At 44.6% G+C, this 70,847-nt stretch overlaps 2 protein-coding genes and 2 long non-coding RNA genes across 4 annotated transcripts; 2 read left to right on the top strand and 2 right to left on the bottom strand.

Moving 5' to 3' along the window:
* Positions 1–3,707: 3,707 nt before the first annotated feature.
* Positions 3,708–21,519, bottom strand: SLC16A4 (solute carrier family 16 member 4). Its single transcript, XM_035017813.1, has 6 exons — positions 21,432–21,519; positions 21,100–21,261; positions 19,254–19,739; positions 17,056–17,267; positions 15,983–16,076; positions 3,708–4,163 (listed from the first exon to the last, which is right to left on the bottom strand). Exons 1-6 carry the CDS (start codon positions 21,445–21,447, stop codon positions 3,913–3,915), a joined length of 1,221 nt encoding a protein of 406 aa, XP_034873704.1. The 5' UTR covers positions 21,448–21,519; the 3' UTR covers positions 3,708–3,912.
* On the top strand, positions 9,398–10,569 carry LOC118019018. Its single transcript, XR_004681536.1, has 2 exons — positions 9,398–9,488; positions 10,015–10,569. It is a non-coding gene; the product is annotated as an uncharacterized LOC118019018 (long non-coding RNA).
* Positions 21,520–39,593: 18,074 nt separating the features above from the next.
* Positions 39,594–44,717, bottom strand: LAMTOR5 (late endosomal/lysosomal adaptor, MAPK and MTOR activator 5). The gene is made up of 4 exons (XM_035017811.1): positions 44,491–44,717; positions 43,325–43,386; positions 40,595–40,712; positions 39,594–39,925 (listed from the first exon to the last, which is right to left on the bottom strand). The coding sequence occupies exons 1-4, from the start codon at positions 44,523–44,525 to the stop codon at positions 39,865–39,867; spliced, it is 276 nt and encodes a 91-aa protein (XP_034873702.1). The 5' UTR covers positions 44,526–44,717; the 3' UTR covers positions 39,594–39,864.
* A 69-nt stretch (positions 44,718–44,786) lies between these two features.
* Positions 44,787–59,259, top strand: LOC118019016. The gene is made up of 3 exons (XR_004681535.1): positions 44,787–44,872; positions 47,166–47,236; positions 58,886–59,259. It is a non-coding gene; the product is annotated as an uncharacterized LOC118019016 (long non-coding RNA).
* Positions 59,260–70,847: the final 11,588 nt, after the last annotated feature.

Genomic DNA, 70,847 nt, shown 5'->3' with positions numbered 1-70,847 from the left:
TGTGGTACTGCCAAGAAGTCAGAGTGATCTAGAGAGGACAGTGTAGGGTTTCCTGTCAGTCTGTATGAATTGTGACTTCACTATTTATTGGATGTTTAATTTCTTTGACTTTAAGCTTATTCATTGTAAGATGGCATCATAGTATCTGTTTCTAAGGGTTGTGAAGATTAAATAAGATAATATATAAAATGTGCCTCCCTCAGTGACGGGTATATATTGGATGTTGAAATAAAATTGTTCACTACCCTACCACTCCAGACACACATGGTTGTGTATCCTAAATTTAATATTTGTTCTCCTCTTTGTCCCTAGGAATCTCTTGAGGGGGAAGGGGAAAGAAAGTCAATGAACTGTTTTGATTTTCTTGAAACTGAGTATATATCTGAGATAGTATTTCTAGATTATGGATTCCTAAAAATGTGTTGACATCTTACAATATTGTCCAAGAAAAGTAATAGATGAATAGGAACATCATAAGTTAGTTGTTATTACAAGGAATACATTAGTTGTAGCTGTCTTTTAAGTTCTTGCAGCCTAGGGAATCAGACTTTCTTAATCCACACCACCCAGGTTCAGAGGGCTATTGCCATTGAGCAGATGAAGAGTTGCTCTGTTGTGTAAGATTCATAAAGCCTGTCCAAATCAGAATTTAACTTGGAGTTCTTTAGTTGGTCCTACTTAAAATGTACAGTCTGCTTTCTTAGGAGGAAAGAATCTCATTGTTCTAGGTAAAGTCTCTTTTGAGAAGAGTATTGCTCACAAGAGAAGGGGGATAGATGAGAGTGGTTTCTAGTAAATCGCTGATTTTTTGTCTTCTGTTTTGACATGGAAGGGATGTAGAAAGCAGAAGAAGGGAAATTAGCAGCTGCTGTGTCTGAGGGTTATTTTGCTTAGTACAGGAGTATTTTCACTTAGGCCTCACAGTGTATCCGTGAGGTAGGCTGGTACAGTTATCCTCAGGTACAGAGGAGAAAACTGGGGCTCAGATTGAATGACTTTGATGAGATCAAAGGGTAACAAGTGGCAGAATGGAATTTATTATCAACTGTTTTTGCTGTCTGTATGTGTAAGAGGAGTGGTGTTTGCTTTTTTTTTTATATTGTCTTACATCTAAAATACAAAAAGAATGTTAGACATTTATATCTAAATGAAAAATCTATGTTTAAAATAGGACCAACTACTGTTTTTAAGATCACTGAGATTTGAATCCAGATTAATTTGGTTCCACAGTTTATGCTGGGGAATAAAAAGATGAGTAGAACACCATCCAACTTGCTGATCTTGCAGACTAATGGGAAAGTGACAATATGAGCTCATGTAGTACTCTTTTAAAAGGTAGATGGGATTCCGAACAGAGAGTGACTTCCTGCTGGGGGAGGTCTCCAGAAGAGGTAGCGTTTGAGTGAGTCAGCTTGTGAAGGGTGAGACTGTGCCCAAGGGAGAAAGGCAAGCTTTGTAAGTGGTGGCAAACCTTGCACAGAGACATACACAGGGAGTGAGCGGGTATGGTATTTTGGAGCTAAAGCCAGGCTTTCAGTTTAGTCTTATCCTCTGTAGTGAATCAGTAGATATTTTAAAGCAGAGAGGAATGGAAGGATAGAATAATGATAATAAATTTTTATTTTTTAATTAGTTTAATTTTAAATGATTTATTTTAATTATTTAATTTTAGTAACAGTAGTTTGAAAGAGTCTTCTGAAAGAGATTGTCAGGGAGCTTGGTGTTACAGAGAACTCTAGGTATTTTCTTTCCTCTTAAAATAACCCAAGTAATGAAATGAAGGGCTCTCTATTCACATGTAATTGCTTAGCCTGAGTGACATTATTAACTAGTTAACATAATTATTCTATATTTAAAAAACATAGTTTAGGGCGCCTGGGTGGCTCAGTTGGTTAAGCGACTGCCTTCGGCTCAGGTCATGATCCTGGAGTCCCTGGATCGAGTCCCGCATCGGGCTCCCTGCTCGGCAGGGAGTCTGCTTCTCCCTCTGACCCTCTCCCCTCTCATGTGCTTGCTCTCTCTCATTCTCTCTCTCTCAAATAAATAAATAAAATCTTAAAAAAAATAAAAAAATTAAAAAAAAATAGAAAACATAGTTTAGGGCTGCCTTGGTGGCTCATTTGGTTGAGCGGCTGCCTTTGGCTCTGGTCATGATCGTGGGGTCCTGGGATCGGGCCCCGTGTTGGGCTCCTGCTCAGCGGGGAGCCTGCTTCTCTCTCTCCCTCTGCCTGCCTTCCCCTGCATGTGCTCTCTCTGTCAAATAAATAAAATCTTTAAGAAAAACCAAAACATAGTTTAAGTGTATCTTCCATTAAAAGCTACTTATTCAACCTTCATATAAAACTTGTAGTTCCTTTTTTTTTTTTTTTTAAGATTTATTATCCATTTGAGAGAGAGAGAGCATGAGTGTGTAGGTGAGGGGCAGCGGGAGAGGAAGAGAACCCCAAGCAGATTCCTTGCCAAGCATGGACCCCAACATGGGGCTCGATGCCACAACCCCAAGATCATGATCTGAGCCGAAACCAAGAGTCAGACGCCCAACCAACTGAGCCACCCAGGCACCCCTAAAACTTGTAGTTCTAAAGACACATCTAGATCATTTAGCTTGAATATTTCATATATTCTCTCTCTCTCTCTCTCTCTCTCTTTTTTTAGATTTTATTTATTTATTTGACAGAACAAGGAGGGAGAGCGGCAGGCAGAGGAAGAGGGAGAAACAGGCTCCCCGCTGAGCAGAGAGCCTGATGCGGGGCTTGATCCCAGGACCCTGAGATCACGACCCGAGCTGAAGGCAGATGCTTAACCGACTGAGCCACCCAGGCGCCCCTAGCTTGACTATTTTAGATAATTAGATGTAGTGAAAAGTAATATAGGGGCACCTGGGTGTCTCAGTCGTTAAGCGTCTGCCTTCGGCTCAGGTCGTGATCCCAGGGTCCTGGGATCAAGCCCCGCATCGGGCTCCCTGCTCGGCGGGAAGCCTGCTTCTCCCTCTCCCACTGCCCCGCTTGTGTTCCTGCTCTTGCTAACTCTCTCTCTCTGTCAAATAAATAAATAAAATCTTTAAAAAAAAAAAAATTGTTTGGATGGGCAGGAATACTATTCAAATGAACTTGAAATAAAGGTGTGTTTTTTTAGCAATTTTTTTTTTTTTAAGATCTTATTTATTTGTCAGAGACAACCGACTGAGCCACCCAGATGTCCCTTTTTAAATTTTTTTAAAAAGATTTATTTATTTATTTTAGAGCACACACACAAGCGGGAGTGGGAGAGGGACAGAGAAATTCAAGCAGACTCTGCACTGAGCATGGACCCCTACACAGGGCTCAGTCTCACGACTCTGAGCTCATGACCTGAGCTGAAACCAAGGGTCGGGCACTTAACCAACTGCATCACCCAGGTGCCCCCCCACCCTTTTGGGCAATTCTTATTTTTTATTACATAGCAATACACATTTATCATAGAAAATTTAGGAAACAAAATAATGAAAACAGAGATTACTTCTAATTACTTCTAATAAGGAAAGATAACTTTCTGGAGGATGTATACCATTCTAATCACTCAACAAGGCTTTAATACTCATTCAGATTTCAGAGTCCTACTCAGCCAGTGGCTACATTTAATACTTCTTTAAGCTAATGAGAATGGTTTTCCATCTCCACATATTTTAGTGGCTGAATTACCAAGGCACAGTTGAGAGTTTGGTCAATTTATTATTAAGTAATAATTTATTATTCGGATTTTTACTTAATACCTAAGGTAGTTGTTTTGACTGATGAAGATTTTAGCCTGATTAAATACTAACAAACGGCTTAGTTTAAGTTGCTATTACTCTTCTCTCACTATTAATTAGACATTCCTCAGAATGCAAAAGCAAAAAGGAACCTTAAAAATTATCTGGTTTGCCTTCTCATTTTACAAATGAGGAAACGGGTTTCTTCCAAGCTTTTGTTTCCAGTGACTTCTTAGTTTAGATTGTGTTTTGTTAAGCTCTTTTGATTGCAGTCCTTTTCCTTTCTGGTCAGGCTCTGTTTTTCCATCTCTCAGCCAGCGGTACAAAGAACAGGGAAACTGAAGAGAGGAGAAAGCATATGCCAGAGAAGTAGAAGGAGCCAGTGTATGTCCGGGTGTGATCATATAACCAGCCTGGAAAGAAGGAGTGGTCTCTGTTAGTGAAGCAGACCTTTCAGGTAGTAATTCTCAGCCATCGACTGCATCGAGGGGAGGAGCCTCCTGTACTTACTAGTATGTATTGTGACCCATTAGGAAGTTAGTCTAGCTGCTTGCCTTATTTTCTATTGATGAAGTTAAATCTGTTCCACCTGAGTTAAGGACTTGACCCTCTGGGGGAAAAAGTCGTCATGGACTCAGAACTCATCTGCAGTCTTACTGTGGAAATTGGGGAAAATTAGGGACGTATACAATCTGATTTTACGATTTTTTTTTTTTTTAAGATTTTGTTTATTTGAGAGAGGGAGCACAGTGGGAGAGGGAGAAGCAGAGACTCCCTGCTGAGCAGAGAATCCGATGTGGACTCGATCCCAGGACCCTGGGATCATGACCTGAGCCGAAAGCAGAAGCTTACCCGACTGAGCCACCCAGGTGCCCCTGCTTTTATGATGAGTCTTATTAGAAAGCCACTGTTCTTACGAAGAAAATAATTGTGAATTACTACTATTTTCCAAAGAAAAAAGTGAGAGTATTGATTATCTTTTTTCCCCTCACTGAACAAACATTTCAGTACTTACTATGCTCCCAACAGTGCGCTAGTCTGTGCAGGGCCCTCACAGACTATACAGTTTCATGGGGAGTTGGGTATTAACTACATGATTTACATATGTCATAAGGGCTATGAAGGGAAGGTTCAGGAGGCTGTGAGAGCATGTGAAAAGGAAGTGACTACTTGGGATGCCTGGGTGGCTCAGTCGGTTAAGTGTCTGCCTTCGGCTCAGGTCATGATCCCAGGGTCCTGGGATCAAGTCCCACATGGGGCTCCTTGTTCAGCAGGGAGCCTGCTTCTCCCTCTGCCTGCCACTCTCCCTGCTTATGTTCTCTTCCTCTCCCTCTTTCTCTGACAAATGAATATATGAAATCTTAAAAAAAAAAAAAAAAAAAAAAAAAAGGAAGTGATTACTTAGGTGGGTTAAATGATGACTGTAAGTCCCCCTGAAATCAAGATGTTCTTTTAAAGCAAGAATAAGTGGGTCCACAAAATCATTTGGCTAATGGCACATACCAGAACTTTTTAAATGAAACACTTTTCTTAAAAACCTGTGAGTGTATGGTGGCAAAGAATATTTGTGCAAGGATTGGCTTAAACATTGTTGTACAAGCCAGCCCTGTGAAATGGCAGATAACGTCCTAGTATTATTATTGTGATAGTTTTAACCTCCGAGGCTTCGTAAAAAGGTCTTAGGACTTCCAGGTATCCACTGACCACACTCTTAAGAACCTCTTTTCTAAAGTAGTATATGCATATTATGTTTGTAGATGCAAATTGGTTTTTAATCCTAAAATACCTTAAAAAGTTAAAGCTGTTCTTCTGATCATTTATTCAAAGAAGTTTTGGTGCTATGTGCCAACACAGTTCTAGGTACTGGGGGTGTATCTGTGAATGAAACAGATGGAAATATCTGCCCTCATGGAGCTTATGTTGTATCCTTTCGTTTATATTTTGGAACATGATTTCTCACTGAATGGGTAGTGTATACCCTCTTCTCTTTTTGGTCTGATTGTGTATGTCTTTATCTCCTGTCCTTTGTTTTTTTAATTTGGTTCTGATATAGACATTCAATTTTTTTGTTTGCTTCATTAGCTTTATGTTTCCTGTTCTTGATGTAATGAATGAATGGAATGTTTTATAGCCTCTTACATTCAGCTGACTTTAACTTGCTTTTTACTATGTGGAAAATTTATAAATGCATGGTGAAAACCAAAAAGGATGACACAGCAGTGTTGAGGATTTCATGCTGACATGCATTAGACACCTGTCATAACGGAAAATAAAAAAATTACATGACATTTCCCTGGGTTATTGTTGGATCAATGACCTCAAATGTTTCTTGGAGTTAGGCATAAAAGTGGAGAGAAACTGATCAGGACAAGTCTTTGTATTATGTTGATTGTGATTGCCCTTTAGATATCAAAGAGATAGGTAGGTGACAGTCTCAAATTTCTAGAAAGGAGGAAGTATAGAAAGCACCAGCACCCTTTCCTATCCCTTGTCATTCTTGCTTTAGTCCCACCAGTACAGGAGATGTATGGAATTGTAAGATAGGGATATTAGAAGTAATGCTCTGGAAAAGACTAGTAATTCTTAGATAAGGACGTAGATTGTGCTGTTAAAAGGTCAGGAGGGTGTAGGTAAAAATAGTGGAAATGGGTGGTGGTGGTGGTGGTGATCTTTATAAATCCTAGAAAACTGGTAATAAGCCTTTGATTTCACATACACATTTTAATTTTTTTATTGTTATGTTAATCCCCATACATTGCATCATTAGTTTTAGATGTAGTGTTCCATGATTCATTGTTTGTGCATAACACCCAGTGCTCCATGCAGAACGTGCCCTCTTTAATACCCATCACCAGGCTAACCCATCCTCCCACCCCCCTCGCCTCTACATTTTATTTTTTTTTAAAGATTTTATTTATTTATTTGACAGAGCGAGAGAGCACAACAGGGGGAACAGTAGAGAGAGAGGGAGAAGCAGGCTCTCTGCCAAGCAGGGAGCCCGATGTGGGGCTCAGTCCCAGGACCCTGAGATCATGACCTGAGCCAAAGGCAGACATTTAACCATCTGAGCCACCCAGGAGCCCCATCACATACACATTTTAAAGTCAAAATGTTGTTTCTGAAAGATTAAAATATATTTAATATATTTTCTTGCCAGGGCAGGGAATTATCTGGCATATTTTAGAACTCTCCATGTATTTCCATACAACATTTAATGAAATAATTAGTTTTAAATCTGTTTCTCTTGGGGCACGTAGGTGGCTCAGTCGCTTGGGCATCTGCCTTCGGCTCAGGTCATGATCTCTAGGTCCTGGAATCAAGCCCTGCATCGGGCTCCCTGCTCATGCTTCTCTCTCAAGTAAATAAAAATTTAAAAAAAAATTTTTAAATAAAAAATAAAAAATTTGTTCCTCTTATTCATACTTGATAACTGAGATATTAGTAAATTTTAAAAATTCTATTTCTAAGATCAAGTTGTGATTCAGTAGGTTAATCGTGTAGTTGAGTATTTAGTTTTTTATTTATAAAATTCGCAAATACGAGTGAAATGTAGGATGTAGGGCTATTTCATATTGACTGTTTTGTGGAAGTATTAGCTGTCATAAGCTTAAATTTACATGGTTACTAAGTAAGTTAAATTCAGAGTTTCATTAGTATTGAAACATCTACTATATTTGGTTAGAATAATCAGCCTTTTCCCACCACCGTAAAAGAAGACTGTATATTTGGTCTGATTTTATTAGATCTCTGTGCTTTTTTGGTAACAGTATGGAAAATCTGTTTACAAATGCACTTTCAACCCTAAACAGTTTAAGGCTCCTGCGTGTATATTTTTAAAAGAAATGATGGTTGGTAGTTGAGAACCTATCATATTCTAACAACTTTAAATGTAAACAGCTAAGTTGACATTCAAAAGACAGGGTTCCTTTGTGGTCATAGCAAAAGCATTGTGAATGACAGAGAAAGACAATATACCAGCCATAATCTAGAAGCATGTGCATCCATCTAAGTGTCCACTCCATGCTGAGTGTTACTGTATGTAGCCAACAGTCTGAGGAGTAGTACACTGGCAGCTGGTACAGACTGGCTAAGCTCAAGTGCCCTGTAAGCGTTTCCTCAGTGTTTACAGACTACCTACCCCAGATTCATCTGAGATGCATGTTCATCGTGCAGATTCATTGGCTTCCCTTAAGCATAATTCATCATGGCGTGACCCAGTCAAGTCTTACAATAAAATTGTAGTCCAAATTATTTTCCTGTGTCTATGGCTGTAACCATTACTTTAAGCAGGAATGTCTAATAATATTTCCTTTGATAATTTAAAAAAACTAAGGTAGGGCTCAGCTTCCATAAACAGTTTTGCAAGAGTTTTTTTTTTTTTTTTTTTTAAAGATTTTTATTTGAGACAGAGAGAATGAGAGAGAGAGAGAGCACATGAGAGGGGGGAGGGTCAGAGGGAGAAGCAGACTCCCTGCCGAGCAGGGAGCCCGATGCGGGACTCAATCCCGGGACTCCAGGATCATGACCTGAGCCGAAGGCAGTCGCTTAACCAACTGAGCCACCCAGGCACCTGCAAATGAGTTTTTTTATAGTCTATCAAACTCGATATTTAATATAGGGTTCTAAATTTTTTTAGATGTCAACACTTCTAAACTCTTCTGCATCATTTTTTGGGCAAAGCCATATATATTTAAAAATGAGTGTAACATCTAAAAAGTACCTCTGGGGCACCTGGGTGGCTCAGTTGGTTAAGCATCTGCCATCAGCTCAGGTCATGATCCCAGGGTCCTGATATCGACCCCCACATCGGGCTCCCTGCTCAGCGGGGAGCCTGCTTCTCCCTCTCCATCTACCTGCTGCTCCCCCTGCTTGTGTTTGCTCTCTCTCTCTGTGTCAAGTAAATAAATAAAAATCCTTAATAAATAAATAGTACCCCTGATATCTCAGAACTAGATTGTTGAGCTGAGTTATGAATCCTTTTTCTTTTTTAATTAATTTATTTATTTTAAGAGAGAGGGCACTTGAGCAGGGGGAGGGCCAGAGGGAGAGAAACTCAAGCGGACTCCATGCTGAGTATGAAGACTGATGCAGGGTTTGATCCCGTGACACCAAGATAATCACCTGAGCCGAAATCAAGAGTCGGATGCTTAACTGACTGAGCCACCCAGGTGTCCCATGAATCCTTTTTATTAGGATTACTACTGTAAGTATATTATTGGTCATCCTGTTAAAACTTGAAATATACCCATAAGGCCATTAATTCCCAAGTTCCTTGATGCTAGTTCAAATTAGTGGTTGAAAATTCTGTACGTGACTAGCGGGTGTTGAACCAGAACTTCCAGCTGTTGGGCAGACTTCCAAGGTGTACAGAGACAATGATCTTTGGTCATCCCTGGAGTCACTGGAGCCACCGGCTGGCTATTAGCAGCCTTTTCATCTTACTTCTGGCGTGCTATATAAACATTTTTTATATGTGCTATAGTGGGAAAAATCTTGGGAAACATGGTTTAGGAAATTTAAACTTCACTGCCTTTTTTTTTTTTTTTTAGGTTTTTAAAAAAATTTATTAGAGAGCAGGGGGAGGAGCAGGGAGAAGGACAAGCAGATTCTGAGCGCAGAACCCCATGCGGGGCTTGATCCCACCACCCCGAGACCACTACCCAAGCCAAAACCAGGAGTCAGCTGCTCAACTGACTGAGCCACCCAGGCGCCCCAAGCCTCACTGCCTTTTAAGACAGGTGCTCTCTAAAGTCGCTATGTAAGTAAGATTTACCACGAGTGCTTTAAGTATTTGCTTTATGCTATGAGTTTCATTAAAAGGATTGTGCTCTGGGGGCGCCTGGGTGACTCAGTCATTAAGCGTTTGCCTTTGGCTCAGGTCATCCCAGGGTCCTGGGATCAAGCCCCGCATTGGGCTCCCTGCTCCGCGGGAAGCCTGCTTCTCCCTCTCCCACTCCCCCTGCTGTGTTCCCTCTCTCACTGTCTCTCTCTCTCTGTCAAAAAATAAATAAAATCTTTAAAAAAAAAAAAAAAAAGGATTGTGCTCTGTGTTAGGATTTTGAAGCTTGATTTTTTTTGGCTTTGTGAAGAAAAGACTATTCCACCCCTACCCTCTTTTTAACCACAGTTGAGAGCTATTTCGATTTTATTTTTGATGTTTTTATAGGGATTCATCAATCTTAGGAATACTGAATAAAATTATAATTCTTTGGGGCTTTATTGTTTATGGGGAAAATAATCACAGAGTAATTAATGATCTGCATTATTTTCTTTTGATTCTTTAGGGTATAATATATTCCTCAGGATTTAGAGGACAGAGAACTCTGCTCTGCCTTCTTACTTCTCTCCACCTACCCCAGCCTACAAAGTGGATTTATAGCAAATCAAAAGGTTGAGTTGTTTTATTTGTTTTCCAAATAAAATTTCAGGTCATAGAGAAGTTTTCAACTGATTGGCCAAGATGATAAAATTGTAGAGGGCATGGTTGATAAAAGATGGAGTGAGGAGCAGGTGGGGTATTTGTTTCATGTTGTATCTGAAATGAGGATAGAATAGAGAGAGGGAGTGACCATTTCATGAGGAGATGACCTTATCTGGATTAATGGGACAGAGACAAGCTTAGATGGATGAATTTCCACTTTAGCCATTGTCTGCTCTTATAAAACACAGGTGAAGAGTTAGTGTAAAATTACCAGTTTCCCTCCATGGTATTTCTGATGAGGTGTGAAGCTGACAAATAATAGCAAGAGAGAGATGTACTTCTCCTTTAGGAACTATTTAACTTACTCTGGAGTAGAACTAGCTTATGATTGTTCAGTGTTAGAAATGGCTTTCCTTGAGTTTGTCGAAAAAAATCACTTTTGTGAAATAACCTACTTGATTGAGTGAAGCTTCAGTTTTTTTTTAAGGTCATTTTTACTATACCACAGCTCAGGATGTCTTCATTTAAAGGTAAAGCAGAATATGTGTGTGTGTGTGTGTGTATAATGGAATATTACTTAGCCATCAAAAAAATGAAATCTTACCATTTGTGACAACGTAGATGGAACTAGAGGGTATTATGTTTAGCGAAATTAGTCAATCAGAGAAAGACAATTATATGATTTCACTCATATGTGGGATTTAAATAAAACAGAGGAGCATAGGGGAAGGGGGGGAAAATAAAATAAGATGAAATCAGAGAAGGAGACAAACCATAAGAGACTCTTAACCATAGGGAGCAAACTGAGGGTTGCTGGAGGGGGAAGGGTATTGGGGGGTGGGGTAAAGGGGTGGTGGGCATTAAGGAGGGCATGTGATGTAATGAGCATTGGGTGTTATATACAACTGATGAATCACTGAACTCTACCTCTGAAACTAATAATACACTATATGTTAATTGAATTTGAATTAAATTTAAAAAAATAAAGGTGAAACAGAGTTAACCAGTTTTCACAATAGCCAAGTTATAGTGACTTAACCAAATTTTCAATTAATGAAGTAGAGAAAGAATGTACATTCTAATCTAAATTTAGAGGTTCTAGACTATTGTCCTTGGTATTAATTTCTGGCAGTGCATGATAGTGCTGTGCCATGACCCAAGGTGCTATGGAAGAACTGTAAGAGAATATAAGAGAATAACTTTTGTCTTTTCTGTGTTCCCCGTAACAGCTAGGAGAGTGCTATGCTAATAAGTTGCTTGATAATTATTGAATGAATTCCGAGTTATGATCAAATAATTATTGATGGTGGTTTAACGGAGTTTTCAGATATTTGTGATTGGTTTAAATATGTATAAAATATATATATTCGCATAATATAGGCATTCATCAGTTGGCAGTGGGTAGGGTATGTGGAAGAGAGGGGAACTGCATATTCAGTTTTATTTTATAGGCAGCTGATAAAACCTTGGTGGTTTTATTTTTAAGTGAAACTGAGCCTTTAGCATTTTTGGGCTCACATATCAAATGCCTTGGATACAAGATTAGAAATTTCACATTCCTACTTATATGTTGGTGAGTATGATTATATGCTTTGTTTGCTTAAGGCATGAATTTTGTATTTATATTGCTTTTTGCAGGTTCATTTTTGTTAACAGAGATTAAATAGAAATATAATAAGGTTTTAAAATATCAGTACTTTTTCTTTTTTAAGATTTTATTTATTTATTTGACAGAGAGAGACACAGCGAGAGAGGGAGCACAAACAGGGGGAGTGGGAGAGGGAGAAGCAGGCTTCCGCCGAGCAGGGAGCCCGATGCGGGGCTCGATCCCAGGACCCTGGGATCATGATCTGAGCTGAAGGCAGACGCCTCACGACTGAGCCACCCAGGCGCCCCCGTACTTTTTATTTTTCTACAACCTTCCAAGGCTTCCATCTGGGCCAATTTGTAGCTCTGGATGCCATCCACCAGCAAAAAACAGCACTTGGGTTTAGATGAGCAGTGACATTTGGCCTACACTTAGGTCTGTTGACCACCCTAGGTCAGGAAACCTAGAACAATCCTAAAAAACTGTCCTAATCTAAAGCAGATCCTATTATTAACTAACACTGAATTTGTCATGAAGTGTTAGAAAGGAATAGCAGGGGCTGTGGGGTGGAAGAAGCTCTGTGTGTATGGGGAGTAATTTTTCACTTGTTTCCATTTCAGTCCCTGTCATTTTCATTCGAGATCTGATACATTTTGTTGCTACTATGTTTCTTATCATATTCAGAGTTAATGAAGGTCTATAAATAAATTTTCTTGCCCATATGCTGTATTGACTTTTTTTTTTTTTTAAAGATTTTATTTATCTTTTTGACAGAGAGAGACACAGCGAGAGAGGGAACACAAGCAGTGGGGGAGTGGGAGAGGGAGAAGCAGGCTCCCTGCTCAGCAGGGAGCCCGATGTGGGGCTCAATCCCAGGACCCTGGGACCGTGACCCGAGCCAAAGGCAGACACCTAATGACTGAGCCACTCAGGCACTCCTCTATTTATATTTTTTAAAAGAAAAGTATTTTTTAAAAACTCAGTCATATGATTCCTTTGGGTATCTTATGCTTTTTTTTTTCTTCCCTCGAATTATTAAAATATGCTGTATAGGGGGCGCCTCGGTGGCTCAGTTGTTAAGTGTCTGCCTTCGGCTCAGGTCATGGTCCCAGGGTCCTGGGATTGAGCCCCACATCGGGCTCCCTGCTCGGCGGGAAGCCTGCTTCTCCACCTCCCCTGCTCGTGTTCCCTCTCACTGTTTCTCTGTCAGATAAATAAATGAAATCTTTAAAAAAAACATGCTGTATAGGACTAACTTGTTTTTCTTTTTCATTTCCATACAGGAAGGAGAAAAATACTGTTAATATAATTAATGTTACAGTTTTTAACTAGTGTTAACTGAGGGTTATTGTGAAAAATTTTACTGTTTGCTAGATTCCTAATTTTAAAAATGCCTGTAATGTTTTGTAGGAATTTCAACTTCTGCAATTTGATAACAGATCTAGGTAAGTACAAAATGAGCATCTCCTACATGCGGAAAATCTAAATTTGGTTGAGACTGTAATACTTTATAACCAGTAAGCCTTTTGATTTAGTTAAAGCTGAAGATGATAAAGTGACTGCCCATACCTGTTGAGAGCTGAGTGAATCTGTAAATCAACATCTTTGATGTTTCTTTGGTCCTTGCTGCTGGAGTCAAAGGTTAGGAACAAATCTAATGGCCTTTGTAAAATTCTCTTTGTTGTTTCACAGAGGAATGGCTTACATGAGTAAGGACTTTACTGAAGTTTCTCCCTTTAACAAGATGCTTAGCACAGCATTGCAGTCAATGAGAGATCATGGTATAGAGAAGGAAATTTAACTGAATTTTGTATTATTTTAATCTTGTTTAAGATACTGTGAGCAACTCCTAGACTAAAAATCTATATATAAGCTATCAGCAACAGCCTTATCACTTCCTTTGACTATTTTGTAGAATTTATAAAATTTATGATTGCCTAGATAATATTTTCAGAATTGGTGGGTAAAAATTCTTTCATGAGCTCTCCTTATCCTCACATATAGTGCTAGGGTATTGTGGACGTTGGGTAATAAAAGGCTTGTAAATTTTTTTGACTCATTAACCATAAGAAATATGTTTTACATCACATATATTTTATATGACATAGGTGTGTGTGTGTGTGTGAACTAAACATTTAAAATAAAGTGATGCACAGTGTTTTTTAATCTGTTCTGTTGTAGTCTATTTTTCTTTTCCTAATAAGATTTATTTATTTATTTTTGAGAGAGAGATCGAGCGTAGCGGGGAGGGACAGAGGGAAAAAGAAACTTAAGCAGACTCCATGCTGACCACGGAGCCTGACACGGGGCTCGATCCCAGGACCCTGAGATCATGACCTGAGCTGAAACCAAGAGTTGGACACTCAGCCGACTGAGCTACCCAGGCACCCCTCATCTGTTCTTTTTCATTAAAAAAATTTAAAAGATCATGACCCAACAAATTGATTCAATACCCACACACACATCTCTAGTTCTTCCCTTTAGAGTAATAGTCCTCACAAAACTTGCCTTGTCTTCTCATGTATTGAACTCTTTAAACATTTTAAGATGTAGGGGCGCCTGGATGGCTCAGTCTGTTTAAGCGTCTGCCTTCGGCTCTGGTCGTGAATCCGGGGTCCTGGGTTCGAGCCCTGCTTAGTGCTCCACACTCAGCGGGGAGCCTGCTTCTCCCTCTCCCTCTGCCCCTCCCGCCCCCACTCGTGCATGCTTTCTCTCTCTCTTTCTGAAATAAATAATTTTTAAAATAATAAACATTTTAAGATACATATAAAAACGTAGAAAACTTGAAATCTCTAAACATGTTACATGTTTTTATCTTTTGAATAAGATACTCTGTGCCCTGGTATTTGTTAGCTCCCTATATTTTGGGCCTAATAGGCTTGGAAAGTTTTAAGGCATCACGGGAATGGCCATTGAAGAAGGATCAAGATTGAGAAAATGCATCGGCAAGCTATATTTGAGTTCTGTTTTTTCTAGCTCGCTGACCTGGGCACCAACCATAGAGCTGCTCTGCTAAGCACATCTGGTGTTAGTCTCCTGTTACCAGCCCCTACGTCACAGTCCTGGGCCTGACTTTAAAATTCGAGCCTGCTTTCCAGGTGTGAGGTGTAGGCTGACCTAGACCACATGGGCAGAGGTGGGCTCATAAACACAAGTAGGAGTTGGTTGTATATTTGTATAAACTTTTCCTTTAGAAGAGATACACCTAAATTGAACATCAGATAATGGTGTGTTTTTTTCCATTCAATAATAATTTTTGTTATTAATTTTATACTTTCCCTTTTGCTGTTTGCCTTTTCTAGGTCTTACATTTAGGTGCAAACCTAAATAGCATTTAGTTTTTAAACAAAGATAGTGAGACAAGATTGTATTTTTTTCTGTTTCACTTCAGGACTGAAGGAAGTAAAAGGAAGTTTTAGGCTGAATACCTTTTTGTGGGTGATTGGAAATGCTGTAGTAATTTAGACATTTAAACATTGAGAACCTGTAGTATGTAAAATACTAAAGTTTAAGTCTGTTCCCTCGAAACATTTCTGTGTGAGTAGTCTTTTGAGAGTCTTGGATTAAATGTTCAGCAAGCACGGAATGTCCATTTAAGTTAAACCTGCATACAAAACAATGCTTTAGTCTTAAAGCTAGCTTAAATATCAGAACTCCCCCAATTTTTCCTGCGCTTGTATTTAATATTCACCACTGGCGGGCCCCACACATCCTCTCCACAGAGATTCTGGCCTGTAGGCCAAGTATCCTCCCACCCTCGGACCAGATAGAGTATGAAGGGCCTCCATCATCCCTCTTGGAAAATCAGAGATGCTGGGAAGCCCTGGACAAGCTGTGTAGTAGCACATCTGAAGAGCAGAAGGGTCAGGCAGCCTTCAAGCTCTGTAATGACTCCTGCTCAGATAAAAGATGCTAGTGGTTGGTTGGTTTGTTTAAGGCATCATCGATCTTTGAGAATCTTCTAAAACGCTGGATTGTCTCCCTAGGCAAGTAGATATACACACAATCCCTGCTCTGAGACTCCCAAGATACTGTAAGAAGCTGCTTAATTAACCTCTTACTATCTGTTGAGTGAATTCTCAGATTCTCCTGGGTTGGTGATGGGATGTGAAAGTGAGTGTAGGAACAGCAGAGATCTCATCAGGCTTTTAACCTGATACTGTCATTGCATGTTACCATTCATAATGGATCAGCATTTTCTTTTAGCTATTGAAGTTTGCTCAAAATATGGCTAAGCTGTTACCTGCTATAGGTGGTCCAGAAAGGACAGCCATCCCAGCAAAGAAACCGGCAAGTCCCAAGAACCTGTGTACTCTAGAATTCCCAGACAGATCAACCTGTAGGGATTAGAATCCAGTGTTAGCCATATTGAAGGTGAAACTCTGTAGAGACCTGTGCATGCAAAGAGATAAATACTATGAACGATTGACTTCTGAGGCGATTTGGTTGGCCTTTTGCCTTGATATTATACAAGAGCTGAGGCAAACAAGGAAGAGTTATTATGCCAGGCAGGCAGTGTTCTCATTTTATTAGTAAGGAACTATGAGGCTTCTTATTTTAAATCTTTGAGACAACTCAGGGGTACCTTTCTTCCCTGATCCTCACGACTCTTCTCTATTAGGAAATGGTATTTACATTCTGAGCTGACAGTGGTATTCTCAAATCCACCTATGGCTAAATACCAGCTATTGGTTGTAAGAAGTCAGTTTTTCCAGGTTGATTTCAGCTTTAGAAAGTTTGGTTTTTACATAAGCTTCATATAATATCCTACAGCCCTTACGCGAATATTGATATCAGGCCAGAAGAATCCATGAAATATTTGTGTAAGTATTTCCATTCCTTTGGGCCCAGGACTTTAAGTCAATTTGGGGTAAAAGTAGAGAGGAAATGAACAATGTCCCTATTAAAGTACATAGAACTACTCTCAACAAGAGAGAAGCCACACTGGTCAGGAAGTCACTTTTTCTCTCAAGGAACTCCTCAAGATGGTGTCTTAGAAGGAGCCAAAGAAATTTCTGGAGCTGAAGGAAACAAACACAAACCTAACCTTTTGGGGGACTGAGAAAGTGAAATCCTACTGATCCCCTTTTTGCTTTCATTTCTTTTTTGTCTCATATATGTTCTCTCACCATTCCTCCCCCAAGGGTAAGATGAAAACTGGACAGGATACAGCTACAGGGTTTCGGAGGCCTTGCATATGGTTTTTTTTTTTTAATTATAAAATTAACACAAAATATGTAGTCTCTTTGGGGAGGTTATTATTAATACGTGCTTTTTTCTAAATGGTCTACAGTGTTAATGAGTATGTCTACTCACCAGTACAGGAAGTATCATTGCCAGGTAACCACCAGCGAAAATGGCAAAGAAGATGGTATAGGTCATAAGTAATGGAAATGTGGTTGCCAGAGGAGCAAGGAGGTTAGTGATGCCGCAGAGGATGAGGTAAGACTTGTGGTAATGATACTTCTTGATCCAGTTTTGATCAGCAACCCATCCAGAGATGATCTGACTGACTGCCTCAGTGATACCTGGAACAAGATTGAGAAGACCTTATGAAATCCGAATTCCGTTTCCCTAGCCCCTTTGGAAAGTGTAACTGCATAAGACCTCTTCTCCTGAGTAATACAGCTTCTTCCTGAGGTGAGGACATATGAGCAAAAAATGGTCTCATCTGTCTGTCATCAGATTCAATCATTTATTTACCTACTCCAAATACATCTAATACAATGCCGAAAAAGACTCCTCCAGAGTTGGGTAGAAGACCCCTCAGGTGTTTTTTTTGTTTTTTTTTCCTCATCGGGTTTGGAAAGCTTGTTCTACCTAACTGGGAATCCCTGGTTACAGAGGCCCCAGCGCTCAGGAAGCCTTCCTCAGAGAGGTCCTGCAGGGGAGGGGGAGAGAGTTCTAAAAGACTGGTAGACCCTCTGGGCAGTGTGCTGGGGAGTCAGATGGTGGAAGACTGGACATTATAAATAATAAAGTCTTACGTTGAAAATAAAAATAGATGTTGGGACTCTTTCTTATGGTTGTACCTGAGGTTTCGGTAATTAAGTGCTCCCCTCAAGGTTATTATGCTGGGAAATAGGAAATCTGTTTTGTTTTGCTTTTTTTTTGGAAATAAGTGGGAAATCTGGAAATGTGTGATCATTTTGAACATTGGGGCTATGGTGTAAACTTGAATAAAATTTGAGAATCATATTTTTCTTTCATGATAACAGGATATTCTTATTTTTTATCGATTATAAACTAATGTAGCAGTTAAATAATAGAACATTTTCACCAAGAGTAGCAGGAGCTACAGTTGCTTTGTACTGTAAATTCTTCCTAAATTGCTTCACAAAAAAGGGTGGGGGATAGAAAATGCATACTACTATTTCTCTTTTTACAGTTACTTCCTAGGATACATATGGAAACTTTTTGTTATGTTCTTTGGTCCCATTGCATAGCCTAATCTGATCTAAATTGATGACTACCGGACATTTTAATAAAAAAAACAGTTTAGCTATGTATTTCTTGTGTACACAAGCTTTAGTTGACTGAAGTGTGTCTTTGCAGTTGGAATGGCGTATAGTCAGTTTTGTAAGGACTGTGTAAGCAGTCTTTTCAAGAAATTAGGGAGAGAAAAGTTAACATCAAGCTACATAGAATTTCCACATATTTAGAATAGTCCCGTTCCATGTCAATTCACTTTTTTAGGCTACCTATTTTGTCCATTGAGAGAATCCACCTCTTTTGAATTAAGCATTTTGCTTCCTTACATTTTTATAAATACTCAACTAAAATGATAGTTTTCATTTTTAACTTAGTATTCTAATTAAAAAAAAAAAAATGATGCCCAGTCCATTAGTGAATGACCTTAACGGGCATATTTATCTGTCTTACTATGAGTGCAAGGGGAAAAATTCTTAGCTACCCATACTAATAGAACATTACTGAATGCTTATGATGGGCCAGGCACTATTCTAAACTCTACATGCATTGCTCATTTAATCCTGATAACCTTTTGAGGATAGGTACTATTATCCCTGTATTACAGATGAGGAAATTGAGGCACAGAGAACATGAGTAACTTGCCCAAGGTCCTACAGCTAGGAAATACAGAACAAAATGTGAACCCAGGAAGTCTAAGCTCTAGAACCAATCTAGCTCTGTGCTGTCTGCCTGTGCTTTTCCTGCTTCCTGGAGGTGGCTGTTGCCTACTTTTTAAAATAAAGTATTTATGCAATAAATACTTAATGTGTACTGTGTCAGACAGACATGGACATGAAAATGAACAAGACTTGCTTAGGGGCCACTGTCTGGTATAGAGCTCCTGTGTGCAAGGTGCAGTGACAGAGATCTGTGGAGGGACATGCCTGGTGCTCCTACCAGCCTCAAAAGACTTCCTTTTTCCTGGCCCTCCCATAACTCCTTTTTTTAAAAAATTGTTTTTCTTTAGTTTTTTGTAAAATCGAATAAATTTTTGTAAAATTCATTTTTCCTTTTGAGCTTGAAGTCAAAGTGCGCTTTCTTACCAGCTACAGAAACGAGGAAGGAGGCATCCATGATGTCAATCCCCAGTGTTCTGGCTCTGGCCACCAGGTGAAAAGTAGGGATGAAATATGCCAACTGACTGAGGAGAAAAGACCAGGTAAATATGTAGAAGAAAGGATTTTTTAAAAGGGAGAGGTCACAGAGTTTTTGTTTATAGCTCCATGAAATAGCCTCTTTCTCATAACTGTCCCTGTTAGGCTCGTTGTTGAACTCTCTGTTTTGTGAGACTGTTAAACTTGTACCAGGTTGTCCGGCCTTTTGCAGAGCACTGTCCCTGATGGTGGCTTCTTGTGTCTCATTGCAGGATGACGTTTCTGTCGCACCCACTGCCCCTGGATTACTTGCAGCTAAGCTGCTGCCTTTATTTTTAATATCAGAATTGTTCTTGCTTTTGATATGGATGGGTCTTAGGAGCATACTGGAAGGCACCAAATTCAGTGTGATCCCTGCAAGTAGTATAAGAGCACCTAAATGGGGGAGAGAAAGTGAGAAGTTAGGTTAAAAATGGCCCCTCTCATTTGACAATACTCTGTGTTCTTAGGCTCAGAAGGGGCCCCACCACAAATATATTCAGTCACAGTGCAGTGATTCCTGAAAACACTACTTTGTCCCCTAAATTTAACTGAAGTATCTAAATCTGTTGACTTCATTTTTAGCCCTACACACCACTGTATCCTTGTGAAAACAGGGCGTCCTTTGAAAATAGAAAACCAGAAAGCTGCACCAGGAGATGATGTGGAAGGAGAGAGTGTTATTTGTGCGAGAGGAAGAAAGAATAGTTTTTTGGGGGAGTGTGGGGGGGTGGATATTTGAAGTGTTAGAAAATTACGGTGTGTTTTAAATAGGGATTTAAGATATCCTGAAGTGAGGATATAGATTTAAGGATAGAAAATACAGAATTCTAGAGTTAGATGATGAGAGTCATTCGGAAACTGCCTTAGGAGAGGGGCCAGCCTTTCATCTCATGCCATTTTTAATTTCCTTGAAAGAAGACAGATGCCAGTCTTGCCTTGGAAGCTGAGTAGTTGCTTGGTTTCAGCGTGGTCTGACCAAAGCTGTGGGTTGTGTGTGGTGCTTTCAGAGATGGAATTGGCTGTAGATTCTGCTGTCCTGTCTTACGGATTTGCCAGCTGGTTCTGTTTACCATGAAACCACTGGTAGTTTTTCACTTGGGAAAGGAAAGCATCAACTGTAAGGCTCTGTAGGTAGAAAGAGGTTTGTATATATTCCTATATATGTACATGTACATATACATATATTTTTCCAGTAATTTAAGATTATTTTAATCCGAATGTTTTAGGTCAGGCACAAAGAAAATCGTGGAGTGAATGGTTTTCATTTCTGAAAAATTTATAGCTGATGGTATATAAAAGATTTAGGAACATAATGCTCTGTTTACGCCCTTCTTTTTCTTGGTCTATTTTAGTGAGTCAGATGGATGAGGTATTTTTTAATGTGGAATTTTTTCTTAAGAGAATATTTGAAAAATGAGTGCTTTAGCAGTAGAAGAGGAGGAGGGAATCCGTGTGTCCCCAGGAGTATCACTTTCCCTGCAAGGTGTTTTGCCAGCTTCACAGAGTGGCCTCCATCCCCTCAGACCTGAACCGTGTGAAGTCTGAGTTGCTGGGGTGGTCCGTGGCGAAGCCTGCAAGTAGTTCAACGTGCCTTCTGCTGTGTTCTCCAAGGAAGGGGAGGCACAGGTTTACGCTACTTTAGAAATCCTGCTTTATTTCTTCCTTGGCTCAAAAAGTCTTCACTTCCACTCATTAGAGGGAAAGAGCTGAACATACCTTGTGGAGTTGATGGTTCAGACACAGAATGACTTACCTGTCCAGTCATATAGATCTATCAGGACTTTTGTGAAAGGTGCTATTAGAAACGTCAGTCCCATCCCAGAACGGGCAATAGCTGTAGAAAGAGCTAATCGTTTCTCGAAGTATTTGATAGTTACCACAGCAGCTGCTTGGTACAAGAAAGCAGAACCCAAACCTAAAAAGAAAAACAGTAGCTTGGAATCACATGAAGTGGCTTGGTACCAGATGAGATATTCTCCTGGAACTGAGATAACTTAAGTAGGCCTTTTGGGCCCATGGACAAGACAGTAAAAGGGAAGGTTCCTAGTTCCATCTTTTACAGTCTTATTTTTATCGTGAACTCACCAGGTAAAAGTCCCATAGTCACACAAAGAAAGGGAATGTTAGTAGCCCAGCTGCTGATCAGATATCCACCAGTAACAAGGAAAACCCCAAGAATGGAGGCAGTCTTCTCTCCAATTATGTCACAAGTAATGGCAACCAGGGGACCTCAGAAAAAGGAAGAAAGGCAAGTACAGGTAAATACGCTCTGGCATTTCTTATCTTCTGATGTGCAATTTAAATGAGCAACTGAAGGAAAACAAGAGGACTTGACTTTGGAGTATTGTATAGGCTTTAGAAAGGTGTCTGTATTGGGTTTCATAATATTCCCAGGCCCACACTATTGTGCTTTTTGGAAAAAGAGTTGTTTGTTTTAAAGAGGATTGTAAATAAGCAGTTTTGATAAAACCACAAAACGAGGGGCGCCTGGCTGGCTCAGTCAGAAGAACCCGTGACTCAATCTCAGGGTCATGAGTTCGAGCCCCACGTTGGTGTACAGATTACTTAAATAAGTAAAACCTTAAAAAAAAAAAAACCCACAAAATGAGATTGCACCTAGTTACCTTTGACTAGAACAAAGTTTGATCATTAATCTACCCTATCATGTTTTAGCCCCAAATAGAAGCAAAGGAAGAGGAATTGGTTTTCTGTGTTGTTTTGAATATGCTTAGATGTTGGGCTTAAGAACCTTGTGGTCTGATTTCCCAGAGAGACTGGCTCACTGAACCCGTGTTCAGGCACTGTGAAAGAAACAAGGTGTGAGAAATTGAATCATGGACTTAAATAGTTGGATTCTTAAGCTCTTTTTGAACCCTATTTCTTCTGATTTTGTCAAATCAAGTAGAGGCTAAACACTTCAAGTCTGTAACTTTTCTCAGCTTTACCTATTAATGAATCTGAGTTTTAGCAACGCTTCAGTCTTAAATGACTGACAGATGAATCTTCTTGGGATTGCCCTTTGTGGTGCTTTTCCTTGGACAGCAAGCTTATTGCCAGCTTTATACCTGCAGAAAAACGAAGTGATGACATGATGGATCCAATCCAACCAGTTTGCTCTGAGGTGCTTTCAAATTCTTCTTGGAAAACCACAAAGAAAATTGCAAACGTCTTGACCATCGCCATCACAAACATGTTTACCTAAATCAAAGCAGACCAAAGAGTCCAAGTCAGGTGGTGAGTGAGCCATTACAGAGAAGTTTACAGCTGCTCGTTCTTATGACCCTGCCCCCCCGGCCCCAGGTCACCGGTATTTACCAGTTTGTTGGTTCCACGTTATACATTTTGTATTTTGTGGGGCGGCCATCCTCTTGGAGTGTCTAGGTACTTGACACAAAAGCATCTGCTTTAATCCTCATTCCAAGGCTATGGAATCAATGTTTTTTTTTTGGAAAGTAAGGTTTAGAGAGATTGAAAGTCACTCAAGATGGGGGTGCCAGAGGTGAGATTTGAACCCAGATAGACTGACTCCAGACCAGTCACTGTACTGTTCTGTTCGAATCGCATCCCTTAAAGACAGCTAATTGCATTGAACTCTTGTGAGAGAAGCACGTTGGTCCAAAAGATGAATTGTTCCCATCGGTTCTTAGATTAGCTTTGCTTTAACTTTGCTCTTAAACTGAGTGCCCTTCCTCACTTGATATATAAATAGGGAGGCCATATATCGTCCAAATGGAAATACTTGAGGGCGGAAAGGAACAGTATTAATTTATGCCAGAACAGCAAGGGTAAACAGGTTAGAGGGTCAGCTTATGGTTGGTTATGTGCCCCATCCTTTTCTTTTGTCCCAAGTAACCCTCCTTGCCAGCACCACCATTCTCCCTTCCACTAGGAGGAATATCCCTTTTGAGGTCACGTTTCTTTCTGTGGCATATTAACATTTGTTTCTTAGAATTCCCATTACCCTGGGGGCAGTGAAGAGCAGGGGTCAGCAGGGGGAACCTGAAGGGAGGCCACCGGGCCAGGGTCTGTAGGCACTTAGCCCGGGAGCTGCGTGCACTCGCTGTCTCCAGGCGCTTTCAAGCTTCCCCTTTTTTTTTCGGTGGCCTTAGCTTTCCAAGGCCACTTTCTCCGCTTTCAACCTGGCCACGCTTCGCTGACCAGCCACAGACCTGGGGCTTCCTTTCACCCATTCCACTTTCTCTGTATTACCCCCCCGTTGTTCACTCATGTCACTCTGTACCTGGTCTGTAGACAATCATTCACTTGAGGTTTAAGTTACCACCCACGTATTCATAATGTCATGGTTACAAGTACTGTTCTGCGGTCAGCGTGTCTTGGCCTGAATCCTGGCTCCATATCCTATGAGAGGTGTGACCTTGGGCAAACACTTCACAGAAGTTAAGCTTTCTTTTTTGTGAAGTGAAGATAAAGGAAATGTTACACTTATAGAACTGAAGATTGAGAAAATTCAGGTAAAGGATAGCACTTAATACTCAGACTGTTAACTGTGATTTTGTTACCTCACGTAACCATTCTGCTTTCTCAAGAGCTTCAGACTCGTTTGTATAACCACCATATCTAACTCAGGTCAACCCATCCAAAATTACTCTTCTTTCCCTTATCCCACACCTAGTCTTTTCATTTCTCCTTTCATTGGGACCATCCACTTGCTCACCCAAGTCAGAGCCTCTCTTTCCCTCAGCCCCCACGTGCTACATAACCAACAGCTTCCTCCTCAGCCCCCTTCATTTGACTCTTGTTTCAAACTAGTATTAGTCCTTGTCTGGAGTAAGGGACTAAGAACCAGTGGTGCTCCAAGGTTGCAAACGTTGGGCGTGGCGAGAAGGGGGTCCCTTAATGTACTTTTCCCATTTTGATTTCATAGTAGCAACAAAATTGTCCTTATTCAGAGTGAACAATGCCACGGACACCTGGGCTCTACGTTCACAAGTGAAAAAGACATTTTATCAGGCCCTTGTTCAGGCAATTTATAATCCTCCTATTCCTCAGAGTTGCTTCTATCAGGAAATGAAGCTAGAGAGCATAGCAAACCACAGGCGGCCCCCACTTGTTTTTCTCAGTTCGGAATGCAGAGTGGTGATTGCAACCTCTCATGAGCAAGGGACACCACAATGAGGCATCATCATTCTGTAAAATTTCCTTCCCTTTTTTCTGTGGACATGGTTCCATGCTGGTGTCTAGACAGTGCTGTCCTCTCCTTTCTTAGCCACCTGAATTTGGCTAGCTTCTTGTGTCCCCCCCCCCCCCCACCCCAGTTTAGGACCTTTCCTCTCTGGTCTGTCCTTGATGTCTGGGCATAGCAGCAGTGAGTGGATAGGACTTGTCTGTGATAAGTGGGTCTGTGCTTTCCACTGTGTGTCAAGAAAGCCAAGGACACAGCCTTTGCATCAGGTCTGCCTCCCTCCCTTAACTTGTAACCTTCCAACTTTGTTTCTATTTTGACTCCGATATCAAAACTCTTTTTCTCAAGATCTGAATTTTCCCTTAGTTATCCAAGCAGACTAGGTACATCTATATTCTGCTACTTCATTACTTCATCCTGGCTTTCAACTAAGGTAGGTGGGTTTCAGTCCTGTTCCAGAGTCCACCTCAGACATTGTAAATGGGCTCACCCAAAAATAAAAGCCCCTAGAAGTTCTCCTGTGGCTGACCCAGCCCCCTTATTTTCTTAAATATCTTTAAGTATAAAGTATCTTTTTTTTTAAAGACAGCTTTTTCTTTTTTCTTTTTTTTTTTTTAAAGATTTTATTTGTTTATTTAACAGAGAGAGACACAGAGAGAGGGGGAACACAAGCAGGGGGAGTGGGAGAGGGAGAAGCAGACTTCCAGCTGAGCAGGGAGCCCAATGCAGGGCTCGATCCCAGGACTCTGGGATCATGATCTGAGCCAAAGGCAGATGCTTAACGACTGAGCCACCCAGGCGCCCCTAAGTATAAAGTATCTTTAAGAGCACCCCAGACACACACACACACTCAAACACTCATACACAGTAAGAGCTCCCTCACCAGATCACTCATTAGAATATTGTCTTGGGAAAGGGGGCTGGATCAGCCAACGGGGCCCCTTTTGAATAGAGAGCATCAGGCTTGGTCAGAAATGATTGGGTAATTGTTGTTTAACAACAACTTCCTTCTACTCTGGGTCTCTCTCTCTTATCACCCCAGCTCTTCCTTCCTGGACTACACAAACTAGAGAACAGTCTATCAGGTTATCTCTGCCTCCTCACATCCTACCATTGACTGTAGGGACGCTCAGCAAGGCTACCAGAAGCTTCCTTGTTGCTGAACAAACCTTGTGGTCAGTTCTGGCATTTCACCTCGAGGCAGCATCTGCTCATCGCCCTTAGCTCCTGGACATTTCTGCCTTTGCTTCTGTGATGCTGCATCCCTGCATCTCCCACTGCTTCTTAGTTTCCTCCGTGGGCTACTCGCCGCCCAACCCCTAACATCAGTTTTCTCCAGGCTTCTGCTGAGTTGCTCTTCTCCCCATCCCTGGCGATTTTCCCCATCCAGCCCTTTGGTTCGAGCCAACCAATGTATGCCAATGACGCACAGATTTCAGTACGAGATCCCGTGCTCCACCTGTGCGTGGGCTGCTGAACACATTTCTGCTTACATCACAGGTCCCACGGTCCCTGCCCAGGATTAAGCTATCCAAGCATCTTCAGATGTTCTTCCCTTCTTGTGTCCTCCAACTCAGTGAGTGATGCATTATCCTCCAAGTTGCCCAAGCCAACAACCCAGGACTCCTTGACTCCCTTTTGCCCTGATACTCTGTTCCTGTCCAAATCTTATAGGTCCATCTCCTCCCTATTGCACGGACCTGTATTTTCTCCATCCTCACTGCTATTGCTTTAATTTAGGGCCTTTTTTGCTCACCTGGATTATCACAACACCCAACCAGTGGATCTCCATGCTTCCAGGCCATCCCCTGCCAATCATCATCCACCCTGCAGGCAGAGCTATTCTCCTGAAATGCACATCTGATCCCATCCTTTCCCCTGCTTGCTTTTTTTCATTAGCTCCTCAGCCTCAAGATAAAAACCAGTGTTTTAAACATGCCCCTACAAGGCCCCTACCCATCTCCAATCTCATCATAATCACTTGCTTTATTCATAAGTGTGTCCATCAGTCAGTTCATCCCTCCATCCATCCTACCCATCCACCAACAGGTATTTATTGAATGCCTACGATGTCCCAGGCTGTTTACTATGAGGAGCTGGTCTTACAATGGTGAGCAAATGGTGGTGAGACATGGTACCTGCCATCATGGGACACTCAGTCCAGTGAGACAGACGGAATACAGAAAAAAAACAACAAAACTCATGCAAATATATAGTTACAAAGTGTGGTAAGTTAGAATGAGTCCTTTTTAAAAAACTTACTCTTTGGAGATGCCTGGGTGGCTCAGTCAGTTAAGTGTCTGCCTTTGGCTCAGGTCATGATCCCAGGGTCCTGGGATCAAGCCCCGCATTGAGCCCCTGGGATCAAGCCCCGTAGCCTGCTTCTCCCTCTCCCCTGTTTATGCTCTCTCTTTCTGCCAAATAAACAAAATTAAAAAAAATAATAATAAACTTGGGGTGCCTGGGTGGCTCAGATGGTTAAGCGTTTGCCTTCGGCTCAGGTCATGATTCCAGGGTCCTGGGATCAAGCCCCACGTCGGGCTCCTGGCTTAGCGTGGAGCCTGCTTCTCCCTCTCCCTCTGCCTCCCCCCTGCTCATGCTCGCTCTCTCTCTGTATCTCTGTGTCTCAAATGAATAAATAAAATCTTAAAAATAAATAAACTTTTGGGCGCCTGGGTGGCTCAGTTGGTTAAGCGACTGCCTTCGGCTCAGGTCATGATCCTGGAGTCCCGGGATCGAGTCCCGCATCGGGCTCCCTGCTCGGCGGGGAGTCTGCTCCTCCCTCTGACCCTCCCCCCTCTCATGTGCTCTCTCTGTCTCAAATAAATAAATAAGATTTAAAAATAAATAAATAAATAAATAAATAAATAAACTTTTACTCTTTTTAAAGATTTTATTTTTAAGTAATCTCTACACACAACATTGGGCTCAAACACACAACCCCATAATCAAGAGTCACATGCTTCACCAACTGAGCCAGCCAGGCGTCCCAAGAATGAGCTCTCTTTTTTTTCTTTTAAAGTAGAGCACTCCCAGGGCGCCTGGGTGGCTCAGTTGGTTAAGCGACTGCCTTCGGCTCAGGTCATGATCCTGGAGTCCCGGGATCGAGTCCCGCATTGGGCTCCCTGCTCGGCGGGGAGTCTGCTTCTCCCTCTGCCCCTTCCCCCTCTCATGTGCTCTCTCTCATTCTCTCTCTCTCAAATAAATAAATAAAATCTTTAAAAAAAAAAAAATAAAGTAGAGCACTCCCAAAGAACATTTTGTTACTGGATATTTCTTTTTTCTTTTCTTTCTTTTTTTAAATTCTTAATAATTGTTGAACAAGGGGCCATGCATTTTTATTTTGCACTGGATCCTGCAAATGATGTAGTCACCCTGCCTGGAGGTTAGGGCTGTTACCACCCCTCTTCTCTGAGGGTGAAGCTGGCCTTGAGAGATTCAATCACTTGTCAGGGGTCCACTGCTACATGACAGAACCAAGATGAGCCCTTGAGTGACTTAAACTTCATCCCTGTTTCTTCAGGGTTCTGGCTTCTCCTTCCTCACTCATTTTCCTCTCCCATGCACTTGATTTTTTAAACTCTACTGAAGAGCCTTTCTGTACCACTTATTTATTTATTTATTTATTTATTTATTTATTTATAAAGATTTTATTTATTTGAGAGAGAGAGAGAATGAGAGACAGAGAGCATGAGAGGGAGGAGGGTCAGAGGGAGAAGCAGACTCCCCGCCGAGCAGGGAGCCCGATGCGGGACTCGATCCCGGGACTCCAGGATCATGACCTGAGCCGAAGGCAGTCGCTTAACCAACTGAGCCACCCAGGCGCCCTGTACCACTTATTTATTAACTGGTTAAAACATAATTATTAGGCTGATAATCTGAAAAGAACATTTTATAATAGGCCACAGGATAGACTATAGAACTATTCTGTCCAATACAGTAGCCTGTACATGTGGCTGTTTGAATTTTAATATTAAATGAATTTCAATGTCGTTTTAATCAAGTTGGGGGCTAATTCTCATTTAGTGTAATTTTAATTAAGTTGGGTGCTACATCAAAATACACTGGGGCTTCCTTTTTCAAATTAAGCGTGCATGGTTGTATATGGAGGGACACTGGGGTCCCAGGGTGTGAGGTCAGGACTAGGGGAAGGGGTATGGAGTTCACACTTGACTTGAATGTGCCCCTGAGGGTGTTTGTATGAATATATTGCACATTCCAGCACCTTGTTTTGTTTTGTTGTTTCACTAAATTACAATGTTTCAGCCCCGCCACCCCCCATAATGTAGTTTCTCAGTTGCACTAGCCACATGCTCCAGGATTTTTTTCACTCATCTTTTTAGAAACTCATCTATTTTGGAAAAATATACTCGTAACTTATGCAGACAGAAAACCATAATCCTGTAAGTATCCCCATATCCACTGCAATCACTTAGCTGGAGTTAATTGTTAACACTTGAGGACTCAGTATATTCTTTTGTGCTTTCATCAGCAGTGTTGCACCCAGAAAAGTGGAACACTGAACACTGTTTAATAATCTGGCTATTAGGGGCGGCTGGGTGGCTCAGTCAAGCGTCTGCCTTCGGCTCAGGTCATGATCTCAGGGTCCTGGGATCAAGTCCCACATCGGGCTCCCTGCTCGGCAGGAAGCCTGCTTCTCCCTCTCCCACTCCCCCTGCTTGTGTTCCCTCTCTCGCTGTCTCTCTGTCAAATAAATAAATAAAATCTTAAAAAAAAAAAATAATAATCTGGCTATTAGGCAGTCTTTCTTACCAGTAACTACATTGGCCAAATAACTTCTCTCCCCAGAGGAGAATGTTGGAAAAGTAAGGCTCATTACTGGGGAGAAAGGCGGGAGATCTGGAGACCCTCACCAGCGATGCTAGCTCTGCAAAGCCCGTGATTTGGGGAGGTGGCCCAAAGTCTGGGAGGGCTCTCAGACTTAGGACATCCTTAGCTTCCTTATTAGTACCATTTCTGGGAGAAAAAAAAAAGTGAGTATACATTCTTTGGTCAGGAAGCTAATGTTTAACAAATAGTCCTCCAGTTAGGAGGTTTGTGTTACATAAATCCTGCCTGAGGACCTGGGCCACTACTTTCCCGTCCTCTGTCACTAGGGAGGAGGAGGTATGATGTTTTCCCATTGTCCCCAGTTATGGAGCTCTTGCATCACATTGTGGACTGCAGGATTATTAGCAGTCACCAAGACCCGCAGTCCCATCTTTGTGAGCTTCTTACTGTAGGGCGGAGCAGGGGAGGAAGACAAGAGGGATAGGGTGTCTTCCTGAGTCCATCTCAAAGTTCACTGATCTGGGAACACTTATGCGGAATGTGGAGCTGGTGCTACTGTTACAGACTTGTTTGGGGCACAGCTGGGATGGGACTCACCAGTATTCTAGAATGGCCATGCTGACATTTCACATCACCACTGTCTCACAACAACCTTAAGAGCCTCTAGGAGGATGAGGGAAAGAAGCTAATTAGGAAATGGAGTGCCCAGTCCAGTTGCTTACAGATGGAGAAAAATCAGTCTCCAGTTTCAGAATCCACATACTTCTCTCCCTTTCCAGGCATATCAGAAATGCACACTGGGCCTAATTCTAGCATAAGTTACAGTTGTGAGGCTGGGTTGGAAAGTGGACAGTAGGCAGAACAGAGAGAAAATGTCCCCATCCCCTCTCCCTAGGAGAGAGGGAGGTTGCTGCCATGCGTATGCTGGGCTGAGCTAGGAACCCACCCAACAGCACTTTTTAGCACCTCCCACTGCTACTTCTGGGGTGCTTAAATGTACGATTATCTATGCATCCTAATTGCCATGCAGCCAGGGTGGAGCTGCTGCTGGTGGCTGGAACATTCTGTAGGTTTTGGGACGGCAGTGAGGAGGGGGCTGGAGGGAAACACTTTGTCTTTCACTCAAGGACATTTTCAACTTTCTTCCGAGTTCAGGGTGGGCCACTGACTTTGGCAACTGTTGGCAGTTCCTGGCTTTGCTCTGAGCCTTTCTCCAGAGGAGCTCTCTTTTGGGCAGTAGAAAAGGGGAAAGTAAATTCTTACCAGGAAGAAATGAAATACAATCATCCATCCCCAACCTCCGTCCAGGGCTTTAGTGTAAGGTCGGGCCTTCCCTGCCCTCTGCATCATGATGGTTGGTCTCTGTGACAATACCAAGACAGTTGATTCAGTTGACAAACTGATCTAAACTTTTAAACTTTATTTTTCTCTGTGGTATAAAACCCTTTGTAATTTTTTTTTAGCCCACCCCTTTAAAAATGGATGATTTCCTCATTTCTAAATTGTTTACAGGCTCTGATCTCAACCTCAAAAATGCAAGCAGGGCTTTGTACCATCTTGGGGGACTTTTCTGGAGGCCTGCTGCCTAGCTTCGCCTGGCAAGTCCAGATGGCTTTGACAGTTATCCTGGGGTATGTCCGTAGTTACGTATAAAGTCAGCCTGACTATGTCTCCCTATCCTTGTTTATTCCATACTCACAATCCAGGCAGAACCATGGGAAAGGTGAGAAAAAGCTAATGAAAAGCCATGATTCGAGGGACATCAAAGCCATCACAGAGATCTGAATGGCATCTGAAAGATGAGCACTCCGTTTATTTCAGGCAGGAATTGCAAAGGAATTAACTACAAAGCCTGACCTCACTGTAAGGTGGCCACTCTTAGCACTGTCCTCCGTGGCCTAGGTCTGCAAGCCACATCCTAGGGGAAGTTGTGCATCACCCTCTGGTTCTCTGGGTGAGCTCCTGACTTTAGAGAAACAAGGAGGGGAGGAGGAGCCTCGGGTTTAGGAATTCCCTTTACAAAGCAATTGCTAAAATGAAAATATTCTAAGGGACTAACTAAATAGATGTGACAATAAAAATGCCATGACTGCTCCTCCACTGAATTCTGGACCAGGAAACAAGTCGTAAAGGATTTTAGGAGATCACTTGGGGAAATCTGAATTCTGGACTTTCTAGTAGACCATGCGGTCGTGGTCTTGTGGTTCTGCTAGGAGCATGTTCTTGGTCTCGGGAGCGGCGTGCTAGCAAGCACTCAGGAGCGAGGTATCATAGAACCTATTTTCTCACAAGTGGTTCAGTAAAAAAAAAAAAAAAAAAAAAAAAATAGAGAAATAGCAAAGAGAAATGTAAATGTCCGGAAGAAAGCATGCGGCATTCTTTATTTCCCTCCGTCAGGTTGGCAGGCAGGCTGTTGCTTCCCGGACAGGGCAGGCTGTCTGGTGAGCAGGCCAGGTGAGGGAGGTGGGGGGCTGGGGGAAGATGCCGGTCATTCAAAACATTGCAGAAAACCAACCCAACACACCGTCCCGTCTTTATTTTACCTTTGATGTGGTCTTCAGCAAAGGAATCCTTCACCAATGAGGCAATCTGGGAAGAAAAAGTATAGGATTGTCGACAAAGTTACTCCTTTTTTTAAGGCATTTCATTCAGCTGCACTGTGAACACAAGCGAGCATTCTAAGTCCGTGAGGTTGGAGTCAATGTGGTCACTCCTGCCAGTGGACTTTAACTTCCTGAGGGGTGGAGGAAACACTGTGATTTGACATCCTCCCAGGCCCTCCCTCCACCCATCCAGACTCAGAAAGTAGAATTTTTCACCATAGGCTCAGAAGCAAGCATCAGAGTAAACCAAGTAGAAAATCCTTTTGGGAACTATGGTTAAGTTAATTCAACAAGGAAGCCCTTACACAGAGGTGGCTCTAAGGCCCAGGGTGGTTCCTGCAAGCAAACCCAAATCTAAGCCCAGTCAATGCCACAAAGGTACCAAATGAAAATGGTAAAGACAACTCATCACAAGGAACTAGGCTTCAAACTATATCAACAACTTCCTTGCTGGGGCACCGGGCTGGCTCAGTCAGGAGAGCACGTGACTCTTGATCTCAGAGTCCTGAGTTCCAGCCCCATGGCAGGCATAGGGCCTACCGAAAATCAATAAATAAACTATCTTAAAAAACAACAACAACAACACCAAAAACTTCCTTGCTTTAATTACACCTTTTTCTCTGTGAAAGTCTCTCCCTGAGCTCCTGTCGATGGAGTGCTGCTAAATCCTTCTGACCTGACACTGCCTGATTTGAATAGATTTTTCCTCAAATAAACTCTTAACCTATTTATTTAATATGCTTCAGTTTATCTTTTAACAGTTCTGGTATCAGAAGAGGGAACAAAGGAAGGAGACCTCTGACCACCCCCTCCCCCAAGAGCAATGAGCAAGGGACGCAGGTCCCCACCCAGCCCCCGGAGCTTGAGACTTTCTTGGGCCTCTACAGGCTCATGGGCAAGTCCCTCTTAGGTCCTAGCTCCACAGCGTTTGTATTCCACACTGTTGGACTTCATTCAAGCATTTCTCTTTAGGGACTGGGTCCAGAAACTGACTGGGTTCAACTTAAACACTGGCCTGGGTCTGGGGGCAGACTAGGACCAACTTAAACTGGGCTGGGCCCAGTGTGAGGCCTCAGCTGAATAAAATATTGTGTTAAAGCTGAACAAGCAGGTTAACCTTACCAAAGATAATCTTCAATGCCAGTGGCCACAGTGGAGGATTTTTAATTTAGGTGAATGTATCCATTTATGCGGTTCCCTTGAGAAAAAAAGGGTCTTAGCCAAACACTCACATTAAAAGGTGGGGGAAAATCATTTTTCCTCCTCTGCAATTTCTGGTGACCAGAATGAGACCTCCTGGGACACCCCTCTCACTCCAGAGCCTGCAGACGGGATCCTGAGAAAACCGGCAGAAGCCCGCAAAGGGTGAGCACTCCTACCAAAGTTAGCTCTCCTGGATCTCTGTCTGTGGTGCCTGGGCGAGAGAGGAAGTAAACTTCATGCTGTTCATTCCTTTCCAAATTCAGATTGACAAGCGAAAACCATTTGAGAATTAGATCTTTGAATTGTGGCTCATGAATTTCTGTTTGGGTGCCCACTGGTTATCAATCCTTTTTTTCCTGGAGACAGCTATTGCTTTCCCCTTTGTCTCATTTTGTGTCATGAGAACGTGGCTTGGCTTTTCTGCCTGTCGGGACACATAGGTTATTAGTTCTTGCAAGTGCAGGCAGCTCAACGGTAGGGTTGGAGGCCCTAAAACTATGGCTGGACAGAAATATGGGTTGCATCCCCATATGCAGCTAGTGTCCTCCCCAGCCATGCTCAGCCATCAGGGGGATTGTCGAAGTCTCCTTTTGGGTTCTCTTTGGGAGTAACTGAGGGTCTCGGGAGGTAATATCTCTTGCACCCTCCTTGGGGGCACCTCTTCTGTCCATGGTTAAGTCATAAAAGGTTTGTTAGTTTGGGTTTTGAGTCATCTGACAGGGATACCTCTGGTTTAAAAGAAGAAAAATTTTTACTGTTCGTCCAGCTAAGAAGTATTAATAAGATATTTGAAAGGATGTTTAGTGAGTGAGCTCTGTGGTCAAAAGTCGGCTGGTTTGGAAGCTGATATTCAGAGCCTGATAGGAACTTTTAAAAAGGCCTTTTTCCCTAAATTAAAGTGAAACTATGTACCTAAAGGGAAAGAAAAACATTCCCAAACCACTGTGAAAGGATTTACTAAGTCATAAAGGCACACAGCTCTTAATCTTAGGAGCGTGAGAATCTTAATTTCCATCTTAGTTGAAATCCCCCTAATGGGGGCGCCTGGGTGGCTCAATCGATTAAGGGTCTGCCTTCAGCTCAGGTCATGATCCCAGGACCCTGAGATTGAGTCCCGCATCGGGCTCCATGCTCAGCGCGGAGCCTGTTTCTCCCTCTCACTCTGCTGCTCCCCCTGCTTGTGCTCTCTCTCTCTGTCAAATAAATAAAAAAGAAAAAAAAAGAAAAGAAAAGAAAAGAAATCCCCCTAATGAATAATAAATAAATCAGCAAATTGAAGATCATGTGGGTGGATGGGAGGGTCAGTCAGCCTCTTGATATCATTCAGGTTGCAACCCAGTTCTTTGAGGAATTAAAAACAACTGTACTGTCCTGACAAATCTCATCTTTACAAGAACAGAAATGTGGCTCTAGAAACGGTTCAAAGCACACTATCCATTTTACCATCCCCAAACGTCTCCTGTTCATCTCAAAAAACTTGCAGGGTACTATAAAACATCTGGATATAGGGAATAAAAATCCTTTTTGGTGGAATTTATATCTTTTCCCTGTGCCTTTGAGATGTAAATGTTCTACTTCCGTTCTCTAGGTACCCAGAGCCATTTCTTTGAAATGCAGACTTCAGGGAGGTAATTCTTTTTTTTTTTTTTTAATTTTTAAAAATTTTATTTTGTTACGTTAATCACCATACAATACATCATTAGTTTTTGATGTAGTGTTCCATGATTCATTGTTTGCGTATAACACCCAGTGCTCCATTCAATACATGCCCTCTTTAATACCCATCACCAGGCTAACCCATCTCCCCACACCCTTCCCTTCTAGAACCCTCAGTTTGTTTCTCAGAGTCCATAGTCTCTCATGGTTTGTCTCCCCCTCCGGTTTCCCCCCTTCACTTAATTCTTATCAGAAGGGACAAAAAGAACCTGGGGTTGGGGGTAGGGGCGCTGCTTGGAAACTAGGAGAAAGTTATATACTAAGTTAGGTTAAATGATGAATATTCATGAATATCTACATCATTTCCAAATAAGATAAAATACTAGAATACTAATTATTGAACTTAAGTTTATTTACTTTTGGCTTTTTATACAGAGTAACTAAGGATGTTTGAGTCTATCGGGAAGTATGTTTTGTGCCACACTGAGAAATTTGCTACGAGGAAGGACACACTACTAGAAATTATGAAATTTATAAATTTGCCAGTCCACGGAATACCAGTTTAACAGTCCACAATTGGTTGCTTCTCTGTTTTCATAAGAAATTCAGGACTCCAAGGGTTAAGAATTCTAATTAATATATGTAATTAAAACTACTTAAAAATAGTAAGGGTGAAAGGAAACATCTGTATGAAAAGCAAGGAAGGAATGTCGAATGTGTTTTTTATTTTTATTTATGTGTAAATTCCTTGTAAAGTTTATTTGAATAATCTCTACACACAACATGGGGGCTCGAACTCACACCCCGAGATCAAGAGTTGCATGCTCCACTGACTGAGCCGGCCAGGCGCCCCTTATAATTTTTAATATACCTCAGTTTATTGTTTAGCACTATGCTGAAGGTGGGGTGTGGAGCCCCAGAACTTTGATCGCGGTGCTGCTCCTCTGGGAGCTCCTCAGGACATGCTAATTTTACAGAAAACGTACAACTCTCCCAGACTTGGGAGATGAGTTTCCTGGCTACGGATGGCAGTCTGCAGTAAGTTCTGCCTATTTATGTGACCTTTTGTGTATTGACTAATTTTACTTAGTCATCTAGAGTTTTTTAATTCTTGATCACATTAATTCCAAACACCTCCCGTGGAACGTATATACTTGTAGTTTTAATGAAGCCTTTCTTCTTGCGTTTTGGAAATGGTTAAGTTTTCTCGAAAATGACAGGGAAAATTCAGCTTTCTTATCCCATTTCCTTCCTCTGTCCCACCCTCCACATCAAAAAAGAAAATATAATAAAAAAGGCAACAGGAAATCGCCTTTCATCTCCCCAGCACCAACATTCTAGGTTTTGAACCAGAGTGTGTTTTTCTTGTTTTATCTGGAAAATCTGCACATATTTATGCATCCTCCTTTATAAAAAATAAGGGGTTTCTCAGGCTCTTAAAACCAAACTCTATAATACTTTTTGATGAAAGTGCCAGCAGAAGCAGAGCTGGGAAGATGCCCTGCAAGTGTTACAGATGGAAAGGATTAGGCAGTTGTGTGGTGCTGGTGCTAAGGATCCAACAGACCTTCAGCAGAGCGCAAAACCCTAAAGAGAGAAGGTGAAGGCTTTTCAGTTATTTGTAGTTACTAACAATGTTCCTAATTGTTAGTGTGTTGTACTTACATACTAACAAGCACTTTCGAGTAAACATCCGTGGGACTAATTTTTGGGGGTGCGTGTGTGGGGAGGACTTGTTGCTCCTATCTATGATTCTGATAGCAGGCTGAGCTGAGGCTGGGCTTTCTATCTATAGATAGCTCTGATGCTGAGGGCTGGAGGTCAGGTTCAAAGTGTGGCGGAACAGTCAGCCACTCTCGCGGGCTGGGAGGGATGCGCAATCCTCGGATGAACTGCTCTGAGCACCTACGACATACAGGGAGCGTTCAGGTGTGGTGCGAAATGCAGACTTGGTTAGGATCTCAACTCTGCTGCTTTTTAAGCCTGGAGACTCTGGACAGGTTACCCTGAGTCTGTTTTCAAATCTGTAAAATGTAGCTGGTACCACCTTGCAAGGTTTTTTGTGAGGACTAACAATATACAGAGATTGTAGGAGAAACAGAACCAGTAGGAGATCTATGTATATGCACACACACACAATCCTACTTCAGCGGCATAGGATCATATACAATCTTACTTTCACTGCAGCACTGTACAGACCAGAAAATCAGCCGTCTCCAGCCCTGAGCTCTTTGCAGCACTCTTTCCATCGATAAATGTGGGTGCACCCTGCCCTACCTTGAAGGCTGTTATGAGGAATAAATGAGGACGTATGTTCGTTTATTAATTTCATTCAGTAAAGTTGCGTCCTTTGTGCCAGGCACCGTGCTAGACAGAGGGGCTACGTGTAGGCAGAGGGTGCTCTGAGATGTGGCATAAGGGGTGGGCAGGGACCGGATCTCCCAAGGCTTGGGAGACCACGGTAAGTTTCAGGTTTTGTTCTACAGGCCTTGGGAGGTATAGCACTGTGCCCGCTACAAAGTGAGCACCTGATACATGTTTGTTCCTGAGCATCACCACCAGCATGTCCTGTTAGAAATTCAAGTTCCGGGCGCTTGGGTGGCTCAGTCGTTAAGCGTCTGCCTTCAGCTCAGGTCATGATCCCAGGGTCCTGGAATTGAGCCCCCCATCGGGCTCCCTGCTCAGCGGGAAGCCTGCTTCTCCCTCTCCCACTCCCCCTGTTTGTGTTCCCCCTCTCGCTGTGTCTCTGTCAAATAGATAAATAAAATCTTAAAAAAAAAAAAAATTCAAGTTTAACATATCTAATATCAAACCCAGACATCTTTGCTCTCTAATCCTTCCCTCTGAGTGCTTCTTTCCAAGGCACCTAGTTCTTCCTCTCTCTAGATTAGACAATTCAATTACCTCTAATTCTTCATTCTCTTTTGTTTCCTTTCTGCCAATTTGTTTTTTTAATTGTCTCTCATATTTGATCCTGAGCTAAGGACTTTATCTTGCTGAGCCTATTTCTTCCTCTCTGAAATGGGGATAATACCTTGTAAGAGGATTAAATGAGCTAAATGCGTGTAAATTGTTTAGCATGTGTCTAGCATGTAGCAAAAACTTAAAAGATTGGCTCTTCTCACTCAGGTTTAAGAATTGGAAATACATACTAAAAGGAAGTTTTTCTGCTTGAAAAAAAGTGACTTTGGTCTACCTCATCAGACTCATGTTTAAGCTCAAATTTGATGCTTATTTATTCCAAACTCCATTCTGCTAACAGGGTAAGGCCCAGGACTCTTAAAAAGTAGATATTCAGGGCGCCTGGGTGGCTCAGTTGGTTAAGCGTCTGCCTTCGGCTCTGGCCATGATCCCAGGGTCCTGGGATCGAGTCCTGCATCGGGCTCCCTGCTCAGCGGGGAGTCTGCTTCTCCCTCTGACCTTCCTCCCTCTCGTGCTCTCTGTCTCTCATTCTCTCTCTCTCAAATAAATAAATAAAATCTTTAAAAAAAAAAAAAAGTAGATATTCAAGTTCCTTGAGGTAGCTGCCCTACCTTCCAGCTTTTTCACCTCCTACCTCACAGGCCAAACTAAAGCAGTTAGTATTATATAAATAGTCCTCTTGGTTTATCACCAGTGTTTGCTGTTGCCACTCTCTCTGCCTGAAATATCCTAGGCCTTTCCACGAAATTCTCTTCTATTAGTTATATATTATTCTACCTGGCAAGTATTCAGTGACTACTATGTCCTAGCACTCTTCTAAGTACTTGGAATACACTTGTGTGAGTAAGACAAAGCACCTGCCCTCAAAACCTATGCAGAGGCAGGCAAGACAGGCAAATACCATATAACACACAAACATATTTTAATATATAAAACAAACATATATACCACATGTCAGGTATTGGTGAAGACAACATACATCCACATTCCTTCTATCCAAGTATGAACTCAAAGGCTGGGACCAGGTCTTATGCAAAATCTTTGTATCCTCTTATAGTATCTTATATTTGGAGATGCTTGATATTTTTGAATAAATAATATTCTGGAGATTTTTTCATACTGTCAAATATTAAATTGCTAAAGAGTAACAGGAGCTGCATTTGAATTCAACAAAATGAGGTCACCTGTACCTGCCTGTGCACCATTCCGCTGTTGAGAACTTACAGTTTACCTTTATAAGGTTAAAGAAAAGATAATGTTGTCTTATGTTCAAATGGTAGATTTTTTTTTCTGGCCAAACATGCGTATTTTTATAATGGTCTGACGTTCAAAGTACAAGCTCAGAGATGGGAGTCTTTTTTTTTTTAGATTTTATTTACTAACTTGAGAGAGAGTGCAAGAGAGAGGGACAGCATGAATAGGGCGGGGGAGGGGAGGGCAGGGGGAGAGGGAGAGGCAGGCTTCCCACCGAGCAGGGAGCCCGATGCAGGGCTCGATCCCAGGACCCTGGGATCAGGGCCAGAGCCAAAGGCAGACGCTTAACCGTCTGAGCCACCCAGGTGCCCCTGAGTTGGGGAGTCTAAAATCCAAATGGTTACTCTGCAAATCCCTTAGCCTTAATTACACAAATGCAAAATGGGACAACTAAGAGTACATACCATATAGGGTTATCAGTGAGAATTCAAATGAGTTCCTGGTATATAGTAAGTACTTAATGATAATTAGCTTTATGTTATTATGGGGTGGGAATAGGCTTAATTTGTTTTCAATATCCATGGACACTTGTGTGAGAATGTCTGTAGTTCAGGAATCTTCGGAAAGAGAAGCGAGTAATTTGGAACAAAGACTTAAAAAAAAATTACAATTTGATAATTGAAAAAAAAAATGAACATTTGATAAGAATTTAAAGAATCCAGAAGAGATCCAAGCTTTCCTCTGACCAGATTTATTGAGCATAAGAAAATTCTATGTACAAAGTGACCTGGACCTGGTGTTTCAAAACATGATCCTTTCTTACTAATATTTGGATAAGTCAGTCCATTGACTGTCAAAGAGCAGCTAACTCTAGAATTAACAGAAATGTGCCCAATACACACTAAATAAATGGCCTAACTACTGGGACTTTCACAGTTCTACAAGATCATTTACACAGGTAGGATGGAGCCCTGACGACAGGCTGCTGGAGAACTGCTATGAGCCGTCAAGAGGCCATCTTGTGGACCGCCACGGTGATGCCGTCATGTTTCTGGATCATAATGTTCCTGAAAGGCAAAGCGGGAGATAGTCAGTAAAATGTTGTAAGTGGGAGTCTGTTCAAGATTAAAGATGCTGTTTGGTTTAGGATACAACTAAAAAAATATTATTTATCATTTTTTTAATGTATGAAAGCAATATATGAACACAAGAAAACATTGGGGAAATACGGAAAAGTATAAAATATACAAATGAAATGAATCTATAATCCTACTGCTCAAAGACAGCCACTACTGTGTTTTGTTATCTGCATGTATACCATACATGCATTTTTTTTTCTCTTTGTACAAAACTGTGATCATACTGTGCACAGTTCTGTATTCTGCTTTCATCATTTACTATTATTCTGAGGATGCTCACTTGGAATATCTTTAGTATTTCTATTACTACAGAAGTAGTTTCTGTTCTTTGGTTGGTCTTCCCCTGTACTATTTATTACTTTCTTTTTCTTGATAGACTGATAGTCATGACAATTCTTACTCTTCATTTAAATAATTGTGGTCCTGAAAGTACATTAGCTTCAGAGATCAGTCTATTTCCTCCTATGGTCCAAAGAGTGAAGAACCTCCCTCCAAGTTTTTTGAATGGAAATCGCTAATAACACAGGGCAGGCCCCACTCAACCTTCCCAGGAACTTTTCTAATTAAAAAAGAAAGGATCTGTCAACATCTACTCACCCATTATCTGATTCTAGACACACCACAGGAATATCAGTGGGGTCTGAGGTCAGCTTAGCTGCTTGCTGGGCTAGAACAGATATCACTCCAGCGTGCTCATCTGACAGGGTCCCACGGCCTGGAAGACAGATGTAATCATGTCACCTGATTGTCCAAAAATGAGTACTGAGCTATAGTAGTATCTCTCATTGATTTATTCACAAAAAGAAGGCTCAGTTCACGGTCTTTTAGGTTAGGTACTGACATGAAATGATTTTATCCTGCTACTAAGCTGGTTACATAAACAAGAAAGCCAGACAACAGTTCTTAAATCAATAAAGCGTCAGGAGACATTCAATTTTCAATCACTCTCATCACACTCTCTAAACACCTTCTCACACATATAAGGAAGCTCTAATTCAAGTCAATCTGAAAGCCATAAATTCCTTTTACCGGAAGCTTAGTGAAACCAACAAGACACTCAGAGGTGAAGTTGACAAAAAGCAGTCAGTAAGGGCAAGAGACTTGTGAAACTAATTAATTCCTCATGGGAAATCTGATTTCCTTTTAGTGAGCTCAACCTCAAAGGATACAAAAGTCTTTACTCAGGAGTTCAGCTGTAAAATCACTTTGACAGTATACGTGAATATTCTGTGAGCAGTTATTTCAACTAGAATAAGCTGGGTGTTTTCAAATACAAACTTAACTGGCTTTTGTTAATGTCTGTTTTAGCCTGTGGATAATAACTAAATCTTGGGTGCCCAATACAAAAGGTAATTACTAAGTTTACACTATATTTCCACAAATAAAGGCAGCAGAAGCTCGCCTGCCTGGAACTGTGGCAGGTAACAGACACACCAGTATGGCAGAGTCTGTGGATTTACTACGGTTACATAAAATGGTAACTGGACAGACCGTGCAGTCTTTTGGGCCTTGAAGGTTTCTTGAAGGAGCTTATTTCATTTTAGATTTCCACACCTGAATTTCAGGCTTTCCATCAACCAGCAGCTCAAGTAAATCTGCCTTTTTTCTCCCAACTAAAGGATTTGTGTAAAATCTGAGTTACACAGATTACCTCTTTCAGTTACCCTCCCAGCAGAAATTCAGAGCTTTAAAATTCCTGTAGTAAAGAGGAGCAAGGAGGTAGGAGTCCTTGGTTTATGAGTTCTGACATGAATTAGCTGCATGCTTTAGTTACTTACCTTTCAGGATTTATCTCCTCATCTGTAACGCTTACCATTTATTGAGCATCATGTCTGGGTTCTGGGCTGAGTGTTTCACACACAGTACATAATCTTACAGCACCGTGACTAGGAGGTTTTGGAGCCTGACTGAAATCCTAGCTCAACCCTAGCTCTATGACCTGGGGCAAGTCACTCAACCTCAATTTCTTCATCTGCCTCACAGGGTTGTTACAAGGATTAAATGACCTAGAGTTTGGGTAAAGCACTTAGAATGGTGCTTCGCACATAGCTGGCGCTCAATAAACGCAATTCTATAATTACTATCATTATTAAATAACAACCCAGTACGGAGATCCTGGGTTGGCATGGCCTTGGCAGCTCGTGTCCTTTCCACCCATGTCAGCCAAGTGCCCTAGACCTTTGCTGCCCAACACCCCTTCGCTGGCCAAGGCCTGGCTGCTCAGCACCACCCTGTGCCCCATGGAGACCCGCACGAGGGCTGCGCCTGCGCACGCGGCCTCGGTGCTCAAGCAGGGTCTGGGCAGTACACAGGTGGGCTGTCTGTATGGTGGTGCACCTCCTCTGATGTGAGAGGGAATCAAGGACCATATTCTTTACCAAAAAAAAAAAGTCTTAAAACTCAATGACAAGATTGACCCAGAAAAGCTCTAGGTAAATTCCCATTTGATGAAAGACCAAATGGCTTAAACAGTTTGGACCAAGTGGAGATTATTATATTGGCCATGGAGGACGACTCTGGGTTTGAAATTCCTGATACAGATATGGAGAAGTTAATGTGTCCACAAGAAATTGTATATTACATTGCAGATAAGAAGGATGTATATGAATAAAATGTCAGACCCCCCTTTTTCACTTAGAGAAGACAAGGAAGATACTGGTGAGTGTCTGGAAGTGACAATGTGTTTGGCATTATTGCTGACTTTGACAGAGTCATTCTGTTTAGACTTGTATTTAAATTGTCTAAGAGTTTTTGCCCTTTGAAAATAAATCTATACAGCCAACCAACAGAAACAACCCAGTAGAGAAACTAAGGCTAAGAAAGGCTATTTTTGGTCTAAGGTCACACTATTAGCAAAGGAAGAGCAGGGGGCTGAACCCACGTGTGTTCAGCTCTGAAGCTCCCACTTCTACCGCCTACTCTCTTACTGTTAGGTGTAGTTGGACTACAAAATAGCACTGTCTATTTTGCTGGGTTATTGTGAAAATTAGAGATAAAGTACACAAACCCTAGCAGTCTGCACACATTCAACAAATGGTACCTGACTGATGTCATTATCTCAAGTCCTTCCTAGACCCAATTTAAAATAATTCAAATACTATTTTAGTAGAAACAATTTTGTACTGTTAGAACTGCAAGGACCACTTCTACCTTCATAAATACCAACTGAAAAGTTTCAATTTTGGAGATAAACTCGACTCTCACAAAAGTACCCAGAAAGGGGCAGGATAACAGGAAGTACAAACTAGAGAACAGCACACACACTAGGCTCCGGGTCAATATCAAGTGCTCTGCAATCCACCAAAGAGTTGATCGTGAGATACTTACAGCCCAGATTCAGTCCTTGTGAATCTGTGCACAGGACTCCAACAATGGATGGATTCTTCATTCTAATTCCAGGAGCACCAGAGGAATGACGCAGAATGATGTCAGAAAATGAATTTAAATAATTATAACAACACATACACGTTTTTCTATGTACCAGGCACTGTTGCGCTTTAAACCAGTGTTTCTTTTTTCATTATCACCCCCGCTGAGAAAAATTAAATTACAATGAAGTAATTTAAATTTAAGAGTTAAACCAATTTATATCTGATGGGAGAAAAGACTGGGTCAGGTACTGGAGAGCTTTGGAGGGCCACAAATATGGCAATATTAATATTTATTTATTTATTTATTTATTTATTTTAAAGATTTTTATTTATTTATTTGACAGAGAAAGACACAGCGAGAGAGGGAACACAAGCAGGGGGAGTGGGAGAGGGAGAAGCAGACTCCCTGCCGAGCAGGGAGCCCGATGCGGGACTCGATCCAGGGACTCCGGGATCATGACCTGAGCCGAAGGCAGTCGCTTAACCAACTGAGCCACCCAGGCGCCCGGCAATATTAATATTTTGTCGCCATTGTTAAAGATGCGGAAAACACTAACACGGGTTGCCTCCAGGAGGGGAAGTGGGAGAAACTGAGCGGCACTGGTGGGAGGGAGCTGTTTCCCTGTGCGCCTTCTTACACTTTCAATTTTATACTTTAGGTGGATATTACCTGTTCAGAAATTTAAGAGACGTCTTTCATTTCCTTAAGCACCAAGTAACTGGCTACACACGCGAGGACAGACGTGTGTGCTTATGTTTACATTGCAGGGCTCGCTTTGCACACCTGTACAACCTGCCCCCAAATTAACCCATTTCCTAAAACTCCCGAAGAATGACCCTGCCGTACAGACGACTGCAACACGACGGGCGGTTTTGGCCTTGGCCTTGGGCTGCGGAGACCAGCTCCCGGAAGAGGGTGCGGAGCCCCGGCGGGATTGCGGGATTTTAATTCCGGGCCACCCCCTGCACCCCGCGGCCGCGGGACAGCGTTCGCCGCCTCAACCCCGCCCCCCCGCCCCCGCTTCCCCGACCCGAGGGTCGCGCGGCGTCCCCAGCACGCCCGGCCGGCACTCGCAGCGCGCGCCCTGTGTCCCGCTCAAGTCCCCGCGCCGCGCTACTCACGTATCCTCCAAGTGCTGCTCCAAGGTGGCCTCCATCCCGCGCGTCCTCCGCCGGGGCCCGGATCCCGCAGCTCTCGTCGCCTCCTTCTCCGCCCCGGGCCCGGAGCGCGTCTCGCTCACATGACTCGAGCCGGGCGCAGAGGGGGACGGCGCCTCCAAAGGGACAAACTTCGCCGGGCGACCTCCGCGTTGTGTTGGGACGAGATCGTGCCGCCGCCGCCGCCGCCCGGAGCCGCAACCGGGTGGCGCGAGTAATTCTCGCGGGGGGGAGAGGTGTGCAGCGGGGCTGCAGGGCCTCGGTTCCGGCCTGGCACTGCGTCTCAGCGATGTCAACCTTTGGATTCCCCTTCAGCCGATTCCGAGACCTTCAGACCAGACCTTGTGTGCGTTTTGCAATAACCGGGCGGGTCAGACAGGGTCAGATCCAGGCGGTGCGGCAGGGACAGGGAGCGACGCAGGACCCTGGTGCAGGGCTGCACAGGCGTGTAGGGGAGGTGACATGCACGCAGGGGCCTGAGGACCACCCGGAACACGGTGAAAACCCCAAGCTAGATATTGGGAAGTGTAGGCATTTTAACGAAGACCTTGGTTCTTGCTTTGGCGAGGGCGCAGGAAAAGTTTGGGGAAGAAGGTGTCCCCTGCAAAGAAGACTGGGTAGGACTACTTAAAAATAACTTTAAAAGAGCAGTTGTGAAGTAAGGAGAGAAAGCCACCCACAGTCTGTCCAGAGAGGATTTAAAATCCCTTGAGAGAGGCACCTGGGTGGCTCAGTCAGTTCAGTGTCAGACTTCCGCTGGGGTCATGATCTTGGGGTCCTGGGAGCCAGCCTCACGTTGGGCTCCCCGCTCACTGGGGAGTCTGCTTGTCCCTGTCCCTCTCCCTCTGCCCGTTCCCCGCTCATGCTCTCTCTCTCAAATAAATTAATAAAATCTTAAAAAAACAAAAACAAAAAAAACCACTTGGAGAATATCCTTTCAGCCCATTGCCTGCAAATGTATGCTTTTATTTATTTTTTTCTTTTTTAGGCAAAATTGACACATAATGGACATGCATTTCTGTAGCTGGCCTTTTCCACAGAACTTAGCATAAATGTCTTTCCATGTCAATAAGTATTCATTTGCATCCCTTGTGGTAGTTACAAAATATTCCATAATATAGTTGTACCATAAATGATTTAATTAATCCCTTATTAATATCCAGTTAGTTGGTTTTTGGTTTAGAGGCGGTGGGGGGGGGGGTATTACAAATGCTGGGTGAATATCTCTGTAGCTAAATATTTGTGCACGCTAACATTTTTTTTATGATAAATTACTAGAATGGAATTACTGGGTCAAAGGATATGTCCCTAGCTGTGATAGTGAAACTTGCAGCTTCCTTAAAATTCTAGTCTTGAATGTTGTAATTCAGGAGTTTCGGACTTCTGCCTAGAAAAACTATTTATGTTAACATAGTATGGACCATTTAAATTTTAGAAAAAGCAGCTTAAAACTACCTTTAAAAGTCGGCTTCCCTCCGAAGTTCTGCGGGACAAAGCGTGACTCTGCGGTAGCGCCCCCTATGTGTTGTCAAGCTTAACTGGACTAGGGCTTCTCAGCTCCCGCTTTGTAAGCTCCCGGGCCAGGCCATCCTAGAGAGCTATAACTTGAGCCACATTTGTAGTTTTGAATAATCTAGCCACACTAAAAAAAGTAAAACAGGTGAAATTAATTTTAATGGTATATTTTTTTTATCCAACTAATGTGTCCAAAATATTGTAATTTCAACATGCAATCAATTTGAAAATACTAATGAGATATTTTACATTTCCTCCCCTGCACTAAGTCTTCAAAATCCGGTGCATATTTTTCACAGCACATTTCAATTCAGCCTGGCCACACTTCAAGTGTTCAATAGCCACGTGTGGCTATGGGCTGCCATGTTGTCTAATGCAGCTCCCGGGTATCTCTGATTATCTCAAAGCCAGATTGATGATTCAAGTGTTCTCAGAAAAGCTGGTGATTGCTTTTCAGGCTATAGGAAAGGCCTCTCAAGGGAAAATGAGCAAGTAGGAAGAGGATGACCGCTGGCCCACGCGTCCTTGCCACACCGGAGGCAGGAGGGCAGACTACTCCACACTACCCCTCTTTCTCTGCCCTGTTGCTGTTTGCCCCTACGAGGTGGCATGTGTATAGGCTGGGGAGGTGCAGGGGGTTGGTGAGACGGTTGGAGGAGTGCTTGACCCCACACTGTTTTCTACTTTCATGAGTTGGTGGGGGGTATTGACGATTCTTTTTCTCAGTTTTGAGTGCTGATATCCGTTTCTAGGGTAGCAGGAAAAGTCCCACATTCAAGTACTTGCCTCACTGCATTGTAATTCTTTATATGTTTACTTTTTTCAAAGGTAAGTATCCTCTCCATTTCTGCATCCTGAGCATTGTGGAATGCAATGAGGATTCAATATTTATTGAAGAATCTTGCTGGGTCTTTTGGGAAAGGAACTCTCTGTCGTGTTAAGAACCTTTAAGTTGTGGGGTACGTGGCTGGCTCAGTTGGAGGAGTGTACGACTCTTGATCTTGGGGCTGTGAGTTCGAGCCCCACGTTGGGTGTAGAGATTACTTAAAAAAAGAAGAAAAAGCTTTAAGTTCCAAACTTTTGCCACATTTATCCTCTTCTTTCTCCTCTTCTCCATAAACAAGCTCTTGGAAAATGGAAGTCCCAGGAGAGTCCAGCAGAGAATGGCCCACATGTCTTGACTGGGAAGTTGGAGGTGAGAAGCATGGTTGGGGGAACCAGACCTTCTAGGTCCTCTCTCTGCTGTTGGCCCCAAAGACCCTAGCTCCTCTTCCTTGGCCTATCAGGAGCAGAATCCTCCTGGGGGGTCCACTGAAGAAGCACAGCTCGGGTAGAGGGTCTAGTTCTCCCTTGGGTGCACAGGGCCTGCTACCCCGGGGCCAGCCCTGTTGGTCACTTTGTCAAGTGCTCAATGTCCCATGGAATGAGTCTGAAACCTGGCTGGGGAATGGGCCCTCTTAAGCCACTAGGGAGCACCACGGCCATGGAAAACCCTGCTCAGGCTAGAGGATTCCAGGTGAAGGAAAGGGATCCATGGATCTGCTGAGCTGGTACAGCTTAGTGAGGGCAGCATTAGGCTTTTGAGTCAGACAGAGGCAGAATTCTTGACCTGGGCAGCATTAGGCTTTTGAGTCAGACAGAGGCAGAGTTCTTGACCTGTCTACCTGTGTGACCTCTGAGCTTCAGGGGCTCCTCTGTGATTTGAGCGTACCTTGAACTGCCTCCTGAGGTTGTGGGGACGATTATATGAGATGCTTTACCTCAGAGGAACTGGTACACTGTGGGAGTCAGTAAATCAGCTCTGCTAAATCTGAGCAAAAAGTCCTGTTTGTTTCCTCAAATTGTTTACACTCTAGGTGAGGACACGCATGAGAAAATAAGGAACAGTTCAATGAAGGTCAGAGCCAAACGCTGAGGCATACCTCCAGGAGTCTAGTTCATGGGGGAGGGAGGTCGAGGGCTGGATTTACACAGCTACTCTGCAGAGCTGTGTTAAATGCCCTAATCAAATATGGTTTTTTAAAAGATTTTATTTATTTATTTGACAGAGAGAGAGAGAGAGCGAGAGCACATGCATGGGGAGTTGCAGGCAGAGGGAGAGGGAGAAGCAGGATCCTCCTCACTGAGCAGGGAGCCCGATGTGGGGCTCGATCCCAGGACCCCGGGATCGTGACCTGAGACGAAGGTAGATGCTTAACGCTTAACCGACTGAGCCATTCAGGTGCCCCTGAATATGGTTTATGACACTTTTGTATGGTATAAAAATTATAAAACACAGTGAGAGGAAAAATCACTTGAAATCCTAGCCCTAACCCGAATGACACGAATGTGAATGAGCTAAATAGAATGGGACAGGATTTGGGTAAGGTGGAGCCGGGAAAAGGCATATCACAAGGGTCACCAGAGTGTTGGGGCTAAAGCATCTCACTCCATGGGAGCCACTGGATGGGACACTGGGTCCCTGCCTTCTGACAATGGACGCCACCGGAGAGCTGAGTCCGAGATCCAAAGCCTGACCGCAGTAATAATACCATTCACGGGTCACGTGCATGAGTGACAACTGTGTTCCGGGCAATCCACGGGCCTTATTAATCCTCACAGCCTTTTTTGGTTTTTGTTTTATTTCGTTTTTAGTAGAATATTTATGTTCTGTATTTTTTAAAGTTTTTTTTTTTTTTTTTTTTTTTTTTTTAATTCCAGTATGGTTAACACACAGTATAATATTAGTTTCGGGTGTACAATACAGTGATTCAATACTTCCATACAGCACCCGGTGCTCATTACAACAAGAGGTCTCCTCAGTCCCCATCACCTATTTAACCCATCCGTCCACCCGCCTCCCCTCTGGTAAGCATCAGATTGTTCTCTATAGTGAGGTCTCTTTCTTGGTTTCTCTTTGTCTCTCTCTTATTTTTTTTCCCCTTTGCTTGTTATGTTTCTTCAATTCCACATATGAATGAAATCATACGGTACTTGTCTTTCTCTGACTTATTCTGCTTAGCATAATACTCTGGCTCCATCCACATCCTTGCAAATGGCAAGATTTCCTTCTTTTTGTGGCTGAGTGATATTCCATTGTCCAGTCCTCACAACTTTTTGAAGTAGCTCCTGTCACTCTCCCCATTTCCCAGTTAAAACCCCCTGAGGCTCAGAAGGTCAGTGCTTGCTCAGGATCACCCTAGTTGTAAGTCGTGGAGCCTCACCATGGACTTCCCTACTACATGGCCTCAATTTCTCTCACTTCGTCAGCAACACGATCCTGGAAAGGTAAGAGGGCTTTGGAGGCCCCATCCAGATCTCCTGCTCTCTGGAGAAGAGGTCTGAGGCTCAGAGAGGGGAAGTGGCTAATTTAGAACTTGAACTTCAGACTCTTCACCTTCCACCCAGGGCTCTAACTATATTGTGCTGCTGGAGGCTGTTTTAGACCTTTCTTTCTTTTTTTTTTTTTAAGATTTTATTTATTTATTTATTTATAGGACAGAGAGAGACACAGCGAGAGAGGGAACACAAGCAGGGGAAGTGGGAGAGGGAGAAGCAGGCTTCCCGCCGAGCAGGGAGCCCGATGCGGGGCTCGATCCCAGGACCCTGGGATCATGACCTGAGCCGAAGGCAGACACTTAACCAACTGCCACCCAGGAGCCCTGTACATCAATTTTATTTATTTTTATTATTATTATTTTTAAAGATTTTATTTATTTGACAGAGAGAGACACAGCGAGAGAGGGAACACAAGCAGGGGGAGTGGGAGAGGGAGAAGCAAGCTCTCCGCTGAGCAGGGAGCCCGATGTGGGGCTCGATCCCAGGACCCTGGGATCATGACCTGAGCTGAAGGCAGACGCTTAACACTTGAGCCACCTAGGCGCCCCTAGACCTTTCTTTAAAACAACTTCAGAGACGTTCATTGTTACAGGTTGAATTGTGTCTCCCTAAAATTCATGTGGTAAAGTCCTAGCTCCCAGTACTTCAGAATGTGACCTTATTGGAAATAGGGCCTTTTCAATGATAATCCTTCAAATCAGGTCATTACAGTGGGCCCTAATCCCATATGACAGGTGTCTTTAAAAAGAGGGAATTTGGACACAGAGACATTCCCAGAAGGGACAGTGATACAGGGAGATAAAGGGAGAAGACTGCCATCTGCAAGCCAAAAGAGGGGCCTGGAACAGATCCCTTCCTCACAGCCGTCAAAAGGAACCAACCCCGCCGACGCTTTGATTTTGGACAGCTGGTCACCAGAACTGTGAGACAATAAATTTCTGTTGTTTAAGCCCCTCAGTTTGTGGTACTTTGTTATGACAGCCCAGGGAAACCACTATACTCGTATATCCAGAAAGTCTATAAGTCAAAGTCAATATCTGTGATAGCAGGTATTTGGCAGCCCTTAATGGAAACACTGGTTGAGAAGATCGCCTTACCAGAGGCAAAAGGATAGAGCAGATAATCTTTCCATCTTGCTCCCAATCTTGATACTTGGCTAACTATTTTCCTTACATTGGACATTGGCCAACAGTGGTGGCATGACCCCTTGGCTGTGACCTTCTTGAGTCTGTTTTATATCCCTGAGCTTGGCCTACAGAAGGTGCTCAATAAGTGTGTATAGAGGGAATGAGCACGAGAATAGGCTCCTGGCCATTCCAACCCAAGCCTCTCCAAACAGCGAGTTGGGCAGGGGGTAGGGTATGGACTGTCTGTGGACAGAAGTTGAAATTGGGCACTGTCTCCCAAAGTGTCCAGCTGAGTCCCAATCCTGGAAGACACAAGCAAAATATATTTTAGATGACTCAGGGTGGGCTAGAGAAGTTCCAGCTTAGAAAGCTATTTTCCTGATGCTTTTGCTATTGAGGATAAATTTTGCTAATAATTAATTTTGCTATTGAGAATAAATGAGATGCAGACTTCCATATCCAAGCCTTCATTAGATGCCTAGTTAATGCCGCCATGACAAATGGGAATGAAGCCCTTATGAATAAAAAAAAGATCAACGCAGTATAAAAAATCATCGACCAGAGAAAAGAAAATTTAGAGGAGCTGATAAAATATCTTATCCTTAATTCGACTGTCTGTACCACACATCAAATCAGCCTTAATGTCAAGATTGATCGACCTTGGAATAGTGTAAATGAAATAAGAACTTGAAAACGAACAGAAAAGAAATTACCTGTATTGAAATGTATTTGCAGTGCAGGCCTGTGCGCTGAGGCTTTTAGCCCAACGCCGGCCTCTAGCTTCTTCGGCTACATATCACTGTCTACCTGATGTGCATCCCCTTCGCCCCAGGTGGGTTTTAGAGAACATGCTTGTGGGCGAACGGTACGTCCCATGGTCAGTAATCTTGTGAAAAAACCCTTTCTTGGACAGTGTCTTTACTTCCCCATCTGCGAACCTGGTGAGATGGTGCTGGTCCTTATTTCAGGGAAGAGCATGTTGTGAAGAGGAGATGACCTGCCTTGTTCCTCCTGTTCCGCCCAGGAGAGCAGAGTGAGAAGCTTTTCTCTTGCCACTGGCTGTGGCATCCACATGTGGCTTCCAGTGCTTAGCTACTCTCTCGGCATTTAATTACCCTTTTGAAAGACCTTGGACAAGTCTTCTCATGCCTTGATGTCCCCATTCTTCCCCACAATCCGTGAAGATAAGAAGAGCACCTGCCTCGGCGTGGCGGTGTGAGGATCCTGGCGGACAACTAACGTGGAGCCAGGAGCACAGTCCCCCAGCCCCAGTGCCAGCACTGAACAAAGAGAAGCCGTCGTCGTTGCTGGGACCACAAGAGATGACAGCTGGGGCACATTTGAACTCAACTGTCATTCAGGGCTCATAGTTACCAGCAGTAGGAGCTGACTTATGGAGTAGGAAAGGAAGTTGTATTTTAATTTATTCTTTTTTTAAAGATTATTTATTTGAGAAAGAGAGAGACCGTGCATGGGGGGTGGGGGGAGGGGGAGGGGGAGAGGGGAGAGAAAGAATCTTTTATTTTTAAGTTTTTTCTTTTTTTGGAGAATTTATTTATTTATTTATTGGAGAGAGAGAGTGCACAGTGAGCGAGAGAGAGAGGGAGAGAGCGAGAGAGCATGAGTGGGGCCAGGGGAGGCAGAGGGAGAGGGAAAATCAGGCTCCCCACTGAGCAGGGAGCCTGATATGGGGCTCGATCCCAGGACTCTGGGATCATGACCTGAGCCGAAGGCAGACGCTTAACTGACTGAGCCACCCAGGCGCCCTGAAGGCAAGAATCTTGAGCAGACTCTGTGCTGAGCACGAACCTGACGTGGGGCTGGATCTCACGATGATCATGACCTGAGCTGAAACCTAGAGTCGGTCCCTAAACTGACCGAGCCACCCAGGTGCCCCAGGAAAGGAAGTTTTAAAATGATGTTGGGAGACTGGTGGGACTGGGGGAGCCGGAAAGTTCAGTCTCAGCATCCAGCGACAAAGCTCGGAACCCCACAGGGGGAAAACGCCCCCCCGCCAGCCCTGCCCCTGGCCTGTCGCAGCACCCTGCTGCCTCTGTGTCAGGAAACTAACCCTACAACCATGACCCCTCACCCTCCAGCCACCCCTCTAAGGCCACCCTTGCCAGCAAAGTGCAGTTTTCCCAGAGCCTCTGAGGTCTCGTGTGGGTGAGTGTAAGCAGTGAGGCATGGATCACCCGCCTGGCTTTAGTGCAAAGGAGGCTGAGGAGGAAATGTTCAGCTTTCTCGATCCCATATGAAGGTGCCCTGAACATAGTAGAGGCATTCATAGGGGGCTGGGCAGCAAGACAGCATTTCAAGTGTCTCCTACAGAGGGCTTCTTGCTTTGCAGAGGGGGAGCTTGCTTTGCAGGAGGGGCACCCCCCCACCCCCCTTGCAGCTGGGCAACCTTCTGCCCCCTGGCAAAGGGGAGGGGAGTGCTCTCTGCTCTTTCTTCTGCATGAGCCCTGTCTGTATGGAATTCGAGAGCATTGGTCATTTTGCTTTGTGCTCCCAGAAATAAGGGCATCCCGAGCCATCTCAGAGGCCGCGTGACCACCAACTTCGTGCTGTGGTCTCACTGTTGGTTTACAGTTCCATTTCCGTATGGATTTCACAGTCCTGGTTCACCAAACTCTATGCTGGGAGCACTAGTAAATCAAGCAGAGCTTCCCTAGGAAAGGAGCTTATGTTCTATACAGCAAATAAGGTAGATAGTGTAAAAAAAGCCCCACGTTCTATTTCAAGAAAGAGAAACTTTTCAGACCAATGATCATCACCCATGACAGCCTGCATGTCTGGCCCCGCCTGGAGCCTGGGGTCAACACTGCCATTTCCAGGCACCAAGTTCTCAGGGAGGACTTGGAGTAGGGGGAGCATCTGGCCCTCCCCAGGCCTGTCAGGGACAGCAGAGCTGCTTCTGGGAAGGAGAAGATGAGAGAGAGGGGGGCAGGAGGACCAAGAGAGAAACACCGAACTCTCGCAGCCAAGGCCTTTTCAGACTTGAGTGTGTGGTCCTCACTCTCCATGGTCCCTAGAAAAGCATTTGGCCCACAGCAGGTGTTCAGTAAATGTCTGTTCTGTTAGAGAAGGAATCCCTTCTGGAGATCCCAGGAAACTGACCCTCTCCACCCCTTCATCTGTGCATTTCTCCAGCCCCCAAGGAACCAGTAGAAACAGTGGTGATCTCAGGTGTCAATGGCAGTGAAGATGGTGGATGGTCTTCCTAACTTACTGACTGTTATGGATTTCCTCTTTCTAGGCCTCGGTTTTAACATCTGTAAACTTGGTGAGTTTCTCATTCAAGAGCATTGCCTTTATTCTTGCACCTGAAAATGAAAAACTGACATCTACAAAGCATGCCTGCTCACACACATTACCTCATTTTGATCCCACGATCATCCTGTGATGGGGAATCTGTATCCCCACTCTATGGATGAAGGAGAGGAGAGGTCAATAACTCATCAAGGACATAGAACTTGAAAGTGTCCATGGCTTTGGGGACTCCAAGGCTAGGGGCAGCCAGTCGCTAGGATGTAGGTCCCAGATCAGTCGGCTGCTCTGCAAACTATTTTCTCCCCCAGTTTAGAGAACACAGTCCCCTGAGCCAGTCCCATAAAGTGGACCACGGCTGCCTTCCCCCACCTCTCCTCCCACTGGTGGGAGAGTTTGTCCGCCTGCCTTTAGACACCACACAGTAAATCAATTGCCACATTAATTCTGGACCATCAGCATTTTCCCCCAGGAGAAAGTCAGAAGCAAGGAGACTAATGTCTCATTGATCTTTTCAATTGCTAAAGGGGAGGCGAGATGAATATAATCCCATCTGTCAAGGCAGAGAAGGGCTGATCTGAAAGCAGTGTGGATTACTTTAAGGGGATAACAGTTTGTCACTCTCTGGACAAGGGAATATGAAATTAGGACTAACCTCCTTTACGAATTGGTGGAAACATCGATCAGCAAAGAGAATGTCTAGGGAAACCAGCAGCAAGTTCTCTGGCCTTTTTCCTTGTCCTTTCCCTAAGACTTTCTATTTCTTATATCCACACAACCACACAAACAGGACAAAATCCACCCTTGACTCCCCCCAAAAATAGTTAACATTTGCTGGGGACTGATCATTGCCCGGTGCTGTACTAAGTGTTTTATTCTCACTCTCCAGCAGCTTTATGAGATGTTATCATCAGCACCATCTTACGGATTTGGAAGCTGCGGCTTAGTCAGGTGGAGTGACTCACCCAAGGTTACTTAGTGAAGGTGAATCAGGTGCAGCCTGGCTGCCCCTGCGCCTGCCCTCAATCCCCACCCAGTGCATGCAGGTTACTGAGCCTGAAAGGAGTCCAGACAACCCCGGACAGCTTCCAGACTGTTGTGTTTCTGTCCACCCCACTCACTCCTTCCTCGGTTAGTCCCTTAGGTAGCCCTGCTGACCCCAAGGGGGAGATGACCTTTGCTAGTTGTAGTGGCCCCGCCAGGGCTGAGGGGCTGGACCATCCGGAGGCCTCAGTCAGGGCATCTGGGCAGCTGAGGCTCGGGGATAGGTGGAGGAGAGGGCAAGCGGGGGCCGAGGGGCCCAGCAGCATGTGGGGCTCAGGCTCTGCTGAGCCTCCTCCTGGTTCCTGCCGTGCATGAATTTCCATGGAGGAGAGGAGAGGTGAGGCCAGTGACGGTCTCTCGGCTAGTCAGAAGCTGGGACATCCAGAGTGTCGGGCAAGTGCAGGCTGCTGGGACCACCGAGAGCCCAAGAAGACGCCATGACCAGGGGTTAGGATGTTTGCATTAGGAAGGCCTGGGGACCATAGCAGTGTGATCTCAAAAACTCAAGAAGGAACATGCATACCTGAGATCTTCAGAAAACACAAGTCTCAGCATTAAATTTTGACCCTTCCCTTCAACCAGGGGCAGAAGCACCCTCCAGAGTGAAGAGCCCCGAGAGAGGGGCTTCGCCAGCAGCCTTCCCTGGAGACTTCTGGGAGAACGTCTAGGGAAACGAGCTGCAAGTTCTTGGGCCTTGCTTTTCCCTGCCAAAGCAAAGGTGATTCGAGGGCTGCGGGGCTTGTGCTCTGTGGCCAGAAGTAAGTTTTCTGATTAATACCACTTTGGGTCTGACAGAGATGGCTGCCCTGTCTTGGGCTTGTTTGCTGTTTATCCCTGTGATTGATGCTGGTAACATTTAGAGTCTGTCAGGGAGATATTTCACGGATGCGCCATGTCGGGGGATTGAGACGCCAGGAAATGTGATTCCCCAGGTAAGGCAGCATCGAAGATGAATCTGAAGTGTGGAAGGAAAGGCCCAGGAACTTTCTAGCCTCTTGTGGGGTAGGGGAAGGGGGACAGCTGGAGGTGGGGGTTTGGGAAGGGCTGCACGATCCTGGGGCTGTAATAGGGATCCCTCGGGAAGGGTTTTTTTCCTAGGCTTGCTCGTGTGCATGTATCACATCTGCGTTGGCCCTTAGATTTTGCTGGCTAAGACACATAAGAAAGGAAGCCAAGAGGAAGGAGAGCACCTTTCCTGCTGTTCTTGGGGTCTTTGATGTCTGCCACAGATCTCCATTTCTACCTGCCAAAAGTCCACCCATTAATCAGAAGGCTGATCTCAGAGGTGAAAAGGTTTTTGAACCCCCAACCAAAGGAGATCTTCACCCAGACATGTGTAGCCCTTTGTACGTTACCGTCAAAGCCTAATGTTCAAACATTTAAAAACATGGCTTTCATAAAACATGGAAAGGGCATGTGTCAAACATTAGGAACTCATGAATAAGGGAACCAGTAAGGTGGCAAAGCTGGTTTGGAGAGCATTTGGAGGAGCTGAGTATTTATAAACACTTAGAAGGAAATGTTTGGGTTAAATTCCTAGATTAAAAACAAAACTTACATATGTGGCCAAATGATATGTGTGTATATATATATTTATATGTATTTTTGACAAGTGATTTTTTTTTTTAAAGATTTTATTTATTTTTTTGACAGAGAGAGACACAGCAAGAGCAGGAATACAAGCAGGGGGAGTGGGAGAGGGAGAAGCAGGCTTCCCGCAGAGCGGGGAGCCTGATGTGGGACTCGATCCCAGGACCCTGGGATCATGACCTGAGCCGAAGGCAGACGCTTAACCAACTGAGCCACCCAGGCGCCCTTGACAAGTGATTTTTGACAAGAGATCCAAAACCATTCCACAGTCTTTTCAACAAATGAAATTGAGAAAACTGAATATCCACATGCAAAAGAATGAAGTTGGAGTCTCACCTTACACAGTATAAAAAAATGAACTCAAATGGGTCAAAGACCTGAATGTAAAAGCTAAAACTAAAGACTCTTAGAAGAAAACATAAGGGAAAAGCTTCATGACATTTCTTTTGGCAATGATTTCTTGGATATGACACCATTAGCACAGGAAACAAAAGAAAAAATAGATAAATTGCATTATATGAAAATTAAAAACTTTTGCAGGGCACCTGGGTGGCTCAGTAGGTTGGGCGTCCAACTCTTGATTTTGGCTCTGGTCTTCATCTCAGGGTCCTGGGATGGCGCCCCGAGTTGGAGTCCATGATCAGCGGGGAGTCTGCTTGAGGAGTCTCTCTCTCCCTCTCCCTCTGCGCCTCCCCTGGCTTGCACTCTCTCTCTCTAAAATCAATCAATCAATCTAAAAACAAACAAACAAACAAACCAAAAACTTGTGCATTAAAGGACACTATCAACAGAGGGAAAAGACAGCCTATAGGATGGGAGAAAACATTTGCAAATCATGTATCTGATAAGGGGTTAATATCCAGAATATATAAAGAACTCCTACAAGTCAACAACAACAAACCATACAACCTAATTTAAAAAATGAGCTAAGAACTTGAATAGACATTTCTGCAAAGAGGATGTACCAATGGCCAACAAACGTGTGAAAAGATGCTCAACATCACTAATCATTAGGGAAATGCAGATCAAAACCACAATGAGATACTACCTCACACCCATTAGGACCAAAAAAAAACCCCAAAATAAAACCAAGAAGTAACAAGTATTGGCAAGGATTTGGAGAAATTGGAACCCTTGTGCACTGTTGGTGGGATTGTAAAATGGTACAGCTACTGTGGAAAACAGTATGGTGGTTCCTCAAAGATTAAACATAGAATTATTACATGATCCAACAATTCCACTTCTGGGTATATATCCATAAGCACTGAAAGCAGGATCTTGAAGAGATATTTGTACACTCATATTCACAGCATTAGTTATGATAACCAAAATGTGAAAGCAACCCAAGTGTCCATTGACAGGTGGATGGATAAGCAAGCTGTGGGTTGTACATATAATGGAATATTATTCAGCTTTAAAAAAGAAAGACATTCCTATACAGCTACAACATGCATGAATCTTGAAGACAAAATAAGCCACTCACAAGAAGACAAATCCATATGATTCCACTTATATGAAGGGCTAGAGTAGTCAAATTCATGGAGACAGAAAGTGGAATGTGGTTGCCAAGTCCCGGGGGAGGGAGGAATGGGGGGAGGTATTGTTTAATGGGCACTGAGTTTTGCAGGATGAAAAGTTCTGGAGATGGATTGTGGTGAAGGTTGCACCACAATATGAATGTACTTCCTGCCATAGAGCTGTACACTTTAGCGTGGTTAAAATGGTAACATATTATGTTAGGTGTATTTTACCACAATTAAAAAATAAAACAAAACTGGTTGATGTCCTATAGGGCAATTATAAAATGAGTCTTTGAAAAAGAAAATTATCTTTTCTATTTGATAGAAATTATTTGTATATACATTTTAAAGTTTGTTTACTTTTTAAAGATTTTTATTCATTTATTTGAGAGAGAGAGAGGGAGATTGAGACAATGAGTTGTGGGGGAGCAGAGGGAGAAGCAGACTCTCCGCTGAGCAGGGAACCCGACAAGGGACTCAATCCCAGGACCCTGGGATCATGACCTGAGCTGAAGGCAGACGATTAACCAACTGAGCCACCCAGGTGCCCCTATCCATTTGTTTTTTTAGTAATCTCCACACTCAACGTGGGGCTTGAACTTATGACCCCAAGATCAAGTGTTGCATGCTCTCCCGACTGAGCCAGACAGGCGCCCTGAAATTATTAACATCTTTACTGGACACGATCTACAAGTTAATATGTAACTCGACAGAGTCTGAGCCCTTAATGGTAAATAGCCAAGTCAAATAGAAATCTCTCCCCTAGGTAATTAAGTAATCCTTGGGTGGGCTTGTGTAACAATCACCAAATGATGTTTGGAGAGCGTAGTGTCCTCTCGTGGCCTTATTTACAGGTTTTATTATCATTTAACATCACAGTCATTTATATCCTTGCCTTTCCCACCAGTCCCTTGAGGGCAGGGGCTCTGTCTTACTCATTGCTGCCTCCTCACTTTGCTCTGGTTTATTGAACAGAACTGAAGAAAGCAACGTGGTGGAATGAGTTGGGAGCAGCGGACCTGTGTTTTCATTGTGCCTGTGACTGTGACCGGTCCTGCGATTTCCCCGGGGCCTTGATGTTCTCACCCACCAAATGACTGCATGTGAAGTGCTGGGCGCTGTGCTGGGCACCGGGATGCTGTCTCCTCTCTGGCTTTCCTCCCAGCTCTAAGATGCTTGGATTCTAGTTTGGTCTGTCATCCATCCAAGAAAGGAGTTACGGATGCAAACATGAAAGCGAAACATAGAATGAATACATGAAAGATGTATTCGGGTGCCTGTGATACACGGAGGCATTTTCTTCTTGTTTTTCTTGGAGGAGCCACCCATGATGCGCATGAGGTCTGTGGAGCAGGCTCCGAGGCCGGGAGGCAGGGGAGGAATGTGCTGTTTCGCAGTTTTGCTAGAGAGGGAACAGCTGCTGTTCGCTGGTGGCAAGAACGCCTCCTCCCAGAAGCCAGGGCCCCTGGGTGAGCAGGCCCCGGAGGGAAAGTACCCAGCCTCCAAGTCTGCCTTTGAGAAAGGAGCAAATTACTGTCTTATTACGTATTCATGAGACGCTTAATGCTGTTTTCGATTAATTTCTTGAGAAATTCTGGCAGTTCCTCTTCTTGTTTTTCTTAGGACAGGAGGAAGATGCCGGGTGAGCCATTAAGAAGGTGAAATTATGTGCCCAGTTGGGAGCCCTGGGGACCTCTTGCTGAAATTAACTTGAGCGCTTTGGCATAAGTTTTACGTGGCAGAAGGGAGCCGGGATCACTGCTTTTGGCCAGAGCTGCTGGGCCACACTGCTGGGTGTTGTTGCTCTCTTTCCCATGGTGAGCGATGTCCCCAAAGGCCTGGAGCCATGCTCAGCCCCGCCCTGGCTTCCCCCTGGGTCCCACGTGCCACTGCCGTGGTGGCTCAGCCACTTTTCTTGGCTGTGGGTCTCACCAACTTGCAGGCACATTCATCTATCCGCCCCTCCCAGTCCGGCTTGGCCCCCCGCTTGCAAACACACACACACACACACACACACACCCCACACACATAAGCGCGCACACACGCTGCTTCAGAAAGAATGTTCTGTTTGGAGACTGTGTCCTGGACTCTTCAGCATCAGCTCACATGAGTCATGGCCATAGATGGGGCTGGAGTCTCACTCCCTGGAGTCTGGAAGGTCACTGCTGTTCTGCACTCCCTGTGTCTGGGTTGGAGGCGCTGCTGGGCACTTGATAGCAAGTGTGGGCGCCTCCCAGCAGGACCACTTCTGGGGTTCCCCCAGGCTGCCTCCCGTCTGCCCCCTCTAGACCTCAGTCTCATAGAGGAGACCCCAAAATCCCTTCCTAGGGCCATACCGTCCTTCATTGGTTGCTAAGCACCCTTGCTCTGCACACAACGACCAAGCATCACGAAAACAACAGCCCTGCCTTCTCTAAGTATGTGGCACAGGGTGAGTTAGGGAGAGGAAACAGGGGCCCAGGGAAGAGAAATCGTTTCTCCAAGGGCATCAGCTAGACGGGCCGAATGAGGATCCGAGCAGAGCTCTAAATTATCCCAATACTCTTGTTATTTTATATTTTCCATTTTCCGCCCTTTCTAATTATTTTAAAGAAACATTTACTTCATTTTCTATTACAAAAGGAACACATGCTCCTACCGAGAACTTAGAAAGCATGGAAATGTATGAAGACAGAAGAACCACCAAGACCAACAAATGAATAAAACGGGGTCAACATCATTAGCAATTCTTGCTCGTCAGGATGAAATGCTCACATTTTAATTCCTTTTTTTCCAACCTTCTTTTTCTTTGTGTCTATGTGCACACACACACAGCCCCCAACCCCCCAACATGCGCAAAATGGAATTACATTGAATTTTGTTTCCAGCTTTTTTCACTTAGCAATATAATATTAATTTCCCCACATCAGTCATGATCTTCGGCCCCATGTTCCTTAACGTCTATCCAAGGCACATCCTGCCCCACTTTGTTTTCTGGGTCCAGTCACACCTCTCCTTTCCAGGCTGTACCCTAGGGGGACACTGAACCTCTTTCCAGATTGAGCTGGTTTGTACCCAAGGGACTTGCTTTGCAAGTGACACATATCTGCTTTGTGAATCTACCAAACTCTATTTAGGGTGGGCCTGTTAACTTGTTCAAAGCCCATCTGAGAGAGAGAAAGTGAGAGAGAGAGAGAGAGAGAGAGAGAGATGCCGCTCATCCATGATATAGTGCCCTTCCAGAAGGATGTTCCCAAAGGCAGTGTGACCGCCTCCTCCTCTGCAATTGATTTAGAACCAGAGGGCTGTATGCAGAGGATAAGGCACATCCCTGTTAGGATGGCTGACCCTTTGCAACCACTCCAGTCCCTGTTTCCCAAAGGGAATCAGTTACTGACCTTTGGAAAACAATTCTCAACGTGAACTTGCATAGGCTTGGCAGGAACTACTGACCTTGAGACTTTGAGGCCTGAAGGTGCTAGGTCTTATTTTTCTCAGAGCTAAAAAGAACCATTTTGAGAGGCTAAACATTAACTGAGGAAAAGTAAAGAGTGTCTCATCATTTGGGGGAAGTCTGAGCCTGTAGAAATCATCTCGGTCCATGTGTATGCATCACATAGCCTCTGCCCAGGATGGCCAGGGCGGGCAGAGGCTATGTGATGCCTCCCTCCCTAGAAAGGACTGGTATCCCAGGAGACAGAGTTTCTAGGGTTCAGCCCCGGTCTCTTTACCAAAAAGATAAGAAAAAAAAAATAAAGCAGTTTACTCCCTGGACCACTAGAAAAGGGGAACCCACTGATGAGTCTTAACCCCATTCCAGCACCAACAACCCATAGCTCCCAAAGGAAGAACTCTGGTTCTGACTGGATTGGCTTGAGCCAGAGGCGGAAGGAAGGCATTGCTGGAATTGATTTCTGTAATGAGAGGCAAAAGCATGACCGGGAGTTGAAAGCCCCTTGACCCTGAGCCTGGGGTTGTTATCTCGTGGGTATTTTCTAGTACAAAGCGATTCTTTCTGAGTAGGTCCCCTGGTTAGAAGATACATGGCACTAGTGCCACTATTTTCCCAACCTGTACCCGTGGCAGACATCACCAATCAATGCTGGCACCCTTTCCCACGGAGCCCCAAGGCGGCTTCAGGCTCAGCCTCAGTACGATTCTCTCGGCAGCCATTCCGACCAACCAGCACTGGCCCCCATCTTTCCTGAATTAGTTTCTCATCATAGGCAGGCGTCGTAGGCCAAGCTCCCACTGGATAGAATACTTAGAAGGGCCTCTAGTTTGTCTCTTTTCCCTGCAAGAATAGGACAGGAGGTAGCTGGGAGGGGTGGAGGTGGATGGAGGAAATGGAGCTAAAGACGGCCCAGGAGTTCTTTCCCCAGCCTTAGCATTTTCTGGTAGAAGACTAGGTGTGCCTCTGCTCACCTTGCCACAAGTAGCCCTGCTCCTGCCTGTTCCTAATCCATTCTTGGGACTCTTCCCACCTCTAGGCAGGACAGCTTGAAGTGGGGGGCGAGGAGCCCTTCTTCCCGAAAGCAGGCAAGGGGCAGAGCCCTGTCCCTGTGCCATGCAGCGGCTTATCGGATGCAGTGACCCCGGGCAGGCCCTGCTTCCTGAGACCCTCCTACCTTCAGGAACCCAGCTGTGTCTCTCCATACCCTGCTATTCTTGCTCCTCAAGAAAAGGCATGTTCAGTTGCTGAATCTTATGTGGGAGAGAAAGAGAGGGAAGTCGCAAATGTCCCTTTGCTGACGAAGGTCCCAGTCTGCCACCAAAATAATTGTTTTTAATTGTGTTTATATTTATTTTATTTATTTATTTATTTTTAAAGATTTTATTTATTTATTTGACAGAGAGAAAGCACAAGTAGGCAGAGAGGCAGGCAGAGAGAGAGGGAGAAGCAGACTCCCCACTGAGCAGGGAGCCCGATGCAGGGCTCGATCCCAGGACCCCCAGGGATCATGACCTGAGCCGAAGGCAGATGCTTAACCAACTGAGCCACCTAGGCACCCCTGTTTATATTTATTTTAATGAAATGTTTCAAATGCATGAAAGAGCCTGGGTTAAAGAATGGTATTAAAACAATCACCCACATACTCTCTCTGAAGCTTCAGAAATTGAAGGATTATTTTTTAATGAGAAGAGGGGGCTCTCCAGGAGGATGTGGCTAACTTACTTTAGTAGGGAATTGGCCAGCTCAGATTTATCACCCCATATGAAGCTTCAGCTGACTGTTCCCATAGAGCTTCTGTTGATTGCCCTGTTCAATCAACACTGGTTAGGAATAACACCCCCTTCCTGCCCGTGAGGCCCCGGCTGAGGGTCCTGACCCGCCACGTGGGCAGCCACCTCATGGCTATCGGCTCTGATGCTCCATCAACGTCGTGTTCAGACCATCCTGAGTTTTTTCCCCTGAGCGTTTACAAGGCTCATCCGGTTAAGGGATTCTTGAGCTCCGTGGCTTTACTCTTCTTTCCAGGCACTGGCCAACAACCATTTGCCTTCTCACGGTAACTCACAGACCACAGTCCCCCCCACCAACCCCCCCCCATTAATCCTTTGGGTTTGTAGCAGCAGAACACAGAGGGAGAAGGAGGGCTCTTCTCTGAGCTTCTCTGACCAAGTCCTAGTAAGAGAAGAGAAGCTGCGTATTTCTCAGAGATGAAGGGGGCTGGGCGGTTTTTCAGAGGTTAGCACGCACAGGGACTTGGGCCGCGCTCCGCAGCTTGGTGGGCTGGGACCTTGCTCCCATTTGCAAGCACAAAAGCTGTACTCAAAGATGCTTTTCACAGAATAATCATAATTATCATTCTAATAATTCTAAGGATAATTATAGATATGACTCTAATGCCCATCCTGATGAGGCACACTAACTATCCCTCGGTGGTGGACCACTCCAAAGCACACCTGACTATGCTCTTCTCCTGCGCTAAACCCTTCAGGGGTCCCCATGGCCTTGGACTTGGTTAATAGTCCGAATGTGGGTGCTCAGGTCCTCCATGAGCTCCTGCCTGCGTACTGACCCTCTCACTCCTTTTTGCATTAAATGTTTGCTCTAAACACAGAACTGGCTTCGTCTCTGCACATCCCCCCAAAAGAAAATCAGGCCCTGCCCATTCCCAGGATGCTCTTCAAATCCCCCGGTCTCTCAGCTTACCTAACCCCAACCCATTAGCATGGGACTGTGCTCATGGAGGCCATGTGGACAGCTCCTCTATGGAGGAACTGGGAACTGTCACACTTGTCCTGTGGCTGATTCCCAGTGCAGAGACTGAGGCTCTCGTCTTGAGCACAATGCCCATCACATGGTGACCCCTAGTAAGTATCCATCAAGTGGACACAAGGCCCACCTCCCCAGATGACGTATGGCAGAGCAGGGGTTGAATAGAAGGGCTGATTTGTAAACTTATGACCGTTCCACTACCCTGTACCCTTCTCTCCAAAAGAATATCTACTCCATGGAGTTATTGGGGAGGGTGCCTGGCACACTGTAGGTGTTCGATAAATGCTGTTATGGTGAGTAACTGCGCCAGAAGTCCCCCCACCTCATTTCCTCTTTTCTGTGTCTTTCCTAGTCCTTCTTTTTTTTTTTTTTTAAAGATTTTATTTATTTATTTGACAGAGAGAGACACAGCGAGAGAGAGGGAACACAAGCAGGGGGAGTGGGAGAAGCAGTCTTCCCGCGGAGCAGGGAGCCCAATGCGGGGCTCGATCCCAGGACCCTGGGATCATGACCTGAGCTGAAGGCAGACGCTTAACCGACTGAGCCACCCAGGCTTCCAGAGACTGCATTTTATGGCAGGTTTATAAATTCCAGAATCTTCCCGCTTGCATTATCTCAGGATGTTGATGGAGTCAGACGCTGGACAGTTGCCCTGGAGACCCTCGCCAGAGCCAAGCCCTTCTTTTGACCTGGGAGGCACATTCCAGCAGCAGCTTGAGTGGCCTTGAAGAGCAAGAGCTTCGGAGTCCCCCAGACCCAGATTTCAATCCCTGACTCCCACTCCCTAATTTTGCGTTCTTGGGCTAAAGCTCTGAGCTTCGGTTTGCTCCTCCGTAAAATGGGCATAATAGTAAACCCAGCTGGGGGTGCTGTTGGGGCAGTTGCATGAGATGACGTCATACCACGTCCTTTGGCTGAAGAGCCAGCTACACCTAGAAAGAAGCCTGTGTAAACTGGGCCAGAAGGGAACTAGCGGGGAATACTGACCCGTGGGTTCTCCTCTCCTGGGAACCGTGCTCTGACAAGCGCGGAGGTGAAGAAATCTCTCCCAGTTGCTCAGGGAAGGGGGTCCTGCTCACCACAAGCTTCCTGGTTTCAGGACCTCTGACTTTTAGCAATTGCCCTCTTTGCTCTCCCACTCTGGGGCATCCTCCCGCGGAGCTGGGAGTAATTAGTGTGCAGGGAGGCTGACGTTGTCTGACTGTCTCTGAGTCCTCCCAACCCTGCCATGTGCAAGGCAGCAGCAGGGCTGGTTATGGCCACTGCCACTTCAAAGACATCGCTGTGCTCCCATAGACAGGGCAACTCTGACATTTACAGGGGAACCAAGGAGCTAATGAACCAGAGAGGTTTCTGGTGCCTGGAGGACCTTCTTATGGGAAGAAGAAATCCATCCCAGATAGGAATGTCCAGAAATTTATTGGAAATGTCCAGCCGAGGGCACATCCTAAGCCCTTGCTTCGTTTTGGTGTGACCCCGTGATGAGACAGGCAGCAGGCTCTGTGTGTGTGTCCTTGGAGAGGACACCTGAGTAACGCCACCTCAGCAGGGGGGCTCTCTTTTCTGGAGCTGCCTCCGGGGCCGGAGGGAACGTTCAAGACCAGTGGTCTTCTAACAAGTCAAAGCATGAGTCCTTTGAAAAAGTGAACTCACGTGGAAACCCAACAGACAAGAGAGCTGAAGATGGGGTTGCTCTGTTAGACAGAGTGGGAGGTTCTTTGCTGGATCTCACTGGCAGAGGGAGGTCCCCTTCCTCCCAAGACAGTCCCTGAGGCTCATTGTCTTCTAAAAACCTCTTATTTTGTAGAGGAGGGAAGTGGGAAGACCTAAGATGATGAGTGAAACCTTGGCTTGGGCTTCCCAGGAAGCAGAGCCTGAGGCATAGTCTTGGTTGCTCTTGTTTTCTTTGGGAGGAGATTTCAGGAAATAGGAGGGAGAAACGGGGAGAGGAAGACAGGAGAGAATGAATGCCAATAAAGAATGTGTTTTTGAGGTAGAGGGCTAGATTATTCCAGGGTCTTCCAGGTTGGAGCATTTTCCGCTGGCTCCCGGTCCCTGGCTGACAGGTCCCCCAGGGTGGGGTGGGGATCTACTCCCTGTACTTGCAGGCTGAGCTCTTATATGCAGAGAAGACCCTGGGGCCTCGGGAGGGAAGAAGTGGCCTTCTGTATGTAGACCTTGTCAGCACAGGGGAATCTGAGCTTGTGTGGAACTTTCCACCTCATCTGCCCCTGAAATCAGTGATAGGTCCAGGGGACGTGTCATCATGGCACTGCAGCGGTGCCTTCTACAAGGGACTTATCCAAGGTCCAGGAAGATAATGAGCTGGGGCTTAGGAGCCCAGGGCTCTACAAGCAAGAATAACATAGGAGAGGGGCACCTGGGTGGCTCAGTGGGTTGGGTGTCCGACTCTTGGTTTGGCACGGGTCGTGATCTCGGCATCGTGGGATCGAGCCCTGTGTGGGGCTCTGAGCTCAGCCAAGAGTCTGCTCGAGATTCTCTCTCTCCTTCCCCCTCTGTTCCTCCCCCAACTTGTGTGTGCACGCATTCTCTCTCTAATAAATAAATGAATAAAATCTTAAAAAAAAAAAGAATAACATAAGAGGTTATACACATTTGTGAGATCTCTCTCTCTCTCACACACACATTCATTTTACTCAGCATTTGAATGGATTGTGGAAATGAAGACCAAATGAGAAAAGCAACAGCTATTTTCAGAGTTTGCTATAGCAGGAGAGTCGGCCACCGTCAGTCTTGGCAGAGACTCAAAGGCAGGCCGAGGAGTGGGCCAGCTCTCTCACGGGGAGAAGGGAGGCTTCGTTGTGCCCTGGCTGGAGGCTGCTGCACGGGGAGGCTGTGGGCGAGCTAACTAGAAGTGGGCGTCCTATGTGATGGGTTAGGGGTGCATCCTTAACTTTTTCTGGTTGGTCCTAGTTGTATGTGGGGACAAGAAATGAGGGGAGCTGCCAGGTATTAGGCAAGTCCTGGCTCTCTGGGGCTGGTTGTTTATAGGAGTTACTGTTTGGCTTCCTGGATTGTTGCTAGAGGTAGCAGTCGGACTTCTTACAGGTCTGACTTCCAGCAGGCTGGCGTCCCGGGCCGCTCACCTAAGGAAAGGGGCTGGTTTCCTGGTCTGGTTGCTGCAGATTGCGGGGCAGAATTCTATTTTTATATATGGTATGGCCATGGTCCATTTATATACTCAGTGTCTTAGGATCTTAAAAGCCACCCGAGACAAGGATCTCCTCTATGGCTTTGCTGCCGGAAGGCAAGCGACGAAGCATCTGCAACAACAAGCTCGCTGCCTCCCTGGCAGCCCCTTCCCTTCCCTGCCGGGATAGTCTCCGTGCACTGGGCTGAAATCTCATTTCCTGTAACTTCCACACTTTAACCCCGCTTTTATCTCTGAAGCAGCCCAGAGCAAGCTTGCCCCACCTTCCTTCCAGCAGCCCTTCTCACACGTAAGAGGCAGTATAGCATGGTGGTTCGGAGTGGGCGCTAAAGTCAGGTCTGGGGTGGGATTCTAGCCCTGTACTTTCCATCCGTTTGGCCTTGGCTACTTACGGAGCCTCCCTTTCCTCATCGGTAGGATGGGGTGATGATATCTCCCTGGGACTATTGTAAGAATGAAGCCAGAGGATGGATGCACGAGGGCTGCCTTTGTAATGATCGTCACAACCAAAGATAGCCCTCGTACCTGCTTCTCCAGGCTGAGCCCCTCCAGCTCGCCTTCACGTGCTAGGGTGCCATTTCCAGACCTGCCCTAACACAGCCCACCCACTCTCTGCTGAAAATGAGCCTGTGCTGAGGCAGGGGGACAATGAAGGCTCTGGGACACTGCCATCGGGGGCTGGAGGGTCTGGAAGCTGGTGGGTGACAGCATGATGGGAGAGAGGACAGATGGGGACTGTCTGGGGCAGAAGGTAGTCAGATTAGCATGCTGGCCCTCAGGGTGGGACCTGAGGAGTGGGGAGTCAGGTGGGCAGGAAATTGGTCTGTCGATTTTCCAAACTAACCCCCAGACTCACCCTTGACCCTCCCAGGTTGGGAAAGCAGACCAAGAGGGAGGGGACCCCAGGTTTTTCTGGGGCCAGGGGGTATTCGAAAAGCTCCACCAGTCTAGACCGTGCAGCATGCCTCTGGGCTCGAGGCCCCTGTCTGCCCTTTCCCTCCCGTGCCCCAGATCCCCTCTTTGGAGGTCCCCACCCAGGGGCAGGTACAGGGGCTGGACTGGAGAGCAGTATAACAGCCTGGCTTTGGGGGCGGGTGGGAGATGCCCCGGAGTGGGAGAGGGGAGGGGTGGGGGGGAATGCTGGGGGGGAAAGAAGTGAAGTTAATAACACCCTCTGTGCCCCTTCTTCCATCCTTATTGCCTGCTCAGCCAGCCTGGCGGTTCCTGAGTGAGCCCCATCCTGTGCCTGATGCCAGCCAGACACTGAGGAGGCGCAAACATGGCTCATGAGGAGGTCTAGCCTAGCTGGGTCTCCTTTCAGTGCCCTGCTAGATCACCACAAATTACCTTTGGCAAGAGTCCCATTCTGTTACTTTCCTTTTCCACTTTAGAGCTAAAATCACGAGGGCTTCCACGGGGCTGAGGACCCGTGTCCCACTTCTGTGAAAGCATCCCAGCTCACAGAGTGTGTCGGTACCCCGCCTCTCCGTGGGTCTTCCCCAGAACACGGGAGGGGAGGAGTAAGGGAAACCAGCTGAGTTAGGTGGCCGAGCCAGGATTAAAAATCAGCCTTCTTTGGTTGGGCGACTGCCTTCGGCTCGGGTTATTATCCCGGAGTCCCGGGATCGAGCCCCGCATCGGGCTCCTTGCTCGGCAGGGAGTCTGCTTCTCCCTCTGACCCTCCTCCCTCTCATGCTCTCTCTCTCTCTCTCTCTCTAGCTGTCTCTCAAATAAATAAACAAAATCTTTGAAAAAATTATAAAAAATAATCAGCTTTCTTCATCATATGCCTCATTCTCTGCCTCCTCTACCACAGCTGGACGGACTGTGGGCTTCCCCACTGTCGAGCTGTGTGACCCCAGGCAATTCCATAACCTTTCTGGGCTCAGCTACTTCTCTGAGGAGTGAGTGGATAGGGAGGGACCAAGCTGCCGTGGGACTAAAACTGGAGAGTGAAGATGCAAAGTTGTCTCCTGGCAGTGGAGGTCAGAGGGCTGTGGAGAGAAAGAAAGCCCCGTCCCACCAATGGCCAGTTTCCTGCAGCCTCCCCTTGGCCAGCCCAGGCTGATCACCCTGGACAATGACACAAATGTCCTTACGATGCCTGGAACTTTAAGTTCCCTAACTGGATCCTTAGGAAGCAGGATGGAAAAGCTCAGTCAAAATGACCAGATGCCACAGGCCCCACAGATGTCCACAGGGAAGAGTGTCCAAACATTTCTTAGAAGACGTTCAGAAACAAACAAACAGCGACGCCTGGCTGGCTCAGTCAGAAGAGCCTGCCATTCTTGATCTCGGGGTTGTGAGTTTGAGCCCCACGTTGGATGTAGAGAGTACTAAAAAAAAAAAAATAAATGAACTTAAAAAAAGAGAAATAAACAAATGAACATAAGCTGTAAATTTCTGGGGAGTTTCCAAGAAGCGAAGATAAATGGGAACTCATCCCCCTGCCCTGCCCTTGAGTGGTGAAGCTGGTCCCCTGGGTTTACTAGCTCTGCACCCTCTGGGGTGAGGGTGGTGCAGAGTCTCTAGTCCAACCTCACTCTTCAGAGAGGTATTCTCTGTGGGGATTGTTTTTAAAGATTTTATTTATTTTTTAGAGAGAGAGAGAGCACACGTGCAAGTGAGGGGAAGGGTAGAGGAGAGAGAGTGAAAGAGAATCTCAAGCAGACTCCCCACTGAGCACAGAGCCCAACACAGGGCTCGATCCCACAACCTGAGATCATGACTTGAGCTGAAACCAAGAGTCGGATACTTAACGGACTGTGCCACCCAGGCGCCCCGGTGGTGCTTGTTTTTAAAGTGGTTTTGATGTGTTGCTGGCTGGCCGGGGCCTGGCCTCCTTGGTCCCCAGGCCAGTAGCATCACTGGTGGGGCCCCAGCTGGAAGGGATGAGGACGGAGGGGCATGAGGAGGGATGGCCTTGGTGGGTCTATGCTAGTTCTTACGGCTGCCCGCAAGCTGCCGCAAACTCGGTGGCTTGGAACAACAGAAATGTCTGTTCTCACAGTTCTGGAGGCTGGAAGTTGGAAATCAAGGTGTTGGCAGGGCCATGCCCCCTCAAAGGCTCTGGGAGAGAATCTTTCCTCGCCTCTCTCAGCTTCTGGCAGCTCCTGGCACTCCTGGGCTTGTGGTGGCATCGCTCTCTTCTCTGCCCCCGACTTCCCACAGCCCTCCCTGGTCTCTTCCTTACAAGGACATTCGCCATTGGGTTTAGCTCCCACTGCTAATCCAGGCTGAGCTTGGGTCAAGATCCTTCATTTTGTCACATCTGCAAAGGTAACAGTCACAGGTTGGAATGGGATGGGGACATATCTTTTGGAGGGCCACCTTTGAACCCACTATAATGCTTCAACTCTCTGCAGAGTTATGTTGTTCACAAAGCACCTGGAAGGAGGATATTATTCTTTTTTTCCAGAAGAGAACACTGAGGTTCAGGGAGGTGAGGTAACTTGTCCAAGTTCGTACCATCAGTAAGTGGCTGCATTAGGATGGAGACCTGGGGTTTTGCCACCCAGGTCAGAGGGAAGAGGAGTGGCATGTGGAAGGTGTGGGGGGACGAC

This window comes from Mirounga leonina, unplaced genomic scaffold, assembly GCF_011800145.1.
Source record: "Mirounga leonina isolate KUSES-001 unplaced genomic scaffold, KU_Mleo_1.0 Mir_173, whole genome shotgun sequence".
Lineage (NCBI taxonomy): Eukaryota > Metazoa > Chordata > Mammalia > Carnivora > Phocidae > Mirounga > Mirounga leonina.
Note: the sequence above shows the minus strand (reverse complement) of the source record. Positions and strands in the feature narration are given on the sequence as shown.

Coding starts and splice junctions, on each gene's coding strand:
- SLC16A4 (XM_035017813.1), bottom strand. Junction 19,740..21,099: donor AGATCTATATGACTGGACAG/GTAAGTCATTCT, acceptor TCCCCCATTTAG/GTGCTCTTATACTACTTGCA. Junction 17,268..19,253: donor CTTCCTCGTTTCTGTAGCTG/GTAAGAAAGCGC, acceptor ATCTTGTTCCAG/GTATCACTGAGGCAGTCAGT.
- LAMTOR5 (XM_035017811.1), bottom strand. CDS start 44,525: ATGGAGGCCACCTTGGAGCAGCACTTGGAGGATAC. Junction 43,387..44,490: donor GAGCAGCACTTGGAGGATAC/GTGAGTAGCGCG, acceptor TCCTGGAATTAG/AATGAAGAATCCATCCATTG. Junction 39,926..40,594: donor TGTCTAGAATCAGATAATGG/GTGAGTAGATGT, acceptor TTTGCCTTTCAG/GAACATTATGATCCAGAAAC.